General features: G+C 30.7%; 2 protein-coding genes and 1 non-coding gene across 3 annotated transcripts in view; 2 read left to right on the forward strand and 1 right to left on the reverse strand.

The window, feature by feature from the left end:
• The first annotated feature begins 7,898 nt into the window (after window positions 1-7,898).
• LOC142317276 (lysozyme-like) lies at window positions 7,899-59,407 on the forward strand. Its single transcript, XM_075353689.1, has 4 exons — window positions 7,899-8,057; window positions 51,299-51,487; window positions 57,061-57,134; window positions 59,087-59,407. Exons 1-4 carry the CDS (start codon window positions 7,970-7,972, stop codon window positions 59,234-59,236), a joined length of 501 nt encoding a protein of 166 aa, XP_075209804.1. The 5' UTR covers window positions 7,899-7,969; the 3' UTR covers window positions 59,237-59,407.
• Window positions 17,746-17,962, forward strand: LOC142318575 (small nucleolar RNA U3). The gene has a single exon (XR_012754962.1). It is a non-coding gene; the product is annotated as a small nucleolar RNA U3 (small nucleolar RNA).
• An 11,298-nt stretch (window positions 59,408-70,705) lies between the features above and the next one.
• LOC142317277 (putative elongation factor 1-beta) overlaps window positions 70,706-72,089 on the reverse strand; it is a 17,315-nt gene continuing 15,931 nt past the window's right edge. Inside the window, exons 3-4 of the mRNA XM_075353690.1 lie at window positions 71,362-71,551; window positions 70,706-71,021 (exon numbers count right to left, since the gene is read on the reverse strand). Of these exons, the coding sequence (XP_075209805.1) occupies window positions 70,867-71,021; window positions 71,362-71,551 (345 nt within the window). The 3' untranslated portion in view covers window positions 70,706-70,866. The remainder of the gene's footprint in view (window positions 71,022-71,361; window positions 71,552-72,089) is intronic.

Below are 72,089 nucleotides of genomic sequence, written 5' to 3' on the forward strand. Positions count from 1 at the left end.
ACAGACGAAGACGGTTGATCTAGACTTGGAGGGTTCTCAAGGTCAAAATTTTCACTCTCAAACTCTCGATAATATTATTGTTATAACATGAGAACAATTCTCTCCAAGCATAGGAATCATTTTCTCAAATCACTGATCAACACTTAAGCCACGTTAAAAAACTGTAGCGTAAAATTGCTCTGTGTTCAACCACGGTGACATCACTAAGTTTTTTCATTAAAAGAGCTAAAAAACTAATGACTCTGAGACAGCGACTAGAGGAGCTACAATGCAGATTGGAATGCAGATTGGAAGTCGCCCTAAATTGTAACCGCCTATGATGATCCATTCCGTTGTATTGCAAAAAAACTTTCTTAGAACCAATATATATATATTTGATTAATTAAACAGAGGTAGAAATATGTAGCTAAAGGAAAAGGCTTCTAAATCTTTACAATATCAAAGGGTTGATATTTTTTAGTTTTTCTTAAAGGTAAAACACATTTTAAAAATAAAATAGAATAAACTATTTTAGGCTCTGTTAATTGATGTAGCTAGGAGGCTAAATAGCTGGAGAGTAAGCGATGCAGAAACTCTTTCACATCAATATTTTTATCCTTGTAATCAAAACGAGTTTTCAAAAAGAACCTTTCGAATATAATAATATTTTTTTTAGATTTAATGGGTCGGTAGGTTAAGGAGCCTTGAAAACAAAGAAATATACTCTATATCAAAAAACCGTTTTGAAAAGATTTGTTTACGATATGCTTAAATAATAGCAGTATTTGAATTTTTGTTAATTGAGAGAAGCTAAAGGGTTTGATAGATGCGGAGGCCTGAACCTCTTTTCAAAGCTATTAGAGATTTAACTTTTCTTTTAAAATAGAATTATTTTTAAAAAAAGCCGACAGTGTCGTTTGTTCGTTCTAATATGCCCTCGTCAAAATGCCGCTACTCCTCACAGCTGCATGGCATCCCATGTCCATCGGCAGTACAGTCGTCGTTCCGCCGACAGCTTTACAATTATTGACAATAAGCTTTATTGACAATAAGCTTTACAATTATCTGACTAACCGTAGCTCGCTGCAAAAGCGTCTACCTTCAGCCAATCAACTTTCCAGGCGGACCCTAGCCACCCAGGTTCCTACTCTACTAGATCCCTTGGCCATTCTGCGCAGGGCGAGGAAGCGAGCAACAATTACCCAGTCTCTGCGAGTCCTCCAGTTGACCCACAGATCAAAGAAGGAGTTAACTCTCTCGCGTTCCCTTACAACCTGGTACGCTCAGCTTCGTACCGTGGACAGAGACATACAGGACATGGTCCACCGTATCATCGACCCTACAATCCAACCACAAGCCGGAGTCAACCAACCTAAACCTAGCCAAACTATCTCTAAAAGTATCATGCCCGGAAAGAAATTGAGTAATATGCCGATTGGGGAAACCCAACTAATCGCTCGCAACTCTCTAACATTTGGAAAAATACCATGCGTGTATCGACCAATAGAAAAATCGTTCCACCTAGCTTGCCTTGGCAAGCCTTCAAGGTTTTGACCAAGGTTAAAACCTTGGTCTTCAATTTCCCGCATACGCCCTGAAGTAGGAATTCCTCCCTTCTTAGAAATATACCGCTGGCTACGTTCCGTAACCGAGATGTTCAGGGGTTTTATGCCAGCGATCACAGTGACTGCCTCTCGCGAGGCCGTTTTGTAGCCGCCAACAACAGCTAGCAATAGAAGACGCTGAACTCGCAAAAGAATGTCTCTATAACATTGGAATTGTAAACTGTGAGCCTAGACGGGCGCAGCGTATAACACTATGGCCTCACAGACACCTTTGTAAAGAATACCCACGGTACAATAGTTCAACCCCCAATCGGGATGAATGACTCTACGGACACCGAAGAAAGCATCAATGGCCTCTTTGCTACAAAATGAAGGTGCTCCTTGAAGAAAAGCCTCTCATCAAGGATAACACCCAGATTCTTGTGAACGGTAACATACCTAATCGGAAGGCCATCCATCACAACCCGTGGATGACGGGTTGCAGCTAGATGACCCTTCAAGAATATCATAGTAGTTTTCTCCTCGCTGAAAACCATCTTATGCTGAAGACTCCACAACCTTAGTACCTTACATGCCTGCATCGCTCTGAGCTCTATCTCGGCACGCGAGTTGCCCTCGACCAGCAGCAGCCCATCGTCGGCATAAGGAAGAATAAATACTGCCAATGACCAGCCGACAGAGGGGTTAGTTCAGCGAGGCCGTGTTCGGTGCAGTTGTGATAACAGCAATATCAATAATCCTGTGGTAACAACAAGTTAACAGAACGTCACGAACCTACCGGATTGTTTTAGTGGTGAACGCGTCTTTGTAAATCAGCTGATTTCGAATTCGAGAGTTTCAATGTTCAAATCCTAGTAAAGATTTAAATCCTTTTACACGGATTTGAATACTAGATCCTGGATAACGGTGTTCTTTGGTGGTTGGGTTTCAATTAATCACACATCTCAGAAATGGTCGACCTCAGACTGTACAAGACTACACTTCACTTACACTCATACATATCATCCTCTGAAATAATACCTGACGGTGATTCCCAAAGGCTAAACAGGAAAAAAAGAAAACAGAACGTCACGAGTATTCCAGTGTGGACAGTGGTTGAATAAAAGATTTGTTCGTTGAGTTTAAGTTATTTGTAAACAATAGTGAAATTGACAGTATTCTACTCGTTCATAAAGTGTAAACAGTAAAAGTAATAATAATTGCTGAAAGTAAATTGTATGAATATTAGACTTTTCTAATGTTATCTTGTTGTTAATACATTTCTATCAGTCATTGTAAAGTGTTTAATAAATGGGACTGTATTGTGGTATTTATAATTTAATTGTCATTTAATGAATTTTGTCGTTTTATTAGAATTGCTATTTTGTGTATCCTATACTTATTATTATTACTAGCAGACAATTGAAAGTTTTAAAAAACATTAAAAAATGAACATTTCGGAACTTCACAAAATTTAACCTTTCCGTTTTACCCTTCTTCCCTTTTCCCTTTCTCCTTCTCCTTTTTTCCCCCTTTTCCTTTATCCCCTTTCTCCAATTTTCCTTTTTCCATTTTCGTTTTTACCATACTTCCTTTCCCCCATTTTCATTCACCATTCCCACTTTCTATTTCCTTTCCCCTTTCTCTTTCCCTTATTTCCATTCCCCTTCCTTTCCCTTTTCTTTTTCTTCTTTCTCCTTTCCATTCCCTTTTCCCGTTTTCCTTTTTCTCGTTTCTCCTTTTTTCTTTTTTCCATTTTTCCCTTCTTCCCTTTTTACCTTCTTTCCTTTTACCTTTTCCGATTTTTCCCTTTCTCCTTTTCCCTGCACGTAAATCGGTCCAGTAGTTTTTTAGTCTATAACGTACATACATATCGGAAACATTGAAATGGAATCATAAAATATTTAGTATAGCGTGTGTTGCTTTTACGTCCAACAGACAGCGCTGTTTTTCGAAAAAAGCATGTTTTTACCTGTTACAGGTGTGACATCTTAGGTATATAAATAGTAAGTATATAAAAACACGCGCGTATTCAAATGCAACGTTGTGTCAAAATTTCAAAGCAATTGGTGAAGAACTTTCGGCGATTTAAGATTTTGAACAAACGTACATTTACATTTTTATTTATTTAGATAGATTTTGTAAATCTATTATTGCTTCAAATAAAGAAGGTATTTATACTTATATTCTAGTAACTGCTATAGTTCACACGATTAACAAATCAGGTTTTCACGGTGATGAGTCAAACTATAGGCTAATTTGTATTCTTGTTTTGAACGGTGTATACATAAAAGATTATATAAATATATTCAAGAAAATGGGTTTCTTGGAAGGAGTCTGTTTGGGTTCAGGAAATCCTGGGTGTAAATAAAATCTTTTCAGATTTATCTAACTATATAAACGGGAATTTGGATAAGTGAAACCATGTTTTAATTTTGCTTATCAGTGTTATTGAGGAAGCTTAAGAAATCGGTTGGTGAAAGTGTGCTGACTTAGTTTCAAAACTATTCATTTAACCGCAATTTCTGTATAAAAGTTGGTAAAAAAAAATTGAATCATAACTCATATAAATTCCGGAAACCCTTACGGTCTATCTTAGGACCTTTTTATATTTAATTAGTGAATTTGGCATCGATAATTGTTTTTAATTTTGTAGGTTATACTAATTCGCTGATGATGTTGCTGCAGTCATAGCAAACGCGTCTAAGAACGCGCTGTATTTCATATGCAAAAAGATATTGATGCACTGTCACGTTGAGCTCATATTCAAGGCTGCATTATTAATGAAAAAGAGACGGCAATAATCCACATCCGTTGCCCAGAATCAGTAATTAAAACATATTTTTTTAAATATATACTTGTATTTGTTTACAAAATTCTTTACCTTCCTGTAATTGCCCTGTTGTAGCTTATAAATTCGAGTGTAAGTATTTTATCATTATTATCGATGGATGTTTTACTTGGTCTAAGTAAATTAGTGTTATTTCTGCTCGATTGCGTGGTATACGATGTATAATGAATCATCTATAGTTTCATTTCCTTAATTATGTTTTAAAAATTGTATATTACGCATTATTTAAGTCAGTCTTAAGATGTGGTATTACTGCTTGGGAACAATCTAAGTATTGTTATTTAAATATAATCCGTTCCATTAAAAAACAAGTAATTAAAACTATTCTAAAATCCTTTAACAATTGACATATTCAAACAAATATCCAAGATTTTCATATCGTAGATTCAGCAGACTTCTATCGCCCAGAGGTCTGCTGTATCAAAATATTGTTATGAATAAATATTTTTTATCAAACTTTTTAAAAATAAAAAATATGAACTATGAAACTCGTAATACACTTTATTTTATACACCGGCCTCATAACAAGTATGGCTATCGTACGTTGTCATATCTTGTCGCAAAACCTTTCTCAGATTTATTACCAGACAAATTAAATTTCATTTCTATGAAGAAGTTGAAGCAAGATATTCTTTATTTTTGCTTAAATATTTAATTAATTTTGAATAGCATGAAGGAGAGAACTGGAGAGAATATTAATTAATGTTTAACATAAAGGAAAGAACTACAGAGAATATTAATTATTATGAGGATAAGGAGATTTTTTGTTTGATTTTGTTAAAACCTTTTGCCATCACAATGATCCGCGGTTGATTAGCGCTCCGCAAAAATATGTTGGTATCTGATTGCCTCCCTTCATAGTCTTATGCTACTCTCTTGTGAAAAACATTTCAAAAAATTACAGTATATTAAAGAAATTTAACAGATTTTAACAAAAAAACCGTTACGATTTTTTTATGCCTGTAACAACAAAAAAATTGAAACGGGACAAAAATTACGATAATTTAATTGCAGAATTTTGGGCGGCGAGATGCCGCCCAAAATTCGAAAAGAGTGAAATATACATTCATTGAAGTAGCCCCTCGATACAAGGAAGAATGCCGTAAACCTTATCCAGTTATTTCGATTATAAAAAAAAGTTTGATAGGTGTGCAAGTTACTGGTCAGAGCCACCAGGTATATATGTATATATATATATATATATATATATATATATAAGTGTATATATGTACACACATACACACTCTGTGTGTGTGTGTGTGAATAATTAAATTGGCAACAAAATTGTAATACTTTCCTGGCATTTGTTATTTATTCTTATATAGTGGGAAAATAAGGATACATAATGAGAAATATTACCTAAGATATCATTTTTGGTGGGGGTAATTTATGATGAAGTTTTACTGTAAAATCATCATTATATGTTTAAACCAAAGAAAGTTTACAAAATTCAAAAATCGATATTTTTAATTTTTGCTGCTCCCCTTTTTCAAAATCACCTTCCAAGAAAATTTGTTGATTTTACTACGTTCACTATAATAAATGGAAAAAAATTTTCAAAGATTCCACGAAAAAATGTACAACGAATAAAATGTTACCTTAAATTTATTTTTTTGGGAAGGGTTGAATTATGATACATTTTTTTTGTTATTATTAAATTATAATAAATAAAGCAAAAAACGTTTTAAGAAATTTAAAAAATTGATATTTTTTTTACTTTGATCGGCTCCCCACTCCCAAGGTATTACTTCTTTTGAGTCACTTGCTCTATTACCATGCCTAGGAAGACACAAAAAAAATTCGGGTAAAAAATGTGAAATAAATAAAAACAAAGCTTTTTCAGGTTTTTTGGTTAGAGTGTGAATTTTAGGGAAAAACTTTAGAAAATTGACCCCAAAAAACTATCTACTCCGAAAATATTAACCCCTGAACTATCAGGGATAAAAAATTATTTACCCCTAAAGGTATTAACTCCAAAGTTTTACCAACAGATTGATTTATATACAGGTGTCGCTGCACCAAATTTCACCAAAAAGGATTTATCCATTCAAAAGTAATTAAGCTTCAAACACTCCAACTCATGTACAAAAATGATATATGAAATAATTGATAGGTGTGTAAGTTACTTTTCAGCCACCAGTATACTTTTATATATATATAAAAGTGTACACACACACACACAATATATATATATATATATATATATATATATATATATATATATATATATATTGTGTGTGTGTGTGTGTAATATACACAATATATATATATATATATATATATATATATATATATATATATATACATATAGTGGGTGTGTGTATCAATTATAATATAATCAATCAATATAATATAATGAAATATGTACGTACATACGTACTTACGAATGCTACCCCTCTCCTCACTTTGTTTTGCTTTTTCGGGTCCTTGGGTCATGAAACGTTCAGAAATGCAAAAAAAAACCATAACTCATTTTTTGACTGATTACAGTACGTTCGTTCATGCAGCATAGCTCTTATGATGCCAAGAAAGTAAAAGAAGAAACAATGACAATAATCCAGACCCTGCACTAGAGATTAAAATTAGAGACTAAATCTCAATTTAAACTTTCTACTGGGATTTCCTGAAACGATAACAGTCGTTTATATTGCAACACTGTTTTGTAAGTATTGTTTATTGTATGCTTACTGTATTCATATTTTTTCGCGCGTCTATTAACGATGATTTCTAGTCTATTGATTACAATCGAAATAGCTATCTAGTAATAAATAGTAATAGTAATAATAATCTCCTTTTCCAATTTATTTCACCATCATTTTTTATTTGTATGTTTTATTATTATTTTTTAATTCGGCCCTGATACATCAAAAAAATAAAAAAACGTTTTAAAATGTCTAACAAAATACTTATATAGTTTATAAACGAAACAATAAAAAATATATTAATATGAAATAAAAAAAAAAATGATTTTACAAAACAAAATCAACAGTTAAAATTAAATGTAAGAAAAATAATTTGCCGTTAAAAAAAATGGGAGTTCATATGATTTCATTTATAACTGGTATTATTTTCTGACAGTTACTAAACAGATCAATGAAACAATACGCATGTTATTTCAAGTAAAATGAGTCATGTGTAAATTAATATTACATATAAAACTAGATCATATAATTTCTAAAAATAAATTCATATATTATTTTGTTAAATTATAATTTGTTTAAAGACAATATTTAGTTATTTCCATTAATAAAAAAAATATTATTGCATAACGCTTTATTTTATATTCCGAGTTAGTAATTTTAAATATATTCGTATAAGTCTATTTATACAGCAAACGTCTCTTAAATATCAATTTGGAATCCTTCATAGGTAATAATTTAACGATATTAATCCGGTTGAACCCCGCTGGAAACCCACATGATATAGTATAGGTTGAGTCACATCTGAGAAAGTCCCCCCACGCGCGATACTGACGGAAAGGTTGTTCACTACATGGTAAACACATATGCACCAAACGTATATAGGACGTAGGCGCATGTGAGCAACAACCAGTTGGTGCTCCGTTCGAACTCAGCTACACTTTTCATCCTATCAGATGGCGACAAGAACGTGCTGTCTTCTGCTACTGTGTTGCTCTGTCGCGACCGCCTTAGCCGCCTCTTCGCTGCTTTACCGCTCCCCGGGTAATAATTTTTAATATGCATGAATAAAGCGAAAAATTATGACGTCAATTTTAATATGTTTGTATTATTCCAGCGCGCTTTTATGACAATCCATGAAAACCTGGACGATTTTATTTGCATAAATAAATAAATTTATAAATATTAATAGCAAATTTAATTTTTCATTGTCGTACAATTTAAGTTAGTATTCGCCAGCAATTTATTTATATTTATTAATACACACATACACACACACACACACATATATATATATATATATATATATATATATATTTCTTAATGTAAATAGTTACTGATAATATTATCTATCACTTTAAACTGCAATCTAAAAAAATATGGAGTCTTTTTGAATAATTAATTTTAAAAGTTTTTATTCATTTTCATATAGATGTAACCCAAAAAAGATCGTCGAATAATTTATGAAAACAAAATCTGTTTCATTTACCTTATTTCGCTTATTTTGGTACCTTAATTAACAGAAGTAGATTTCAGTTAGTTACATTTAAACCAAATCCAGATTTTCTGAGTCATCATCTTTTTTCAATATTTTTTTATATATTAATATTTAAACAATTTTGTTACTACTGTTCTCAAAAAGATTTAATATTATAGGAAATATGTTAAAAATAAGCTTAAAAGACAGCTGAGAGCCTCTAATATTCTGAAACCTTGGTTAGTACCCAACTACTGATAAGTAGAAAAATATTTTCTGACAATTACTTAGTTTTGTGTGTTTTTACTTCTTTGTACGAAATAAAGGAAGTATTGTGATCGCGAAAAATTTTGGTTTTCAGATTTCAGCGGAAATATTCATTTTGACCATTTCTGAATCCATTTTGACTAGTTTTGGCGTGACGACTACATATGTATGTATCTCGTATAACTCAAACGATTAGCCGTAGGATGTAGAAATTTTGGATTTAGCGCTGTTGTAACATCTAGTTGTACACCTCTCTTTTTGACTGCAATCGAAATTAAAATTAAAATTTTAATTAATGAAATATTTGGATCTTAAAGGGAAGGTACATCGGTTCGAATCAAACTTCATCTCCTTTTGTTTTTTTAAACTATTTTTATTTATTTATTTTTAACTTTTCTTTTTTAATTTAAATATATTGATTTAATAATTATTAATCCGTGACTGTAAAAAAACTATTTACAATAAATAATAATTCCAAGATAAAAAAATGAAAAAAATATTATTAGTGAAATAAAATTTTATGTTCTTATAAAATGTGTAAATGTAATTTAATAGGCATTATATATATATATATATATATATATATATATATATATATATATATATATATATATAATCACCAATATAATGCCTATTAAATTGCCTTTTTTTATATATATATTATTATTATTTTATATATATATAATAGATTTGGTGAAAAATCTGATTTAATATTAATTTAAAATTATAATTTAGAATCGTATTATTTTTGGATTTTCTAATTTAATTTCTGTTTAATTTTATTTAATTATTCTGGAATTTCTGTTTAATTTTATCTACATTAAGAGTAATTTTATCTACTACAGAGTGACTGAAAATAAAATAAGATGTTTCAGTCAACTAAAGAAGTTATTTTTTGTAGTTATAACGTGATAATTACTGATCTTATCGAGATAACATTTTCAAACATAAATAAAACATTTTAAAATAAAAACATTTAAAACCTTTTTTCCAGTAATAAGTGGAGTTTACAACTTTTTAAGATAAAATTGTAATAAACAATAAACTTTTAAACCATAAACAAAATAATTAATTAAAAAACTGGAATCGACATAAAGACCATGTAATGTGATGCATGTATATTTAATTGTAAGATTCCCACTGACGCTATATATATATATGTATATTATATAAACATATAATTGGGTCTGAAAGGTTTTAAGACGAGATATCTCGATTTTTGATGACTAATTAACGGTGCTTTTCTTTTTCCTCCGGTAACTACCGTTTAGATAATTCTTCAGAGGATGAATGAGGATGATATGTATGAGTGTAAATGAAGTGTAGTCTTGTACATTCTCAGTTCGACCATTCCTGAGATGTGTGGTTAATTGAAACCCAACCACCAAAGAACACCGGTATCCACGATCTAGTATTCAAATCCGTGTAAAAATAACTGGCTTTACTAGGACTTGAACGCTGTAACTCTCGACTTCCAAATCAGCTGATTTGGGAAGACGCGTTAACCACTAGACCAACCCGGTGGGTCTTATTAACGGTGCTACATGTCTTATGCAGAAACTCACATTAAATACAGAAGACTATATAAATAATCTAACGTGACGCATATTCTATAAGTATGCGTCACAGCATACATATGTTCTACTTATATTCAACAGCAACATATTTATATTTTATAAGTATGCGTTATATTCCACAAGTATCCTGATATTCTATATCAGGATTTCCACATTCCCTACCTACCCATCGGACGGCGAAATAAATCTTTTTTGGCGATTTTCAGACCGACATTTTGTATCTAAAAAATATTTTCAACATCATGGTACCACCTGGATGGATGGATGGATGGAAACATTTATTTCAATCGGATTAATAGGAAAAAGTTATGCGCGAACAAACATAAAAAAAATATACGGGTCAAATACCTTCCTTGTACGAAGTAAAGGAAGTATTGCGATAGCAAAAATTTTTTTTTTGCAAATTTCAACGGAAATATCCATTTTGACCACCCCAGAATCCATTTTGACTAGTTTCGGCGTGACGTCTGTACGTACATATGTATCTCGCATAACTCAAAAACGATTAGCCGTAGGATGTTGTAATTTTGTATTTAGAATTGTTGTAACATCTAGTTGTGCACCAATCTCTTTTAATTGCAATCGACTGGACCAAAAGTGTCCAAAAAAGCTCAAAATCTAAAAAATATGGATTTTGAAATTTTTCCTAACTGCAGTAATAAGCCTTCATTGAGAGCTTTTCAACGATATATCATAAATGGAACTTATTTTAATTGGTTCCAGAGTTATAGCCAAATAAGATTTTCATTTATGAAATATTTTCATCTTACAAGGGGAAGGCAGGCTCATCGGTTCGAATTCAACTTCATTTTTTATTTTTTTTTAATTTAAATACATACATTTTATTGATTTATTAATAATTAACTTGTGATTGTAAAAAAAAAACTTTATAATAAATAATTCAATAACAATAAAATATATATATATAATCAGAAGTAATTAGTGAAATAAAATGTTATGCCCTTTTAAAAATGTGTATATGTAATTTAAAAGGCGTACAAGGAAGTCATGTGGTGTCCATATCAGATTATTTTAATATAAAAAAATACTGACAACAAAGCTGTTATATTTTCCTGGTATTGGTTTTATTCTTGCTTTATGGAAAAATAAGATTTTTTTTTTTAAATTCAAAAACTCGATATTTTTAAGCTTTGATCGTCTCTCCAACCCCCGCAATATTGCCCGCATTTTTTTTTTTTGTGGGGTAACCACTTGCACTATTATTGTGTTTACGAAGTCATAAAAAATTCGGTTTAAAAAATATACAGTAGATAGAAATATACCTTTTTTTCGATTTTGGAGGAAAGGAGAGAATTTGGAAGGTAATTTAAAAAAAAAATAATGGTAACTTAAGCATGTAGGCATGTCCTGAGCTTAATATAAAGTAGGATAATGTTAACAAAATTTTGAGAAAATTGACCCCAAAGAAACTATCTACCCCACATACTGGAGGTATTGTCCCCAAACGTTTACCAACAAATTGCTTCTTTTATATATGAGTCTGTATGCTAAATTTCGTCAAAATCAGTTTATCCAATCAAAAGTTATTAAGCTTTAAATACACTTACACGTATGTTGGTGTACTTACGTGTGTTGGTGTGTTTTACCCCCACTTTTTTATTTTATAAAATCCCTGGGTCATGAAACATCGAGAATGCAAAAAAACCAATGCCCTATTTTTATTAATGACCCAACACAGATTTAGAGCTATAATACCAGGAAAGCAAAAGAAGAAATGAAGTAAATATGCTTTCTCAAAACACGATTTTTTCAAAATAAAAATTTTACTTGGACTTGATGACGTTCTAAGTTCACCATTTATTTTTTCTTTTTAAAATTTTCATGTATCCAGTTTCAACTGGAGGATGGTTCCATTATTATAATATTCTCAATCGTGTAACTAAATATATTATTTTTTATATTTTAAATTACCTGTTTCAATTTATTATATCTTCAGGATACTAAAGATTATAGACTGATGGTTACATAAATTATATTATCACATTTTTTAAATAACAATTAAATCTTCTTTTAAATTTTATTATTTTTAATCTCGAGTACGTAATTTAAAGGAATAAATCGCAATGTAGTACAAATACGCTTATCAAATTTACCGCATGTTTATCAAATTTTTAATCTGGGAAGGGTAACCTTTAACTTTGCGAGATGATAAAAGAATTGTTTTGAATAAATAGTTGTTTGGAACTTGGCGAACTCGTTTATTTTTAAAAATTATTTAATTGAAAGAAATATTTACTGTGGAATGCTTTCTGAGAAGTAAAATGACGATATGCTATTACTATGACGAGATAAGATTTCCAATAATAGTACTGGGCTGTTAATTCTTATGTGAATAATATGATAATATTTCATCTTTCAACTGTACAAAAATAATTTATATTTTGTCATACGGTTGATTTAAGTCTAATCATTCAAAAAATATCGAATGTAAAATAATTCTGTGTTCACCTTTTTTATCTAAATAATGAACCAATACATGTTAATGACTGCTTCTGAGGAGAATGTATTATTACCACTAACTTTTGGCTTAATACACTTCTTCATTGTTTGCTAGTCTCAAGAATGGTTGACCTGAGACTGAGTAAGACTACACTTTATTCACAGTCATGCATATCATCCTCATTCATCCTCTGAAGTAATACCTTAAGCTGGTTCCGGAGGCTGAACAGAAAAAGAAAAAAAAGGCTTTGTACATCATTCGGTATCACTTAGAGCTCGTATTTGGTACGTCCGAATTGATTTTTAAAAATAATTTTTTTTTTTAATATTCTTTTTTATTTCCTTGTACTAACTAAAGGAAGTATTGGGATCGCGAAAAGTTTTGGTTTTCAGATTTCAACAGAAATATCCATTTTGATCACCCTGAATCCATTTTGACTAGTTTCGACGTGACGTCTCTACATACGTACAAAGTTTGGATTTAAGATTGTTGTAACATCTAGTTGTGCACCTCCCCTTTTAATTGCAATCTACTGAACCAAAGTGTCCAAAAAATACCAAAATCCAAAAATTTGGATTTTGGACTTTTTCTTAACTGCAATAATAAGTCTTTATTGAGAACTTTTCTACAATATATCATAAGTGGTACTTACTTTCATTGGTTCCAGAGTTCTTGCCAAATAAAATTTTAATTAATGAAATATTTGGATCTTACAAAGGGGAAGGTACATCGGATCGAATCCGACTTCATTTCAGATTTTTTTTTTAATTTAAATAAATTGATTTATTAATAATTATTAACCTCTGATTGTAAAAAAGAAAATTTTCAATAAATAATAATTCAATAATAGCAATAAAAAAAATATGAAAAGGAATCAGAAATTATTAGTGAAATAAAATTTTATGTACTTTTAAAAATGTGTATATGTAATTTAATAGACATAGAAGGAAGTCATATGGTATCCACATTAGATTTGGTGAAACATCTGATTATTTAATATAATAACAATATTAATATAATATAACTGAAAATTACAATTTAGAATCGTATTATTTTTATTTATACATTTGTTAGTCTACTTGGTAATAAATATCGCTATAAAATTTAGTAACCTTCTCCTGTTCTGTTTTTATTTTCATTTTGTCGATGTTACTTCATAATAATTTAAAAAACATAGTATTAGATAGATATAAGACTTACATTTATTTAAAGAATAATAAAGGGACTTTTACTCTATTCTAATATTTCAAATAAGATTGTTGAATTAATAACTATATAAATATTTGATTTTAATAAAAACTAATATTTTAGCAATTGTGTAACTGTCTACTTTATTAAAAAATTGGAGATCATATCTCAATTTCAAATGAAATAAGTTTAAATGAAGAGCAGCAAAAAATGTGTAATATAATTCAATAGACGTATAAGGGAGTCATGTGGTGTTCACATCAGATTTTTTTAATTTTTGGTCCAGTTATAGAGCAATCGATTGAATAAATCTGAAATTCCTAAGCATATATTAATAATGCTTCATTTGTAATTAATTAATTTTCCAATTTTCTCTAGATTTTAACGATCAGCCAAACACACACTAATCGATATGATATCTGAGAAACGATTCGTAAAATACGATAATAATAATTATTATTTGCAATTGATGTCTGTTAGCATAAAACATATTATTGAAGAATATTATACGCATTTCAGCGTTTCTTCTCTCTTGACACGCTGAACTTTACAGTAAGATAGTTTATGTCATAAACCACAAAACGAAAGATGACTCGATGTCTACCATTTATTCGTAAACTAAAGAAAAATATCTTAATGGGTAAGGACCGGACATTTACCCACGAAGATCTTGCCATTTAATTCTCAATTCTTGATTTAAAATATCACTTTCATCGTGGTTAGAACTTTTGCAAACCAAAGATTTAGTTATATCGTACCAAAAGCTTTGAACGTTTGAAAACTTCTTATTTTATCAATTGACCATTGCGGTAAAAGTATCTTTGGTAAATTTATTTTCTACACGGTTACACTATTAGAATACGAAATAATAGATTAATTTTAAATATTAATTTTTTTCCGGAAAAAATTGACGTTTGTGATTTAGATCGGCCTGGTTCTCGTTTTTTTTTTTTTTGTTTTTTTTTGTGTGTGTGTTTTGGGGCTCACAACAAAGATTCGGTATTAGCGTCTGGGGTACAGTACTTTTAAAATAACCAAACAAATTCAACGTCATCGACGCTAAATTTTAACGGAGATATAAATTAAATAACAGTAATATAAAGAATAAAATTAACAATCAAACCTCAAATAACACACTAAAAATAAAACACATTATAATATTGACATATTAACCCGCCGGATAAGTGTAGTGGTTTTAACTCTTGATTGCAAAATCATCTGATTCTCGAAGTCGAGAGTTCTAAGGTTCGAGTCCTTGTAAAGGTAGTTGCGTTTATATAGATTTTTAATGCTAGAATGTGGATACCGGTATTCTTTGGTGGTTGGATTTCAATTAACCACACGTCTCAGGAGTGATCGACCTGAGTCTGTTCAAGACTACACATTTATCGGTACATTTACAATTACAATTTACACGCCAGATAGCGCACAGATGCCTTCCATCTCTGCAGAATACTGTTGACATCATGTCACTGTGCTGTTACTCTGTAACCTGGTATACATAAATAAATAAATATTACATTAAATATTAAATATTCGAATGGTACACGGTCTTCAGAAACAATAATACACTTCAATAACATCGTCTCATTGTTTCCTAGAATATTTTGGATTTTAATCCCTAATTAAATTTCCGACGCAATGCCGCCTTAGAAACACAGTCCACAAGGATATGGTGTATCTTTAGTTGGCAGTCACAGCGAACACAAACGGGTGAATCGGTTTCATACATGAGGTGTCCATTAGTAAGTTTCGTGCGTATTCGCAAACGGAAAATAATAACCTTCTCTCGACGGTTATTCGTGTATGAAGAGCCCCACCGTGACAAGTCTTTTTAACTTTATAAAGTTTGTTGTTGATGGTAGCATTTCATTCTCTTTGTCACTCATCACGAACCATCCTCAACAGAAAGATGGTTCTCGGATACAGAAATATTTTTTAAATATATTTTTATAAAAATGTTACAACATAAGTAAAACGTGAATTACGTATTTTATTAACGTAAAAGAATAATCTCTTTCCTTGTTGTTATTAACAGTTGTTCGATGCAGGAAATTTTTTAACTGCAGCGAGTATTTTTTTTTCTCTTAATTCAATTAAATCAAATTTCACAACAAAATGTCAAAACCTATATCCTTGAACTTATCTTCATCCAGGACTAATACTTTATATTTATTAGCTCAACTAAGGTCAAATGTTAAAATTTTTTTGTGAATTAGATTTTTAGTGACTTATTTTGTCGCCATTTACCTACGTGTATCCAGAAACAAGGACCATTTACTCCCGGTCTGATTTTTTTAATTTTAGTTATATTTTTTATCAGCTTTAGGTTAAAGCAACATTTAACTTAAATTTTTATAATTTAACATTGGTTAAATTATAGAGATGAACCCAAGACCTTCTATTTTATCTTTTCTTCAAATATTTATGACGTCTTTGCTTAAAGAACTCATTTCTACTGATGCAATGATTAAGTAAAGTAAGATATGTTAACATATCTAATTGTTATCTCTTAAATACGAATTAAAACTGTTCCACCTGCTTATACAAGTTACTGCACTTTAAACACCTTTCTCCGTACTGTTTCAATATTCCTGAGTAAATCTCCACCAGTTTCACAGTTGTAATTAATTATATTAATCTAACTTTGTTTTCAGTGTTTTTAATTTTACTGTACCAAATAAAATTTATTTACCACTTTTTATTAAATATCAGACACCCACTGTAAAAATTTATGTACATGGTTTATGATAATATATAAAAAAATTGAAAATGTATAAAGTAAAAGGAAATTTTTGGCAGCTAACAAGGTGATTGTAGAGGACATCTATCATAACATTTCTTTGAATATGTTTTTTAATCCATTCTTTCAAGATGGTCACATTTTTATACTCGTACGCCTAAATCATTTGTGGTCTTTTTTGTTTTAAATGTGTTTGTTTGGATAGTTTTGCATTAATAGAAGTTATTTTATCAATAATCTTGAAGTTTTATAAACGGTATTCGAACAAGTTTTTTTTTATATTTAAACTTCTAAAATGTTTTGTTTCATTTATATTATAACTTTAGTCGTGAAAAAAGACCATGCGTAGGCACTGTGAGAGAGAGTGTAAAAGTAGAGTTACAAAATGTACTTTGCTAAATCTTTATGAGAATAATTACTGCAAAAAGGCTTTTGTTATTTTCTGCTGTTTCGTACTTTTAAATTAGTTTAAAACCATAATTTTCAGTTATCCCATGAGGTTGTTTATTTAGATTAATAAATAAAAATGTTTTACTTCTATTAAATCAGGTTAAAAAATTATATATATATTATTTAATGGGTTGATCCCAGTATTGATTGATTTTAATATATTTACGTCTTATGAGAAGTATTTTATTGGATAGGTTGTTTTTTTACTATACCCATATTTGATTATATAAGTTGACCTTATTCTGATTCTGACATTACTTTTAAAAAATATATGAAAAAAATATTATAATAAAAATATAACATAATGATTGATAATAATATAATATAAAAATATATAATATACAAAATTAGTTAAATAATTTTTATTTTGCTGTTTTAACAAACATTTAATATAATACTTAAATCAGTTAAAATAGTTTTGTAATTTTATTTAATTAAAAGCTTTCGGTTTTTAGAATTTATCCCGGTTAGTTTGTGTTGCACTCCGTTAGATAGCGTTAGCGTCAAACTTCTCAAAAGTGAAGTTTCTTAATAAATACATGACACCTCACCAGTTGTAGTTACACATCGAAATCATACTTGTCAGGATCTTTTCTGCAGTATGTTTTTCCTTTCTTATCCACCTAACCGTGGATGCAGAGATATCACGAAGATGAGTTGTGGTACCTTTCCCTGAGCGTGAGGCAGATATGCGAGATTAAATTTTTTAATTTCCTTATCATCGAAGATCGTTCGCTTCGTCCTTGGTCGAGGACGGAGGGAGGGGAATGGTGCTCTCTGAGTGGTTAAATTTCATTTGTGCTAAATATTATGGAGTAGAAAGAAAATTCCGAATTATAAACAGGGTAAAATTTAGCATTTAAATATTTATTTGGTGTTGTCCTACATTCAAATTTTTACATCAAATTTTTTGACTTGCGTACCAAAGTGTAGCCTAGAAGTCCGAAATTTTCTTGATATTCGATTTCCAGCTCGGTAGATCTTGCATGGCCACACCTCGCTCCCTAGATTTGACGCGCAAAAATATTTTCTTGTAGGATTTCATTCAAGATCATCGGGTTTATGGAACGGAGCGGAACGCAAGACCCTGGCTGAGGTTTCAATATTTCCTCCCTAAATCGCGCAAAGCCTGGACAATGTCCCTTGCTGCTATATCCTTTCTATTTTCGGGCGGGTTTCATGTGTTTTTTAATGGCGGTTTATAAATGTTAAGTTTTATTTATTGACGATTTGATAATTTGCGTACCTATCTATCCGTACAGACCAGCGTGAAATTATTTATTTACTGACTAAGCTTTTTAGCCTAGTACTCCCGGCGTTATTTCCCTTCAGTCCATCATCCGCTGAAATCCTTTCGATACTACTAACACTTTATGGGCCAGCAGGAATACGCCTACCGGGGCCCTAGTTATTTGGAGAGAACAATGCGCCTCCTTCTCCGGAGGGAGTCGCATATGCATGCTGACTGAATTAAATTGTTTCTCTTCGTGGGACGGTGTGTGTGTGGGGTGTTGTGTCTAGGTTTTTATAAGTTTAACAAAATTTAATTTTGAAAACGGGTATTTTCGCGCGGTTTCCATTTATAGGTTACGCGATTTAAGAATATCTAACCTCAACCGAATCTGAAGTCATCTAAATATTTTATACGCTTTTAAAATTGCGAAGTCCTTTTTGCATCATCAGGTATTTTAATGTTGTTCTATTATACATATATAAAAAATATTTTTTAACTCTAAAGAGTTAACCAAGAATATAAAAATAAAACGAACTTGAATGTAGATACATAATATTAGAGATTTTTAATTATTCTTTTCTTTTAAATTTCTGTACACACGATAAGCTATATGATGCCAATTAAAATTATAATTAATGTTTGAATAACCCACACAGTTAGAATCAAGTTTTTTATTTTTGTTATCCTATTTGTTATTAGGATATAAAATATCTGTTATGAATAACAGATATTTTAACATCCTCTTTAAATGTTTAATATATAAAACATATTTGATGATGATTTATTTAATAATAAATACGATTTTGATTTGTTTCGCAAATACCGATGCGTATAAAGTTTTTTTAATTTGTACCTATTTTACTCAAAATATAAATAAATTATTATAGAAAATATTTTTTATATTTGTTTTTAATGTCATTTTTAAGGCTCCAAACCGTATCTAACAATTCACAAAATAGTCACGATAAATACAATTTTTTATTATGTCAGTTACAGTAACTTTTACTTTTTTTTATTTTATTTCTAAAAAGCCATGCTTAATTGATCAAGCTGTTGTTAAAAGTGGAACCTTTTTTAATAATTTAATATAATATAAATTATATTGTAATGTTTGTTTGATAGTAAGAAATAAAATATTCTTTTTGAATAATTACTTAAAAATTTATGAATTAATAGATTTTTATTTATTATTACTAAATTGCTTTATGTTAAATATTACAAATAAACTGCTTTGCTAAATGGTTTGATTCTTTATCAAACCATTTAAATAGACTGTAAAATAAAATTACGCTCAAAAATTGTTTACTAAAAGTTTTACTTAAAATCTAAATTTTATTATTTTAAGAATGACTGTGTGGGTGTTAACCAAACTTAGGAGACTGATTCAGAATATAAAAATAAAAACGTTCTCGTGAAATTTCCTATCTCACTTCATTTTCCCGTTTGTCTGCCATTTTGTGTTTTTTTCAATAAATGTGTTTATCTTAAATTCCGACTGAGATATTTTAATGAAATCTGGTTTACGTGTACCCTACAATATTCATAAAATAAATAACTTACCTAAACTTTTATCTTTAAAAATTCCAAAATGGCTATCATTTAAATTTTTATTCATTAATTAGACCCGTAAACAATTTTTTTTTTCAAATTATATTCTATTAGATAAAATATTAAGCCTTTTATTGTAAACAAAATGACATTTATTGGTTTATTCAAATTGGGTACGATATAGCTGACTTCTTCTGTTTAGCCTCCGGAACCATCGTAAGGTTTTACTTCAGAGGATAATATGTATGAATGTAAATGAAGTATCGTCAGTCTCAGGTCGATCATACCCGAGATGTGTGATTAATTGAAACCCAACCACCAAAGAACACCGGTATATCCACGATCTAGTACTGAAATCTGACAAAAGTAATTAATTGCCATTTATTTCTAGTGAGATATTTCTGAAATTGTTAAAATGAATGTAACACGAATACCTGAAAATAGGCGTAAAATTGTCAACATGAACGTTTTCGTTTAGTTTATTGTTCTGAATCAGTCCCTTAAAGACTCTCTATCTCTATATTTCTATCATCATATCAACAGAAATAAGTTAATGAATTTTTCGTCGTCAAAGGCGTATATGCTCTTTTACTTTCGTTATCATAGTTATTACTATTCTGCCCGCCAGGCTGGGTCTGGTCTAGTGGTTAACTCGTCATCGCAAATCAACTGATTTCGAGGTCGAGAGTTCTAAGGTTTAAATCCTAGTGAAGGCAGTAGTTACTTTTATACGGATTTGAATACTAGATCATGGATGCCGGTGTTCTTTGGTGGTTGGGTTTCAATTAACCGCACATCTCAGGAATGGTCGACCTGAGAATTTACACGACTGCACTTCATTTACATTCATACACATCCTCTGAAGTAAACCTTACGGTGGTTCCGGAGACTAAACAGAAAAAAAGAATGTTACTATTATTCTATGTTTTGTAATTTAGTTTCTTTTTCAGGGGTTTCTATAAACCCTGAATACTTCAATTGTTATTTATTAGTATTACTCTCACAATTATGTGGGGAAAGATCACTGCGAAGGTCTAGGGGGCGCAGCCCTCTGGCAAAACGGGAAAGGTGAGCGAAGCGAGCTCTGCGGCCCCCAGGAGCCTCTGGGTTGCCTACGGTGTTCACCTGGACCGACGTGGGCTCAGAGAGACCAGAGGGAGGAGTCCCTTGGTTAGTATAAAATAAAAAAAAAGTTAACTAATTTTTTGTGTAATTACTTCTGGAAGAAGGATACCCTTAAAGTTCTGAATAATTCGATTAAAAATATAAATTAAAGCTTAATGAAATATAAGTGACAGCAGAAAAAAAATCGTATAAAAATGTTTAAATTGATATTACAGAAAATAATATCAATTATATTAGTTATATATATATATATTAGTTTCGCGAAGTTTGAAACGGATATATTGTTATTTTGTAGTTTTATATAATAACATAATGAGAATTATATCACCGGTGTAAACACTTTGAATTCATTAAGAATTTTTTAAAACGTACTGTGTACATGTTATTGCACCTGTCAATCTAGGTGATTAGACTCCCACAAACTACCCTATGTTTCTGTCAGATATTCTAATTCTTGATTAGAAGATTGAATTACAGTACGTGTCCAGTTTGATTAAATATTTCGCATAATGTCTCGATACGTCATGATATACTAAATTGCCGAGTTTATGTATATATTCTATAGAAATACACAATACATAAAACATATTAATGTGTTTGTACCTATAGTGAGTAACCGTAAATTTTCCCGTGTCCTGTACCCTCTCTTTTAATCCAACAAGAAATATTATCACCTTCTCTACTTTCCATAAATAATGATTCAACTGTAAATTCGTCTTGAAAATATTAAAAAGCAAAATTGTAATTCTGTTTTTTGCTAAATGAATGTTGTTCCTGTCTGTACTCACAAACCCAAATAGTTAATATAAATTTTTGTACACTTTTATTCCAGGAACTTTTACATACACTGTAACCAGCATATTGAGTGTTAGTCATACTATCCTTTGTAATACAAATGTTGTATCCTTTATTAAACACTGTTACCATTATCAATTACTCTACGTACTGTATGAATGAACGAGTAAAATTAAAATGACTTTCTCTTTCTTCAGTTCATTCCGTACTCTATCTCCTTTCTCTCATTCTTGGTCTTTAACTTCTTTCTAGACCTTGATGTGTGTGTGTGTATGCGCGCGCGTGTGTACAACTTCCATCATTGAAGGGATAACATTACATAATATTCAATATAATTCTCATTTTATTCCTGGAACTGAAATGTTTGTTGTAATAATGTTGTGCTTCCTTTACAGCTTGTACTCGGTTTACAGTAATTTTATATTTTTTTTACAATTACGGATAAAGAAGGATCTCTATCTTTTTTTATGATTGAATTAAATTTATTGTTTAATTTCAGGTGATTTTATACATCTATTTTATTATAAATTTGAAATAACTACTTACAGTTTCATCATTTCTTGCTTTTATTAAAAATATAAAATTACACTTCTGTTCTCTCTTTTTTCATTTTTTCTGACGAACATGCATGAGTGGGTGTAACGATTTAATGAAACATTTCTCAAAAAGTAATTTGAAACTACTGAACGAAAAAAATTAAAACTAAATAAAAATACTATTTTCAACAAGTAAACAAATATAATTAACAGCAAGATACCAAATTACGGTACGGTTGCTTGGAAAGGTAAACTGAACTTCCATATAAACACTCTTTTTGTTGAAAAAAAGGTTTTTCATAAAAATATTTTTTTTTTAAATCAAGTCGATAACACAGCCAGTGTGTTTTAAAATACTACTTATGCATTAAATATTAGGCAATATTTTGTGAAGAGCTTATACTAATTCATTTCAGGGACAAGATAAGTTCGAAAATTTATTAAAATGATAGATTTAATCTTAAAAATATTTCAAATAGGAGTTTCGTGAATCTAAGACCAAATCTGCAGGGGCAGATAAATGTGAAGAATACAGAACAGTTACTTTAACTAGTAAAAAATTTTAACTAGAATTCTATACAGAAGAATTGAGAGGAGAGTGGAAGAAGTGTTAGGAGAAGACCAATTTGGTTTCAGGAAAAGTATAGGGACAAGGGAAGCAATTTTAGGCCTCAGATTAATAGTAGAAGGAAGATTAAAGAAAAACAAACCAACATACTTGGCGTTTATAGACCTAGAAAAGGCATTCGACAACGTAGACGAATAAAATGTTCAGAATTTAAAAAAAATTAGGGTTCAAATACAGAGATAGAAGAACAATTGCTAACATGTACAGGAACCAAACAGCAACAGTAACAATTGAAGAACATAAGAAAGAAGCCGTAATAAGAAAGGGAGTCCGACAAGGATGTTCCCTATCTCCGTTACTTTTTAATCTTTACATGGAACTAGCAGTTAATGATGTTAAAGAACAATTTAGATTCGGAGTAACAGTACAAGGTGAAAAGATAAAGATGCTACGATTTGCTGATGATATAGTAATTCTAGCCGAGAGTAAAAAGGATTTAGAAGAAACAATGAACGGCATAGATGAAGTCCTACGCAAGAACTATCGCATGAAAATAAACAAGAACAAAACAAAAGTAATGAAATGTAGTAGAAATAACAAAGATGGACCGCTGAATGTGAAAATAGGAGGAGAAAAGATTATGGAGGTAGAAGAATTTTGTTATTTGGGAAGTAGAATTACTAAAGATGGACGAAGCAGGAGCGATATAAAATGCCGAATAGCACAAGCTAAACGAGCCTTCAGTAAGAAATATAATTTGTTTACATCAAAAATTAATTTAAATGTCAGGAAAAGATTTTTGAAAGTGTATGTCTGGAGTGTCGCTTTATATGGAAGTGAAACTTGGACGATCGGAGTATCTGAGAAGAAAAGATTAGAAGCTTTTGAAATGTGTTGCTGTAGGAGAATATTAAAAATCAGATGGGTGGATAAAGTGACAAATGAAGAGGTATTGCGGCAAATAGATGAAGAAAGAAGCATTTGGAAAAATATAGTTAAAAGAAGAGACAGACTTATAGGCCACATACTAAGGCATCCTGGAATAGTCGCTTTAATATTGGAAGGACAGGTAGAAGGGAAAAATTGTGTAGGCAGGCCACGTTTGGAATATGTAAAACAAATTGTTAGGGATGTAGGATGTAGAGGGTATGCTGAAATGAAACGAATAGCACTAGATAGGGAATCTTGGAGAGCTGCATCAAACCAGTCAAATGACTGAAGACAAAAAAAGACCAAATGTAACTGTAGTGTGTTTCAAAAAATCCACTATATAAGTACTAAAATAGTCACTTTATTTTAATAAAAATTGCACGAATCAACCAGAAAACAAACTACAGAAGCTTTTATAAATTATTATTATTTTATTGTTTGAATTTTAATAATTTGATAATTTTTTTAACGAAAGATCGGGAAAATCAATATTAGCCCGGTGCAGTGGCGGCTTGTAGCTAAAGTTAGTGGGAGTGCTGCTCCAGAAAACTTTTTTCTGGGCCTTTTCAAGGCCATGGTTAAAGTTTTCTGTAAAATAAAAGAACCGAAAAAAATTAATCAATAGAATAGCTGGAAGCAAGATAATAATCTAATTGTACACTTTATCACATTCAATAATATGGTACACGGTATATAAGCACAACACACGCGAAGCTAAAAGAACTACCTTCCACCAACACGCCAGGGTCGGGATTACGGAAGCGACAGTGCTCTCTTTCCCTCGCATACAGCAGGATTATATATTGTACAAGTATAAAAAAAATTAAGAAAAGTATAAAAAAAAAGAAAAAAAGGACTCATTATATTAAATGTTATAATATAAAGTGGAAATAGGGGTTGCTGCAGTTCCACAGTGCCTACACGCGAGCCAAAACTAGGCCGATGTAATTTAGTAGCGTAAGAAAAGATGTCATAATTGGCCGGGATTAGAACCAGGTTAAATTTCATAATTTGTTATATTGTCGCGTGTTCGCGGCTCGATTAGGATATTGAGAGATTAGTAATTTAAAAAATGTTTATGTAATTACAATATACTAGTTTACGAATATAGAACATAATAATAATAATATTAATTATTATATATAATAATAATAATAATAACAATAATAATAAATGTCAATAATAATAATAATAAACAATGATTACATACAGAATAAAATTTAAAGTAAGTTCAATACTTATTTAAGGTCGTTAAATCGTAAAAACCAGAATTCAGTCCCATTGACAAAATGCATTATCATGATCACTAATATTTATACCTTTAACAACTGGTATTGTATTACTACAAAGATATGATTAGTTTAAAGTTCTTTTACTGTTCATAAATAAAACTACCCTATAACTTATGAATGAATTGAAAGTTTATCCCTTTCATTAATTATCTATCAGTAACTCACCGATATCTTCCAGCGCTAATGTACTGTCCACATCCTTTTTTTTTACCCACTACCACTAAGGCTGGACCAGCACTTACGCATTGTTCATCAAAATGTATTATAATGTACTGTCCACAATCGAATGCTTGTAACATCACGTCGATCACACCCTGCAGTACTACACGTTGACAGTTAACGCCGTCTTACAATCGCGTCGTATATATGCTAATACTTGCTTCATACACTTGCTTAAAACTCTGATCGCTTAAACTGATCTTAACTCGTCTTTCCTAGAGTATTTATACTCCTATCCTATTGACCTGCAGAACCAGACCCAAGTTGATGCGTGAGAATGATCGTCCGAGTCCTTACATTTTCTCAGAGATTCCTACCCTGGTCCGGTAACCTCTTTTCATTGAACAATATCTGTTGTAAGTGTGCCGTGGGCAGTATTCCAAAGAACGATTATTAAAGGGACCTTTTCCCCTTAGAGAAAGGATCCCTTCCGAATTCCATCCGTTATAATTTTCGACTACTTTTTTCTTAATTGACAGGGATCCGTTACTCAGGTCCGTATTGGTCTTGTTACAATATGTTATATGTATTAATTTATATTGATCTAACTATTATCAATAATTAATAATATTTATTCATAGCAACTTTAATTTTGTTTCTTTAACATTCTTATAACTATTTTACTTACTGTTCATTGCTGATTGCATTTTTAAAATTATTTTCGTTTTAATATTGGAGCACACCTGATAAGACTAATGGGAATAAACAGAATGTATCAGGAAAACGGGAAATTCTGAAACGCGTGGCAGGCGAATAGAGGTGGCAGCACTGTGCTGTTGAGGTAGGGACAACTTTTCCATTTAGTTAACAACGCGTGTTTGTCGTGAAGGCGTATTCCAAAAACGATGAAAGTTTGACTGTTGCTTGAAGATAATTTCAGCATCACTTCAATTTAGGACGTCATGATCATACTCCATCTTGACATGTGGTTAAAACATGATTTGAGAATTTTGAGAAGACGGGTTCAGCCATAAAGAAGAAATCGTTAGGAGCTCCACAAACTCACCAAACCTAAAGAATATTGAAGCTGTTCAGGCCTAAATCACAAGAAGACCTCGAATTTCTGCTCGGAAACACGTTTCAGCCAAACAACCGTTCAACGAATACTCCACTAGGAGTTTCAATTCAATCTATAGAAAGAGTAAACTGTACAGTAGTTAAAATCAACGGTTCATCCCGGTGTCATTGAAAACTTGTGAATGTCGAATGAAGCTCATTTCCATGTTAATGGAAATATATATGTTAATATATATATATATACGAGGGTTATTTTTTCAAGGTCGATCGGTCACGAAATTAAAACCACAGTGAAAATAAAAAAGTTTTTATTTGTAATAAGTACTTACATAGTTATGCTATTTCTCTACATAGTCGTCACTCCGATTTAGACATTTGTCGTAGTGTGATACCAACTTTCCAATACCCTCGTCATAGAACGGAGCCGCCTGTGTTTTCAACCATGTTTCAACGCTGGTCTGCAGCTCGATGTCTGTGCCAAAATGTTGTCCTCCTTGCCATCGTTTCATGTGAGCAAAGAGGTGAAAATCGGATGGAGCCAATTCCGGGCTGTATGGTGGGTGATCAAACACTCCCCGACGAAAACGCTGCAGGAGCTTCTTTGTTATAGCTGCAGTGTGCGGCCGAGCATTGTCATGTAGAAAGACAATGCCTGATGACAACATTCCTCTCCGCTTATTCTGAATTTCCCTTCGTAGACGTTGAAGAGTCACGCAGTATGAGGCTGTAATGATGGTCGTGCCACGTTCCATGAATTCCCGCAAGAGAACTCCATTCCGGTCCCAGAACACAGTAGCCATACACTTTCTGTTAGAGAAGGTTCGCTTGAACTTCTTTGGATTACTCGGAGAATGAGAATGCATCCACTGTTTGGATTGTTCTTTTGTTTCTTCAGTTTCGAAATGGACCCAAGTTTCGAAATTGTCCCCTGTGATAATTTTGTTCAAAAAATCTTTACCTTCATTGTAGCGCTGGAGAAACGTTAGGAAGGCGTCCATTCTCATTTATTTTGTGATGGTCGGACAGCATCTTGGGAACCCATCTCGCACACAGTTTGCGGTACTGAAGTCTCTCACTCACAATGGTATAGAGAGCTGACCTTGAAATTTCAGGAAACGAATCACTCAATACAGAAATTGTGAACTGACGATTTTCTCGAATTGCCTCATCCACTCGCTCAACGAGATCATCGGTTGACACTCGCTTCCTTCCCTGACAACCTGCATCATGAACATTTGTACGTCCTGCTTTCAAGTTCCTGCACCATTGTCGCACTTTGCTGCACTCATTGAAGTTTCACCGTATACATTACTTATTCGTCGATGAATTTCAGCTGCATTACACCCCTCAGCCTGAAGAAATCGAATTACCGCACGCACTTCACACTTGGCGGGATATGCTATTATTGTAGACATGTTTACGTGCTAGCTGCGTGTTCAGAACTAAACGATGTGACGCGGCGTGATTGAAGGCCATACTGGAGACGCTGCGCAACACATATGCGCAAAGGTTCATCCGATTTTTGCGCGGGTTTTTATTTCGCGACTAATTAATTTGCGTAGAATTATATCTGTGTTATGTATTTTAATTATCAATTTCAATATTTTGTATTATTTTAAAAATTAAATTAATAATTTTAAAAAGGTATGTTTAGAAAATAAATGGATGTTTAATGAGGTAATATAATTTTCAATTTTTTATTAAATGCCATATTCACCCTAGGAGTTGCCTAACTGACAACGCATACGTTATTGTTCATTAATTTATTCACGGTGCACCTTCTTTTGAAAGCCCAATAGTCAGCTACATGATCATAACTATCTGTTTTTAATAATTTGTCATTGTTACTTCATTTCTGAAATAGAATGTTTAAGTCATCAAGAAAGTGAACTGTTTTGTTTTAATAATATGGATAGAATATAAGGGGTATTATTAGTCTACGCGTTTACTTAATCACATGGATTTATACTTCACCTCTGTATGAAAGATTCATTTTTTTATTATATTCTGGAGTTTCTTCAAATAAAGAATGGCCAACATTTTCTGGAACGTAAATGCAACGAATGACCAGTCAATGCTTGATCCAATCTTTTTATAATTTGCTGAGATAAATTGCTGCTAATTAATTCCGTTTACTAGTTAAACGACATATTTTAATTTAGTTTTAAATTTTTTCTTTCAGTAGTTTCAAATTACTTTATGAGAAATATTTCATTTAACAATTACACCACGCACTCATGCATGCTCGTCAGGAAAAATGAAAAAAAGAGAAAAAGTGAGAAACGCTCCTCAACGTTTTACAAGTTCCATAAACAGACCATCGAGTAATCATTTCAAACAAAACCTTTGCAACCACGGTAAGCCACTCATATCCAACTTAGATACGTGGACTACTTTACGAGAAACCTCCGGAGACTAGTTCGCAGGAAATGGGAGTAGTAATATCTAACGTTAATATGTTTAAAGGATTTTATTAACCAATTTTTTATTTATTTATATTTTCTCATTCTTTTTATTTACATAATTAATTTTTAATTTTTTTCTGATATCCCGGGAGTCTCATTACTGAGTGTTATTCTATTCAACCAATTTCAAGTCATCTCTTTTTTCACCATCATTTTTACTGGTTGTGTTATTATCAAAGTTGTAAATCGAGTCGGTAAGATAAATGGTGTGATTTCTTCAATGATGAAGCTATTTTGGGACCCCTAATATTGAAAAATTAATTATTCTTTAATATAAATAATTAATTGCATAGAATTTTTATATACATTTATTTGTTTTTTTAATTTAAAAATATCTGATATGGACCCCACATAACTTCCTTTGTGCGCCGATTAAATTATATACACACATTTTTTCATTAATAACTTCTGATATTTTTTCATATTATTTTTTTTATTGTTATTACTGAATTTTAATTCATCGTAAATTTTTTTTACAATCACAGGTTAATAATTATTACTAAATCAATATATTTAAATTAAAAAAAAAAGTAGTTCTGATTCGAACCGAGCGATGTGCTTTCCCCTATAAGATCCAAATATTTCATTAATAAAAATTCTCTTTGGTTATACCTTTAGAACCAATGAAAATAAGTACCACCTATGATATATCATTGAACATTTCTCAATAAGGGCTTATTACTGCAGATAAGAGAAAGTCCAAAATCCAGATTTTTTAGATTTTGGGCTTTTTTGGACACTTTTGGTCCAGTCAATTGCAATTAAAAGGGGAGATGCATAACTAGATGTTACAACAGTACTAAATCCAAAATTTCAACACCCTACGACTAACCGTTTTTGAGTTATGCGAGATACATACGTACGTACGTACAGACGTCACGCCGAAATTAGCCAAAATGGATTCAGGGATGGGCAAAATGGATACTTCCGTTGAAATCTGAAAACCGAAATTTTTCGCGATCACAATACTTTCTTTACTTCTTACAAGGAAGTTAAAATTATAATTCAGTAAAAATAGTAATTTATAATATATCACATTAAATGATACATTAAATTTATTGGTAAAATTTAGTAATTTTATTTTAATGACTTTTAAAAACGTTCGTGCCCATTGATTTTGAAATATTATTAACATTATTACCATCATTTCTTTTGTTTTATTTTGGGCACAGCAATTTGTCCGTACCTCTTGTCTTTGGTCTCAGACTGCCATATATTTTGAAAGTAATAAAACACATTATTCTCATCAACTTAATCTACTTTCAAATCAACTGAATTCAGCTTTATGTAGCTTTATTCCTCACTCTGTTTTTTCAATGAACTTATATTATATATCTTGTCTTTTGTGATCGAGGCTTTCCGTGATTTAAAATACGGTCTATTATGTCCTAAGTTGTAATGTAATGTTTTGTTGTTGACATTTTCTGCTAAGCTTTGATTATATGACCTTCTCTAACTACATGATCTCCTTTCCCTTGCTGCTGTGATATCATTTCTGGTTTAGCTTTTACATTTACCGAACATTTACCTTTTCAGTTGATCAGTCAACTATTAAAAAAAAAATTCCCTTAATTTCTTATTTTCTATTATTATTTTACATAATCTTTGTTTTGCAAATTTATTTTTAAATAAAAATTTATTTGAGAATTATTTAATAACTTTCTTCAAAAATCAATTTTCTTTTTTATTATTTTATGCAATTTGTTTTTCCTTTTCCTGATTATTGGAATATGATTACTTAATCTTTTAGTTCTTCAACTTTAAAAAACTTAAAAATAAGCTTTTTTTTAGTATTTAAAATTATTTTTGATTTTATCACAAAACGCTAAAGAGAAATTTTTAAATCCTACAAATAAGAAGCTAACAATTTATTTGAATTTAAAATAGTTTTAAAAAATAGACAGCTTGTGAAATTATTTCAATTAAAAGAGGAAATTTTTCATTTATAACTTAAATTATACAATAAAAAAAAATCTGATGTGGGTACCACACAACTTCCTTGTACGCCTATTAAATTACATGTACACATTTTTTTTTTTTGTTCATTGTTATTATTGAATTATTATTTACCATTAATTTTTTTTACAATCAGAGGTTAATAATTATTAATAAATCTATATATTTAAATTAAAAAAAAGGTTAAAAAGAGGAAATGAAATCTGATTCTAACCGATGTACCATTGTAAGATCAAAATATTTCATTAAATAAAATTAAATTTGGCTATTACTCTGGAACCAATGAAAATAAGTACCAATTATGATATATCGTTGAAAAGTTCTCAATAAGGGCTTATTACTGCAGATAAGGAAAAGTAAAAAATCCAGATTTTTTCGATTTTGGGTTTTTTTGGATAGTTTTGGTCCAGTCGATTGTAATCAAAAGGGAACGTGCACAACTAAATATTATAACAGTCCTAAATCCAAAATTTAAAAATCCGATGGCTAATCGTTTTTGAGTTATACGAGATACATACGTACGTATGCACGTAAAGACGTCACGCTGAAACTTCTCAAAATGGATGGTGAAAATGGTTATTTCCGTTGAAATCTGAAAACCGAAATTTTTCGCGATCACAATACTGCCTTTACGTCGTACAAGGAAGTAAAGATTAAGACAAAATAAATCACAATTCAGAAGCTGCTATTAAAAATTATTTTGAGCACATTTTTATGTACACGTTTAACGGGATGAACATAAATGGTGTTTGTTGTTTTTGTATTTTTAATTCGTCAACAGAGGATTCCTGTTTCAGCAAAATAAATCATTTACCTGTATTTTAAATACCGGCGGGAAAATTTTTAAATAGTTAGGCAATCTATTAAAAGCGGCAATGGAAGCACAATAAGGTATCAATTATTCAGTTCAGTTATCAATTATAATAATGTATTAAGTAATCAGTTCCCAGTTTTAAAGAACTTGCATAGTTTATTCATTCATCAACTTTTAGATTTATACTTCTTATTCTGTTTCGTATAAAAGGTATAGAAGCACATCCTGATAAAAGGTATATCTTTTATAACATACTTATGATTAAATTATTAATCATACGAGTATAGCAGCGTTTCTCAATCTGGGTGTCACGGTGATATGAAAGAGGGATCGCGAAATTAGCCTACAACTTTACACATAAACAATAATGAAATCATTTTATGAGAAAAAATATTACTTTTTACAAACATTTTTCTTACATTTATGATGATTATACGTGCAAAGAAAATAAATTAACGAGATAGTTGCGTTTGTTTTTCATTTAAAAGTTTCCCTTTACGTGAGGTTATGTTAAAAACACACAAAAAAAAATTGTTTTCAAGTGATAAAAAACGATCCTATATTTAGTTTTAAGCGCAACCATAGACAAAAAACCGTTTTCACAAAGGCAAGACATGAAGAAAGGAATTAATATTTTTAATGCTTCTGTGATTAAATTTCCATATTCACTTCGACGAGAAAACCTAAACGTATCTAAATCTTTAGATGTGAATTTTATTTTTAACGTTTTCTCGGTAGACATTTCGATGAGCTAGTTGTGAATCTCAACCGGTAACTTAGCAGTTGCAACAACGTTTTCACTAAATTGATTCAGTACCTATGTCTTCGAGAAATCATTTTTATATTCCGGAAAATACTACGCCAACTGAAGTTTTAGTTCACGCAAATGGATCTTCATGCTATCCAATCTGTGGTGAATAATAGTGTCTTCTTTATCCAAATTTTTCTCAGTATAATTGGAAGTAAATGGAAACATTAAAATTTTTGCTTTGAATGCGAATAATCCACATATCAAACTTCTTAATGAAAGCATGAACTTTTCTAATTAATAAAATGTTTTTATCGCGTCCTTATAAATTCACATTCAAGTCGTTTAAATGCAAAATAATCAGTTAAGTTAATCAACAACAATATATTATACTCATTTTTCTGTAAAAACATTGAGAATGGCGTTTGTTTATCCTGGAAAAATAATATTAACTCATCGAATAATTCCAATAACTTAACACTTAACTTAACGGCTTAACACTTTTCCCCACGATAACTATCTGACTTCTACATGAAAAGATTTTTTTTTACCTATTTCATCGCATAATAGCAAACAGCCTATTCTGTAATAGTCGACTTTTAATAAAATTAACCATTTTTACAGCTTTACAAAGAATTTGTTTGAGATTATTTCCGGCATTCTTTTGTGGCAAGAGCATGTTTGTGAAGGAAGCATGCGTCCAAACCGCCCTTGTCATAAGGAGATTTTTTAATTTTTTCAGAAATTACTGTTCTTTCCTGATATTGCCTTTGCACTATTACTACATATTGCAATACGTTTTGTACGATCTATGTTAAAGTTTTTAATAGCTTCATAAAAAAATCAAAAAGACATTGCCTTGTTGCATGACCAGGTATTGATTTAAAAACAACATATTTTCTTTGATTGATCTTCCCTCTCGCATTCATATCGCACAAAACATAAGAACTGAGAAATGTTTGCCACATCTGTTGATTCATCAAATTAAATACTGAAAAATTCACTTGAACTCACTTGCTGAATTATCTGATCGCGAAAATATCAACAGCCATCTCATCAATTCCCCTTGATACTATGTCGTTAATAAGCGGAATTTTTTTCAATTTTTTTCTTCTTCCGCGCCTATTAAAACACTGACCAAATCAATTGCAGTAAGCAATATGAGGTTTTCTGCGATTGTATGGCGTTTGGAAATCTTAGCTACTCTTAATGCTACGAGATAAGATGATTCAACTGTACTTTCATCAGTACGGCTTGATTTCCAAATAAAAGTTTGTTAATTTCTCAAAGTGTGTAATTTTCTTTCGAAAAATTTAAAGCGTTTGTTTTTATGATCTGGATATTTAGTTTCCAAGTGTCGAATTAATTTGATGATTTCATCCTTTCATCGCTGAGAACTGGAAATCAAACAATGCACTGTGGCTTTCCATCCGATGAGGTAAAACCATAATTTAAATAACTGTCATTTTACAATCTTGACTTTTTTCTAACTGATTCATTGGATGTAGATGGTTAACTTTTTTCAATCTATTTTGCATAAGAATCTTATTGAAAAAAAAAACAGTTACACCATTTGGCTAAAAAACCAAAACCTCAATTATTATTATTATTATTTTCAATGAAACTACACTTTTAAAAACTTAAAAAAAGGCACCTGATGCACACTTCACACTCAAAACTAAATTGACACTGCAATCCCTTACACCTCTTTTATACTGTTGAGAGTATGATATATTCAAACGTACCACATGCATGTTCGAACATGACCCTCTCACAGGAATATTATGCAAGCAGACCAAATTACAAGGAGCACATACACTTCAAATTGGAACCTGTAAATTTCTCATGTTTTTACACCTCATACATGTAAATTCATACCCATTGCTATCAATGCAGCTAAATAGTTTTAACTGGGTTTCATTTGGCTGGGTTGAGGAGTCACAAAATATTCATTATATATATATATATATATATATATATTTTTTTTTTTTTTTACTTTTTGGTGGTTGTGAAGCTATAAAAATTGAGAATTACTGCTCTAGGCAATCAGTTGGCAGCTAACAAGTCAGCAGGAGACCAAAAGTGAGGGAAAACCAAATCAGCAAGTCAGAATTTGTCAATATTGCGTAAATCAGTCAGTAGAATGGCTTTCAAGGAAATAACTCTAGTTATTAACAAATATTTAAAAAAGAAGAAAATACTGAATGCATCTTTTATTGGAAGATTGTCAACAAAAGAGATGTTTAAATATTTTTTTACAGGCTTGATAATGTGAAGATAATTTTTTTTTTAATTTTGTAAGGATGTCTATAAAATCACTGATGATTTTTTAAAAATATGTTGAGATCATCAGTAAAGATTTCTCCAGAAGAAAAATAAGCAATATACCAGCTGGTCACTCTGTGTATTATACATATTGTCTTGGTTGCCAGAGACTTGTGATGATTACTGTGACCAAGAGCACATTCACTCATATTAATCTTTGAGTTAAGTGGTTGCTGTCAACTAGGTCATTGGCAAGAGATTGGCTAGTGTGTAACAAGTCTAAAGTTATACCTCCCAGTACCAATGCAATCAATCAATCAAAGTGTACATTGATGTTTCTTTATTGTAAATATTTATTTATTTATTTAAAAAAATAGACGTCCAAAGGTGTATATGAGAAAATACAAATAAAAGCGTAAAAACTTTAGTTTTAATAAACTGGCTAACATGAATTTTAAATAAGGTTACCACACATTACATTTCTTTATCAAAATTCACTAACATTCCCTACCTAACATGTATAATGAAGATCCGGCTTATAGAATACTTTATGCTATTGCTTGTAACAAGCAGATTTTATAACAGCTAAACTGAGCCAGCTTTATCAAGGAGATCCACTTTAAGAAAGTACATAAGATTTTATTTTATAGAATAAATAAATAATCTGCATAAAGATCTCAAATAATGATATTTTTATGTTGTACTTTTAACTAGTCTGAAACTTGTAATAAAAAACAGAAGTACAGTACTTGCTTTAAAGTTTTATTTATTTATTTTTTTTTAATTCATAATATACTTTCCATAATATAGCTATAAAAAACAACAAACTGACATATTTATTGGAGGCAATGAGATAATTTATAAAACAATATGAATTAATTATTTAGTATAAGTAAATATATTCCTACTCTACAATAACTAAATGTCTGATAACGTAAAACTTTACTTTTGTAAAATATTTTCACAAAGTAAAGTAATGTTGATCATGATCATAATCAATCATCATCATCATCATTATAATTTTTTGAAATAATAATTTTATTAGCGGTACGAAAAAATTTTCAGCTAAATCCATCAATTATGGTTACTTTACCCCATGTTTATCTTTTCTTTTTCAGTGATTAATTTTTCAACGTCATCTCTTTGTATCAGTTTAAAAAATAATTAATCAAACAAAAATAATTTACATCAATGATTACATGTTTATTATTCGTATTTGAACAGTACTTTCTGCCCATCTTTAAAAAAATAAAATTTTCAGACAGAATAGTAATGCGATGAACAAGAGACACAAAAATAAAATAAAACAAAATTTTTAGAGAATTTAATGTGCATTTAAGAAACTAGTAAAATATTAAAACACAGTTTCGAAATTTTTGTATGGCTCTCGCCACACTACTTCCTGACTGATATAGGTAATAATACGATTTTAAATAAGTTTTTAGCAAAATTCTAGTGAGACAGTTGTCTAGCTATCATCACTATCTTCTTATCATATAGTTCTGTATTTTTACTTTCCCGTCTAGGGCTATAACAGTGCTATAGCTTTAGAAGGAAAAATCGGTCCAATTTGGGCATAAGCGGTTTTCACCGGATCTTTACGTTTTGATACCTAAGAAACCCAAAAAATCGGATGGAAATTTTCCGGATGTTCGTATGTTCTGTGTCGCCCTATAAATCACCTTATATCTCCAAAACTACTGAACCGATTTTTATCAAACTAGGTCAAATTATTTCTATATATAAGGGATTAATGTCATTAAATTTTCAACTTAAAAGGTCAAGGGGGTGAGACTATAGATCAAGGTCATCCTCAGTATTCGAGATTACGCCTAATTAAGGTCTTATTTTTCTTATGCATATTTTTTAACAATTAGAAAATAATATTTTCAACAAAAAAAAATTTGCAAAATCGCATCTCCACTCCAAAATAAATCTCTAAACTAGCGGTTAAGTGGGTATAATAGGTCATTTGTACCTCCCTCTCACCACAAAGAACGCTAGTATAGCACCGATGTACAGCTGCTGTAGTCGTCTGCTATGTTGTAACGACACAGGTTAATGGTAGAATTAAATAAATGAATAATATTTAAAGTGTAAAAAAATATTTAAAATGGTCGCTAATACCGTCACACCCGCGCGAATGAAATACGGTATTCGCGCGCGCTTTAGTTAGAATCATTGGATTAAATAAACAAGAAATATTATATTTAAATAAAATGTTAAATATTTTTAATTAAGTTGTATGTATAAGCCATGCATCAGAAAAAAGCCGCGTGATAGGAAAGTCCCACAATTGTGTTGTCAGCTTTTATTTTTCTTTGAATGTTATGTTTCATTATATTAAGCAACTACTGATTTCTAAGGGCTCCAACTTTTTCTCACATAAGAAACTCTTTTTAATTAATGCCATGATTTTGAATCAGATACATAAATTTGAATTTTACTATAAAAACTGAACGAGACGAAGATTACTTTTAAAAAACTTCATATCATTGACGATGAAATGTTATCCACATTTTGTTATATTTGTTGTAGTACAAAAGTAGATTATGTTAAATCTATAATCAACATAAATAATTTTTTGTTCTGTGTAGATATAGTTTTCCATCATATCTCTGTATCCATAAAATCAAAAGTAGAGACTTGATACTTGATGGATAAGTTTCTTCGAAAGTTTAAGCACAATTAAAAAGAGATTTTTATAATTCATTCCTAAAAAGTTTTAAATTTTTCACATAAGTAAAAAAATTTTTTTAAATTTTGTGTACATTTTTAAAAGGGTCTGTGGCACTTTTACCCAACTTTTATCCAAAAGTTAATGTTTGTACCCTTCCTTCATTGTTTCTTTCACGACCGAAGTTCAAAACATACTGTTAAAGTTTTGGTTATTGTAGTTTGCGATGCCAGCGCTGTTAAATTTAAAACGGAAAGTAGTCGGAATACCACGCTAGTTAATTCATGCATCCGTTCTCAGATCGCATTAGTAGTTATGCGAATTTAAAATCAGTCACTTTTCCTGTGGGACGGACTCTGTGTACCTAGAGTTGTTCAAAGAAAATAGATGCATCCTGATATGTATACCTTATTCATGAAAATGTTTAAATCAGTGTTTAATCTAGTCTTTTTTCTTTTTTTTTCTGGCTTACCAACTTTGAACCACTTTTGTTAAGAATTTATCTATTCATATTAATTTTTTTATGTATTGATTTGTTAATTAACTGGATCGCAAACAGTTGAACATAACACTCAATTATTAACTCTCCTGGCATAGTTAGAAAAAAAAAATACTGCGTGATAATTTTTCTGTAAAGGATTGGGAATTCTGAAAAGTTTAGAGGCATTTGAAACAATATGATCTTACACATTCATGTAAAAAACTATTTTTAACTGTTTTCCTTTAGTTTGATTCTGTAAAGATAAAAATAAGATTATGTTTGCTAAAAGTCGTCTGCAATTTGAGATAATATGTCTCGCATCATTTTAAGATGATATAATGATAACAATAACAAAAATAAGAATTTATAGTCAAATTTTACTCAATAAAGAGACAATAGGAGACCACTTCACTCTCAGTTTTCCTCCTAATAGTCCTGTCATGGGATATTATTCTTGAGGAAAACTAAGCCATTTTTAGAATAAATTTTTGTATTTTGTAAGATCAACTAAAATAATTTGGTTATGGTATTAAAAAACATAAATACGGCAATTCAGGAGGAAAAGGATATAATTTTGGAAGTTTTTTTTTGGGGGGACGAAAACAATGCCCCCCAAAAACGCCCGAAAAACAAAATATGAAATATAAATACACAATCCAATAGAATAACCAAAATTGAAAGAAAATAAAAACTTAAAGTAGAAATCTAAAAACAAAATCAAAACCAACTAAAATATTAAAAACAAAGATAAAATAAAAAACTTTTATCAACTATTATGTTAGATACAAAAACATACAACTACTATAAAAAAATTAAAAAGTATGTAAAACATTAGCAGTCCTGAGAAACAAAAAAAACCTGATCCAAAAGTTCATTATTATTACCCAGGATTTGATGAAAATTCTGGGGAAATTTAATTTTAAACGTAAGGCCACATAACGTATGCATTCCAAAAGAATGTGGCGCACAGTCAAGCGGCAGTTGCATCGCATGCATTCTTGTGTGTTTACTGCCGACATCAGATACCCATGAGTACCCACCGGGTTGGTCTAGTGGTGAACGCGTCTTCCCAAATCAACTGATTTGGAAGTCGAGAGTTCCAGCGTTCAAGTTCTAGTAAAGTCAGTTATATTTACACGGATTTGTATACTAGATCGTGGATACCGGTGTTCTTCGGTGGTTGGGTTTCAATTAACCACACATCTCAGAAATGGTCCAACTGAGACTGCACAAGACTACACTTTATTTACACTCATACATATCATCCTCATTCATCCTCTAAAGTATTATCTGAAAGGTAATTACCGGAGGCTAAACAGGAAAAAAGAAACCCGATATCCGTGAGTAGCTCTCCTATGTCCTATCCACAATCGGCAGAGGACCACTTCCTCACGACGAATTTTCCTGTATGAGAAGTTCCATGGCAACACAGAACCTTTAATGTCTTCGAATTTGTTATCTGCTGTAGCCGTCCAGTCAGCTTGCCACTTTGTGCGAAGAGTAAGTTTTACATAGTTAATAAAGTCGGATGTAGTAACACGGGTAGTGAAGCATGGTTGACTACATGCGTTTTTAGCAGCGGAATCTGCACGTTCATTACCCGGAATTTCCACATGGCTAGGTCTCGAAAAGAAACTTACTTGTGTGTTGCGATGGTTCAACTCGACGACTGCATTGTAGATTTCGGTGACGACAGGATGTTTGAAATAAAAATCCTCTAAGGCCTTGTAAGCGCTACACGAGTCGCTACAAATAAGGATATGACGGTACTTAGGGTTAATGATATTCAAAGCCTGATTTATAGCGTATAGTTCAGCAGTAAAGACACTCGTAATACCAAGTAGACCAAACATATATCTTAGGTCAGTAACAATAAATCCGCATCCAACGATATCATTGTGTTTCGATCCATCTGTGTATACACTGCGTCTGATTTTGTCTTGGAGAGAATATGGTGAAACATTTGTTGAAAGAAAATAGGTAGCTTTGATTCTTTATCGTATATCGTGAGGTCAAACATAAAATTTATAAGTTTGATTCTACACGGAGGAAATGAACACGGGTAAATTGGAAAAATAGAAGGTGCGTCAATATTCATAAGGTGCAGTAAACATCGGGTGCGAATACCTGCAGGTACAGTATAACGTGGACGGTCCTCATATCTCCGAAAATAAGAACTTCCAAAGTCTATCAAAAGCCGAGTGATTTGGCTATCCGCTAAGATGGGTAAAATAAGATGCCAAAATCTAGTTCCGTCTATCCCAAAGTGATGGCTCACTGTAGTCAACAAGGGTACTGACGACAGGACTTATCTAAAGGCACCTGTAGCAAGCCGAAGAAAAGCATGATGTGCAACATCCAACATTTTAAGCACGGTATTACGCGCTGAAGAGTAGACAACACAACCATAATCCAAACGGGAACGAACTAAGAAATAGTAAAAACTCAACATACATGACCGATCGGCACCCAGTTGGTATTGCAAAGGATTCGCAGCATACTTAAAAGTTTGGAACATCTCGTTTTTAATTCTTTGATGTGTTTCACCCACGTAAGGCGGCTATCAAAACATAAATCTAAAAATCTGACATAAGGAGAGGTAGCAATTAGTTCTCCACTGAGGAAGACTTGTGGAATAAAGGGGTTCCGCAGGCGAAAAAAGACTACACATTTTGTTTTCTCAAGTGAAAATGTGAAGCCGGTAACCTTGGACCAAGCTTCAAGGCGAGATATACTGTTCTGTAGTAGTCTCTCCGCTGTGGCTGTTGAACGGGACGCAATATATATAGCAAAATTATCAGCAAATAAAGAACATGAAACAGGAGTCTGTACATATTTAGCAATACCGTTGATGGTTATAAAAAATAAGGTGTACTAAACACACTTCCTTGAGGTATTCCATTCTCCAAGTTGACGCTACCCGAGAGAGAATCTCCAACACGAACATGGAAAGTTTGGCCATACAAGAAACCCCTAATAAAAGCAAGCATATTGCCGTTGATCCCATTCTTTGAAGGTCTTTAGAATACCACGTCACCAGGCCGTGTCGAATGCTTTTCTGATATCAAAGAAGATAGCGACGAGGTAATGACGTAATAGGAAAGCGTTTTGAATAGCTGTTTCCAATGACACTAAATGGTCAATGGAGGATCGTCCTTGTCGGAAACTACACTGTTCTGGAGATAAAATGCCATGACTCTCCAAGTACCATATAATTCTGCGGTTCACCATCCTCTCTGTTACCTTGCTTAGGACGCTTGTCAAGGAGCTAAGCGGTAGCTTGAGGGGCTTGCTTTTACCAGGTTTAAGTACTGTTCCGACCAGTCGTTTTACAACGACTTCCGACCAGACGGGTGGGAAGACGTATGCAGAGAATAGATCATTATAATCGTTCAATAGATGTTGTAATGCCGAATGAGGAAGGTGTGACTGCATACCGAGATGAACTTTGTCAGGTTCAGGGGACGTGTCACGCGAGTTTTTGACCGCGTGACAAACTGTACCCGCGCGTAAAACTCGTTGAATGCGAATGGAGCGTTTAATTCACCGACCGAATCACCAATGTTCAACGGTAATCTTGTACCATCTGTATCTTGTACCTCTGAAATTCGTTAATATATGATGAAGTGAGAGACACGGAGCGGAAAGTATTTGCTAAGGTAGTTGCCACGCAGAAGATGATGAAAGAAGTCCTCCTTCATGAATAAGCCCGACAATAGCTTGTTTTGGTGATCCACAAATTGGACGGATCTTTTTCCACACAGTAGACGTGGGAGTACTGCGTGAGATGGTGTCTACGTATTTCCTTCACGACTTCCTCCTACCCGACGACATACCGTTCTAGCCTTACGGTACAAATTTAGATGTTGATCTGCAGGCCTGCAGTTAAATTTACGCAGTGCCTGTCGTCGTTTGCTAATAGCGTTTCGGCAATCATCATTCCACCAAGGAATGGAAGGGAGTCTAGGGTTTCCCGATGTTTGTGGGATATACCTATTAGCAGTTTCAAGTATCATGGACGTAAAAAAGGAGAGGTGATCAAGGACGCCTGCGCCACCGTCATACTGTGATTGGGAAGGCTTTATGGTAACCGTTCCAGTCCGCCTTTTCAACAATCCATCTCCGTGCCTTTTCCTCACCTCGCGGTCCATATTAAAAACAATAATAATTAGCCTGTGATCACTGCCGTGAAAGTCATCGCAAACAGGACCAATTAAAACGAGCGAATAAACTCGGCGAGCATACGGACAGGTCGATGTTGGACAATGTACCAGATGATAAGGACATGTATGTATGTGAGGTATCATTCAGTAGACAAAGGTCCAAGTCTTGTCTCACTCTGTTTATCATATTTCCTTGAGAGAAGCAGAAAGATGAGCCCAGAAAATATGGTGGGCATTGAAGTCTCCTTGGTGACTTCACCTTGGATGGTGATGCGATTTAGGTGAGGAGATTTGACATTTCTAGAGCATGAACCCACTTTAATCTTCTCTTGTGGTACCAGAAAATTAAAAGTTAATTAAGGAAAGTTGTTGGTTCTTCCACTCTGTTCTGCCGTTTCGTTATTCGTTTTACCTCCACAACTTCCTCGTTACGAAGTTCGTCAGCTGTTTCCGTTATGTTCAACTCCAGAAGGTCGCGGCAAAAAATTACTTCCCGGCTGATATTCAGTGTCTTGTGGCATATTGCACTTAGGTTTATGCCGCCCATATTACTGAGATGTAATAGGGAGCGACTCTGCTCATCATTAAAAGTTTCTACTAGAATCATTCCGTCTCGTAATTTTCTGATGTTCTTCGGATAACCAATTGAACCGGTTACAGATTTTGTAAACAATAAAGTCGAAACCTTATGGAATGAACCACCTTCCTGATTATTCCGAAGAACAACAAAGTGAATATCTTTATATTTTAGACTTGATGCTGTAGAATTTGGTATATTCCCTTCTGCAGCAATATTATCCTCGCCAGACAAAGCTGATCGAGGCCTTTTCACTAGACTTTGATGATTTTTTCAGATGGACCACCAACCACCATAGAATTTATTTGTGGATTCAAAATTTTGGTCCCACGAGTACCAGCGATATAACGGACCACTCCAGCAAAGAGCACGCGTAATGGAGCTAAAGCTAAATACAACTGGGTTCGTCTAGGTACAGAGGACATTGTTCGTGATTCACTACGTAAAGCCATTCACCCTTCGTAATTTTTTTCTAAGAAAGGGAAATTTTGTTTTGTGACACGAAGTTGGTAGTGCTACTTAACCGGTATAGATACGGCAGTGTGAGTTGATTCTCCTTGAGCTGTGTAAACTTTTGTGCCGTTTCCGGTCGTGTTACGAACAGAATGTCTTTTACTATAGAACAACGAGTTTTCAATCTTGAACAATATTTTGCTACGAAATCGTACGCGAGAGTAAAAGAATCATTGCAAATTAAATTTGTTTGGTGTTCCTCCGCCAGAAAAAATGTAAATTTCTAGGCTAGCAAACCGATTTCGAGAGACAGGTAGTGTTTGCAACAGAAAATTTAGTGGTCGACCAATTCGCTTGACAGATGACGTTTTAGAGAATGTGAAAACAAGATTGCTCAATTCTCCACGGAAAAGTTTACGAAAACTTTCCACGCAAGTCGGTCTGTCATATTCGAGCGTTTAGAAAGCTGCTAAGAAATTAAAATTGTATCCGTATCGCGTACGATTAGTCCAATAGCTTCAGCCTCTAGATTTAAACAAGCGATTGCAATATTGCCGTTGGTTTAGGTCTCTCGTAAATGATAACGGAATCGAATTTTTAAACACAGTGTTCTTTAGTTATGAAGCTTGGATCCATCTCGATGGTTATGTGAACAGTCAAAACTATCGAATTTGGGCGGTTGAAAATCATAACGCTTTAAAAGACAAATCTTTGCATCCTGAAAAAATTGGTGTGTGGTGTGCGATATCTCATTATCATATAGTCGGACCCATATTCTTCGAACAGACAGTAATCGGTGAAGTATACATACATATATACACACATATATTGTGCGCCAATTTATGTTCCTCACACTACTGATGAACTTAAAGTCAATATTACAGACTTAATCACGAATATTTCCAATGCAATTCTTACCGATCTTATTCAAGATCGGTATTGCTGGTTTCAGCAAGACGGCGCGACATGCCACACGTCTCGCGAACCATGGATTTTCTGCAAGAGTTCTTTGATGATCGAATAATAAGCAAGGGCTTATGGCCTCCAAGATCCCCAGACCTCTCATCTCTTGACTACTTTTTGTGGGGCTATATTAAGTCCGAGGCTTTCAAAAACATTCCTCGCACTACTGATGAACTTAAATTCAATATTACAGACTTAATCACGAATATTTCCAATGCAACTCTTAAAAAGGTTTCTGCTAATATGCTGAAAAGAATCTGTGCGTGTATAACCACAAGGGGTGGGCATTTTGAGCGTATTCTTTAACAATTATGTAAGTAATAGCTTTTTATTAAATCTCTTTTGTAAGTAACAAATACATTTTTTTATTCAATCTAAATTTCCCTTTTTTAAATTACATTTAAAATTGGGTAACAGGACTAAAAAATCACTCTGTAGAACAAGTGTCACGAGGAAAAATTATCTTGAATTTTTAAACAATGAATTTCTTACAGTGCTTGAAAATTTCTTATTGGCAAAAAGAAACTGAAATGTACTGTTAACTTGAAGGACCACCAACAGATTTCATGAATGAAGTAAAACATTCCTTAGATGAAAGATTTACTAATAAATGGGTAGGATGTAGAGGGCTAGTAAATTGGCCACCTAGATCACTGGACCTTACTACGTTAAATTACTATTTATGAGAATGGATGAAATGCAAGGTATACTAGTAAAAAGTAGACACATATGATGAACTGATTGCTCGCATTCTCAATGCTGCTATCCCCTAATCAAGGAATGCAAAGATATCATTAGGTTGGCAATTTAGAGAATGTAAGGAAACATGTTGAAAACTGTATGGATCTCAATGGTAGAATTTTTGAACACTTATTGTACTGTAAATTAATGCAGTGTACACCACAAAGAGAATTTTTTTTAAGGTAAATTAAAAGTAATTTAATTTTTCAAAGATCTAAATTTATTTTACTAAAAACAATTGCTTATAATTTTTTACAAATTCATAACATTTTTCTGTTAAATTCTGCTCAGTTTTATTTTTAATAATAAAAGTTGATTTTATTTTATAGACTTTACATTAATATTCTCAGAATTAAATGTACATCTGTTTTATCCAAAACAGGTGCCTGTTTGGGACCTATTTTATCCAATTTCTCTGGTCAAAAAACATGAGAAACTATCAAGGCTATCCCTTACAACACTTCTTAAAAATTTCAGTATACCTCATTTCACCAGGGGAACTGAAATCGAAATCTTTCACTAGCCGTCTCAATAATAAAGCTTTTTCAAACATAATGATTGTGTGAAATTTTTTTGTTATTGCAAGCTATAGAATTAATTCTCAAATTATTTCTCTTTACTGCTAAATCATTAATATAAAACTTCACACAAGAAATACATTTTTAAACTGAAATGAACATTTGACAAAAACAATCTTATACTTAGAGTAAACCTCTTTTTACATTTAAAATAAACATAAAAACACATGATATACTCACATAAAGCACACACTTACAGTAAGATGTCAATCATCAGACATCATTTTATATTTACATTATTCAGGGGATAGAATTTGAATTAATTTTTTTCCTCTTTAGGCAGATCTAAAAGGTTTGGGATTGGAACTTATCATTTCATAAATTAGTCGTAACTATTTTTTCTATTTAAAAAATAGTTTTTTCACTGATACTATAAAAGGTAAGAGCTTTATATCTATGAAAAAGTTTACAGCACTTTCATATAATGTGCACTATTAAGTGAAATAACAATTCACTGGTATAAACAAAATTATTGTTCTTGCAGTATCGATTTTAGTTTATTTGAACTAACTCCCTTTCAGAAGGCTCAAAAAGAAAGATATTTCTGATAACCTCCTAATCTATTGAAACTTTGAAACAATCATATTTTGTTTAATCATGTTTCAGAATCTGATTTTGCCATCACTTTTTAACTGATGAATAATATATTTCATGTAACTGATGAAAAATATGCTTTTTTTTGTAAACCCAAAACATTTGAAGTATTTATGATGTGCATGAGTATACATATTTTTTTTTATTCACTGAACTGTTTTATTTAGATTTTGTGTGATATTCTGAAGACTGAATTCAAAATTCTAATTACTTAGTAAGAGTAGCCTAAAAAATAATCTTTAAGGAAGCTTGAATTTGTCCTCAGATGTTTTATCAAGTAGCCAAAGAAATTCAATTTTTTATGGCATATATTTGAGCTAGTCAACACAAAATTGTTGACAAAGCTGCTTTGTTCCTTGGTATACACAACCTAATCTCCCGAGAAACATTACACCAACAAAAATTTAAAAACTGGAGTTGATCTTGAAATACTTTTCAGATTGGATTGTTATCTTGATTTTTCAGTTCCTTGTGGGTAAATTATCACTTTCTCACAATCCATTTTCCTTATCTTTGACCTGTCTCTCAGTGTTTGTGTTCTATAGATTTTGGCTCTGAATTATGAATTTTGGCTAGACGTTGAATGGATCCATTAATGTGGTCTATTTTAATCAGTTCATGGACTGCCTCCTATACAGTAGCTGTATATATATATATATATATATATATATATATATATACATACATGCACACATACATACACATACAAGTAACAGAATATTATTAATGTATCTTGAGAGTGATCACATTGAATGTTGTATGATTTAATTTTTTTCCATTCAGGTTGATTTTCATTACCAATAACAATAAAGTGATTCTATGCATGTACAATTATAATACACAATGTATGCATATAGTGAATCATCATTTTATAATAGAAGTTCTTTAGTTGTTGATTAAAAATTGACAAAATAGAACTCATCAGCCTTGGACTGAATGGTATAAAAAGCATTGTTTACAGCTTCTTCATCCATTGTATAATAATAGCATGTCAAGTAATTGTACTACACAAAAGTATTCTTGATAAAACGAAATTAGTTTGTGGTTGTTATTCTTTTTTTTTAAAAAAAGCTACTTTTTATTGTCCTGTTTGGCTTTGTTGTTCACTGGAGCTTATATAAATAGACATAAAGTAAATGTAAATTAGTTATATTGAGTTGTTACAGTATAACAATAAATTTGTACAAATTACAGATATTTAAAATATAATAGATTGATACTTGTTGAATCATGTCTTTTGTGATGCAAATCAGTTATTGCAGTATTGTCAATTTTTTATATTACTGTACATTGTTAACTATAAATACAACTTAATAAATATTTAGTTAATAACATTTTTATGCATGATGTGTACTATTTTTTTTTTTTTTTTGTTTTTTTTTTTTTTATTAATGTTATGTATATTGTTGTTATTACACTTTTACATAACATTATGTTATCAACAATCACATCTGTACGGATGACAACTTTGTTTTATCAAAATACGACTGTTCTGTCATCAGAACAGTTTTGTTTTAGACTTCTTTATCTAAGTTTTTCTCAGTGTTTATAGTATATTACACATGATTTCAAATCATGAATAATATATTATAAACAATATTATTTTTAATAAATTATAACACTGCATTTAATATTTAACTTGTAAAAACTAATTAATAAATAAAGTAAGTTTTTACACTTTAAATATTAAACATAGTGCTATATTATTATTATTATATTGCATTATTATATATAACACATTTTATATTATATTATAACATATTACTACATTATTATTATAACACTATATTATTATATTATAGTGTTATATTAAAAAGGCCGTCTCAGCCTTTCATTTGTTTAGAGATTCATGTGCTATCATAGTATTTTTTTTATCACTAGGATTCAATAAACAAACTTTTCAAGATTGGCTCATACTGAGAACCAACAAACTCACCATCTAAAAGAGTGATAAATATATCTTACAGGTTAATTTTTCACTTATCATTAATGATTATAATGATTTGACCAAAGTTCAACATAAAACTGCAAAACACAGAGTGCCCCATACCCCCATCATCTGATATTGCACTACCCTCAATAATCACTGCTTATACTCTCCCACATGGTGTCTCATTGTACAAAGAAATTGATTCAAGACTTTGAACTAATATTTTTTTGGATTTTATATTTTATACAAAACCATGTGCTTTTTAACCTGCTAAATACAAAATTCTCTTTCTTTTCACCGTACACTGAAACTATTTAAAACTGAACTAATTTTTTTTTCTTACACTCTTAATTTTAAAAATAATAGTAAAAAGTCACTAACTGAAACATTCTAACAAATTTCATTCAAACATATTTTATTTTTAACCAATTTCACTTTTTTATACATATTACATTGGTATCTTACAGCCAGTAATTCAATGGTTCAGAAATCAAGATCAATCTCTAAAAATAAAGACATTGAATAATTTAACTGGATTTTTAAAGAAAAGTAGATATCCTTTCTTAAAAAAAATATACAGTTCATAGTGTAGTCATATACATCTAGTTCATATAGTCAGGGAATCACAAACTTGTTTATCTACTGTAAGGTTTAATCAAACAAACCTCAAGGTCAGATCGTAAGGTAGTCTCTCAATAGATTTTCACAGTTCTAACTTCATCAATAATTATTTTTAAGGGAACATTTGGTACATTCCAACATAGGTCCAGTTGCAATGCAAATTTACATCTTCTTACCTATGGGAAAATTATTAATTTTTAGGTAGCGGGGCTACAGCTATTCTAATCAGTTTAATATTGAAAATTCATCCCTGAAATTTTATATTTAGGATTATATTAATCAATTTTAATCACATATTTGAGGCAATTTAGGATCTAAAGGTGGTCAGTGACTTATTTGAGCAGGGGTAATTCCTCAAAGGTTAAGTGCAGAAGATATGTCAGTAAACAAATATGGATAAAAGAAGATTACATTTTTTTTTAACCTCCAGAATCACCATTAGAGGTATTGCTTCAGAGGATGAGATGAATGATTTGTAGCATGTGAAAATGCCATGCCTGACCAGAATTCAAACTCGGAAACTCTGGATGAAAGGCCGAGATGCTACCACTCACGCCACAGAGGCCGGCAGAAGATTAAATTTGTTATTTCCTAACATCACCTTCACTTTGCTCTATTTTTAATCAGACTTATTCTTGTGGCAAAGAAATTTTGGTCTTGATATAAAAGCCAATTCTACAACTGAACTTTTACTTGTTTATTGCTTAGCAAATGCTTCTCCTTCAGACCTTCAGCTATTTATGATACACATGTATCATACATTGTATGTAGTAGCATGAGTACCAAGTACTATATTTCTAGAATGTGCAGGTGCTACAACCCATACAAACAGAAATTAACTTTATAACCATATTGCTAATCAATTCAATTTTAACAAATTTGACTTATCTTGTTTAAATGTTATTTTGCGAATATGTACACACATCATGCTTTATAAAATTTATTTGAAAATTTTACAGCTGTTAATTAAGGAATTCATATAAAACTTTTATTTGATTTTTGAATTAGATTGTCTTTGAAAAGATAATAGCACACATGACTTCTAACATCAAAAATTTTCCTTTTAAGAAAATGGCAACATTCATCCATCATCTTGAGTATGTCTTCAAAGAGTATGTCTTGAGTATGTCTTTCACAGAGTAAATAGGGACTAAGAAAATAATTTGTTTCAGCTGCTGTTTATTCCTGAACCCCTTCCACTAGAAGCTGAAACTTTGCTGATACAAAAGTATGCAACAATATCACTTCTAAAGGAAATGCTTTTTTTAGAAAATGAGTATACTCCATAATCTCAAAGAGAATGCAAAAATGGTATGAAAGTCAGGTGCTTTTCTTTATTTAAAGCTGTAAAGTTTTCAGAGAACATTTCTCATGTACATAATAAATCCAAAAAACCTTTAAAACAAATCATGTATCAAATTTTTATATAATTTCTTTAATGAATTGTGCTGTTCTGAATCGGCTTTCATCATTTTTACTTCTTTCTATGAAGTAAAGTAAGTATTGTAATCGTGAAAAATTTTGACTTATAGATTTCAAAGGAAATATCCATATTGACCATTCCTGAATCCATTTTGACTAGTTTCAGTGTGATATCTGTAGTACATACGTATGTACATATCTCACGTAACTCAAAAACGATTAGCCATTGAATGTTGAAATTTTGGATTTAGGACTTTTGTAACATCTAGTTGTGCACCTCCCCTTTTGATTGCAATCGACCGAACCAAAAGTGTCTAAAAAGCCCAAAATAAAAAAAAAATTGAATTAATGCAATATTTGGATCTCACAAGGGAAGGCTCTTTGGTTCAAATCAGACTTCACCTCCTTCTTTTTTTAAACTTTTTTTTTTATTTTAAATATATTGATTTTTTAACGATTATTAACCCAAGATTGTAAAAAAAAGTTTTACAATAAATAATTATTGAATAATAACAATAAAAAAATAGAAAAAAAAATCATTTAATCGCTCTTTAGTTTGATATAATACTTCTGATCTTAATTTGTGTACATGTTCTCTAGTTTTCAAATTTTCTCTCTCTTTATCTTTTTATTCTTTCCTGGGTCTTAACATTTTCTTTCTCTTTATATTTATCATCTTCTCTTTATGTTTTTATTCTTTCCTTGTTTGCAACATTTTCTTACTGTTTATTTTTTTTTTATTTTTTTGGTTTTCAACATTTTGTTCCTTTTTATTCTTTCTTTAATTTTAACATTTTCTTCCTCATTTTGTCATTTTCTCTTAATTTTTTTATTCTTCTCTTGTTAAATAATCCAATAATAAAAACTAAATATTTTACATCATAAGGTCGAAATTAACATTTGTAACCAGTATAGAGTTCACTAAATGGAATAGTTTAATTATTATTAACTTTTATTTATACGACGACACACCAGAAATCTGAAACTTTTGTTAATCAGCAACTGATAAAGATACAAATAATACTGATCTAGTAATATGAGTAATAAAGGGACTTTTACTCTATCCTAATATTTCATATCAGATTGTTGAATTAATAATTGTACAATTATTTGATGTTAATAAAAACTAATATTTCAGTAATTGTGTAACTATACACTTTATTAAAGAACTGCAGGATCATATCTCACTTTCAAATGAAATAAGTTTAAATGAAGTGCTGCAAAAAATATGTGTATGTAATTTAATAGGCGTACAAGAAAGTCATGTAGTGTCCACATCAGATTTTTTGTAGAGTATAATTTGCTCAATTTCTTTTTTAATTTTTGTTTATGCTATTTTTTCTATTTAATTTATAGTCTTTAAAGTAATTTTGCTCATTCTTTAATTAAAAACTATTTAATTTATTTCAGAAAGGGAAAATCCTACCCTCCCAGATTTCACAGAAGCTTGTCTTGGGTGTATATGTGATGCAACATCAGCTTGTAATTTAACAATAGGATGCAGTGCTGGTCTGTGTGGTCCATTTCTTATTGGCCGACAATACTGGGTAGATGCTGGAGCTCCAGTTTTGGCTGGTGATTCATGGCACAGAAGAGGAGGTAAATAATATATTTTTAATTAAATATATTTTTTTATAAATATGTGTGACGTTATGGGTATACATATAAAATGAACATACATGTTTCTTTGCTTAAAACAAATTGCATATGCTTTCTTAAAAAAAAATTGCTTTAATCAAGTTGCTTTCTGACTATTTAAGTAACTGTACAAATGAACAGTCGTCTATGTTTAAAAATTCTGTTAACGTATATTATTTTCTGTCAATAAAATTTTGACAATTCTATAATTTAAAACTTTTGCAGTCTCAAAACAACTTAAGATAAAATGATTCAATAATTTCTAATTTTAGAACTACATTAGAAAAAAACCACTATTTAATGATATAAACCTGATTTAGGTTTTGTTCATCATCCATAATATATTTAGAAGATATGAAAACCCACTTAGCAGTCTAATTAGTTTCAAATATTGTTGTTAAATCTCTTTATTATGTTTCCTTCATATTCTCAGTAACAATTGTCAGGTATGTACACCAATAACAGTAGAATGTCTTTTTCATAATTGTCCAAACACTTTCTAGACATTGCATACTTTTAAAATTCAGAAGATTTGTGTTTGTGAGCTTAAAAGTCAGTAATGGAGTACTAAATGTAGACTATTATGTAGTAGAATTCTAATCTCTTGTATATCTGTACCCATACATAACGAACATATTTTTATTTACAAACCAAACCCACTGATCTTTAACCCATATTTTAGTAATTTTACAACTTTGTATTTTAAGTACAATGATATTTAAGAATTATTGCAGATTATAAAATATGTACATTACATGTCCTTGCAATACTGATTACAAGTATTTCCCAATAGTCAAATCATTCCAGAAATACATCGTTCATATATAGCTTCATCAAATAATTATTGTAGTTAAAATAAACTTGTCACGTGTCATTATTAAATATAATTCATCCAAAATATTTAGCCACTGCTTCCTGTAATAGAAGATTTCTGATATGAATATTTATTAATTCTTTTCCAAATTAAATGATGAATGGTAATAAATATATCTGAATGTTTCTTTTAATTTTAGTTATTCATCAGAAATTGGCCAGCCATAATGTATCTGTCATAAAACAGAATAATCTAATTTAATGCAATATACATTTTTATATCTCAATAAAAATGAACTTAAATTATAATAAAGTCATAGTAATAGAACAAAATTTGTATCTAATTGAGTATGAGCATCTTACTATGGTTGACATCCATAACAGTACCCAAAAAAGAATCTGTAAAAGTATTACATTAGTAAAAGATGAAAAATATAAATAAATCCTATAAAATAATAGGAAGGGGTTGGAACAGAACGCAAGGATAGCGGGAGTTTGTTTTCTCCCTATCAATTGCAGAACCCCTGGACAAATGTCCCTTGCTGCTTTGTCTTTTTATTTTATCTGGCGGGTTATTATTTGTTTAGTGGCGGTTATAGATTTTATTTGTTTTATTTTATTTATGTACGGATTTGTATTTGTGTTCTGGTTCTTTAGACCCATGAGAAATAATTAACTGGGGCTGTTACAGGGAGACTAAGCATGTATATGCTTTGTACTTCCGGCAATATTCCCCTTCAGTCCATCCTCTGAAGTCCTTTCAGTCTACTAGAGCCTTTTGGTCTAACAGGAATTGCCTTCCGTGAAACCCTAGTGTTTGGAGGAAGCTTCCAGATACACGTGTGTTCAGGAAGGGTTTGGGGGGATCGCATGGCCATCATCATTGTGCTGGTTCACCTGAAACAGACATAAAAAGAAGGCATGTTCTGTATTGCAAGAAAGATATAACAGACCTCGTTAAGGACAATATGATAAACCTCTCACTTTTCAACCTACCTACATATTAAATTTTTATAAAATTGAATTTTTATGAAGATCAGAAAATTTGCTGTTAACGTTCTTGCTTGCACGTGCAAAAAATCCCTTAATAATGTTGAAAAACATTAATTAGAATGGTATGGGCTTAGACTGGATGATAAGGGTTTCGATTCAGATGTTTTCAATAAAAGTTGAATGTTAACAATTTATTTAATTTATCATTTTCAATAATTAAGTTCTACTAATAGTTAACACTGGTCAGGTAAAATATATTTCCGTTATTAATAGTGAATATTAAATTAGGATGGAATCAACATAATACCAAGTCAATGGATTTTGAATAAAAGGTTTAAAGGATATTTTATTTTATTTTTTTTTTATTTAACTAGGACTCCACTAACTTGACCATACATAACGAAAAGGGTCTGACCAGGCAACAGCATCTTATCTATTTCTTGTTGAAGTCATCTGCGGAACATAATACAACAAAAACATATGTTTTAAACATATGTGTACTTGTTAAGACATTAGATTTTATCTATATCTATACTAGTGTAGGATATTACAATGAGGTAGATTAAATTAATATTGGTTCAAGTAATTATTTTATTTTATTTTACATTTAATTTAAAATAAGCACAACACAACTAAATGTTTTTAAGCACTAGTTAGAGTGATACTATATTTTCTATTTTTGTAGTATTATATGATACTGGAATGGGGTAAATAAAATTGATTTAATTTTGGTTTAAAAAAACTGTATGTCCATACATTTATGAACTGTAGCAACTTTACACACAATATTAGATAAACTTTACGCAGACATCTCTTTTTAATGAACTTTTTTTAAAGGCCGGCAACCATTTTTGATAGTTCCCTGTTAGCTCACCCATTGTTGAGGCTCTTGGACTGGTTTATCATACACAAACCCTCATCCCGCCTTTTCACAGTGGTTCATCTTACACGGCGTGAGGCCTTTCTCTCACACTTTGCGGTGTAGGATCCTCTCGGCAGATGTCCCTAAGATGACTGTGCTCGTACACAGCCACTCTCCCGGACAGTCTGCGCCCCTGTGCTACGCCCACTTCTGACACGGTTTTTATGTCCACGTCATAGCGAAGTGTGGCGTTTTTGACAAACCACGGCACTCCTTAACAAATATAAGTGAGAGTAGGAGTATGATTAAGAAATAAAAAAGAAAAGCTAATTGGATAGGCCACATCCTAAGACATGACTGTATTCAAAAAGTAATAATAACTGATGATCGTGGCTGTGAGAGGAAAAGGAAGAGACTAGGAGGAATGTTGGATGATTTGAAAGGAAGAAAGGATAATTTAAAAGAAAAAGCTCAGGAGAGACCATCATGAAGAATGCTGTTTTTTGATACCTGTCAATAGACAGTTCCACCAAAAAAGAAGAAAAATAGGTAATATAATGTTCTCATATTATATTCGTAAATAATAATTCCTTAAAGTAAATAGAAGATCTTGTTAAAAATTATCAATAGTTTATTTAGTGTTTAATTATCAATCAGAATTACATGTAAATCATAAAAAAATCATATTTGTTTCATAACTAGCAAGAGTTATTGCTATTGCTTTCAAAAGAAGCATGATAAAGGGAAAGCATTACTTATATTAATAAAACTTAATAATAGAAACATCAGGAATCAGGAAAGATGTACTGAATAGAAGACATGCTAAAATGAATCTTTCTACTCACCAATTGAATGTGACATGTGATAAACCTGAGTATATTAATGGGTTTTTATATCCTGGAAGAATTGTTTATGAAGTGACATAGAAAAGTATTCAAGAAAAAGGAAATAATTGCAGAACAGAACTGGTAAAATATGCTCACAAGATTGAAGGAACTCTTTTATACTGTATTAAGAAATATATTAGTTATTAAAGGCTTGTATTTGTTATTAAAGGCTTGTTATTTGTTATTAGTTATTAAAGGCTTGTATATTAGTTATTAAAGGCTTGTACAGTAAAGATAGTGATTTTTTTTTTGTATATTATTAATTAAATGTATTTAATGTTTAATGAAAATATATACAAATATGTTTTGTTAATTCAACAAAATACTCGCATAAGTGTAAAGAGAAATTTTCATATACTAATAAACCAGTCAGAACTATTTTATAAACTAATTTATAAAATCAGAAATGTATAATGTTATTACACATTAACGCTGACGGTAATCAGTAATGAAGGCTGGGTGGGATGATAGAGTATATATCTCAGCAATCAATCAATCTAATCTCAGAAACTCAGCAATTATTATGTACTTTAGTTTACATCATTGTTGTTATGATAAGCTCTTTAGATTTATGGTACTATTTCACTACTGTGATTATTCAGAATTTATTTTGTTTGAAGAAATTAATTCAATTTAACCTAGTTTTTGCTAAGTCTGACTGTGTTTTGATTGTAGGAAATATGAATATTCATCATCTGTTTTATTAGAAAACAGAAATTACCTAAAGGAATATAATTTTATTATGATGAACTGAAATATAAACCTTATATTAATACAGTATACAAGACTGTTGTTGTTATTAAGATAATAATTATTATATTTTCTGCTAAGAATACTGTGATTTCTATATTGGGTACTGTTTACCTTTCTTAGCTTCAATCATTTATTATATGTTGACACGTTTCAGAACTCCACTGTCAAAATTTATTGTACGTACAAGAATACTATTGTCTGAATAGTATATTGATCATATTTACATAGAATTAAGTGTTCAAAAGGTACTTTATTCTCTGTCAGATGTAAGAATTGTCTTAAACTGGATGAAAACTTATTCCAAACATCATTTACAGTTAGGACAACAAAAATAGAAATGTTAGTACTACTGGGTACTAAGTTCTTCAGAGTTAAGTTTTGGATTAATTTATTGGTTTTATAATATATTAAGATTTGTGTGCTGATAGATTTAAAGGTAAGCTGGCTTTCTTTAAAGGTGATGTCATTAAAATGGAAAGGGAGAACTTGTCAAGTGTGGAGGATTTTACTATGCAGTGGAAAATGACGTAAAGCAAGTTAGGTGGTAGTTGTCTTTGAAAAAAATTTCATTAAATGTTCAAAATTCTAATCTCTACACATTTAAATTAAAATTTAGTGAATGTGAAATGAAATATTAAAATACCTCAGTTTAGCTTTTCTAACGGTCAGGGAACTAACACATTCCTAACATTAGAAATCAAACAGGTTACTGCTTTCTGAGAACATTTTTTTAAGAGACCAATCTTAAAGCTCTATTCTAAAAGTGTCTCATTTTGAACTTACGCAACTCTGCATTAACATCAATAAATTTGTTCATTCAGCCATGAATAAATGTATAATTTTAAATGTAATCTAATTTCATATTAAATGTAATATGTTGAATACAGTTTGATAAGAGAATATTTTGTAATTATATTTTTATTAAAGTGTAATTTGTACTTTTCTAGTTGAAAATATATTCAATTTTATTTTATTAGTTCTTCTTTAATAAGACTATTCACACAAACTGAACTGATTAAAACTAATATATCAGTTTTAACAGTTGTTCAAATTAAATTTAAAAAAATAGAAAAGAAATTAAATAACCTTTATTATCGAATAATAAGTTACATTAGTAATGATTTCAATTTCCCAATTAATCAAATTATTTTTAATGTCCATAAATAAAACTAAAAGATAATGTATAGACATATTTTGTAACATTGTTTTCTTTCTCTTTGTTTCAGCATATGAATCTTGTGCAGTAGATCCCTATTGTGCAACAAGCACCATTTACAATTACATGTCAAGATATGCTCAGGTACACTACAAAGAGTTTACCATAGTATTTACATAATTAACTGCTTGCCTATTAAAGTAGATAGACCAAATTTCAGTGGATGAACATGAATGTTATCTACATATGTAAAAATATAATTTAAATTTCAAATGTTTTAAGTGTCATGTAATATGTATGGTAAAACCTCAGGTATTAACAGAAGTACAAAAGAAACACTTCTTTTAAGAGTTACATCTTACAAACCACCAGATGGAAAAACAGAATTTTATAAAATGCACATTAAATTTTATAAATTTCTTTTCTTTCAATTTATTTAAAGAAAAAATGTAGGAGTTATGGTAAATTATATAGAAAAATGTCCTACTTTTTTACATGTTTATAAATGAAATTATAAACATGTTTATAGACCATCAAAAAGTGTCTTAAATTTCAAATCTCTGTACTTTAAAATACTTGAAGACTAATTTTTTTCATGAAACTTATTAACAAAGTTTTTTGAGTGTTGAAATCATAGCAACACAAAAAATGAGACACTTCAAGCATAATTAGCTGTAATTGTTATAGGTTTTCTTTAAGCAAACTAACACTTAATAACATAGAAAATATGAACATTTAATATGATAATTCTATTTTTTTGCAGGAGTTCATAAGATAAAATTCTTCACGTCAACTATTCTCTTTTGTGATGACTACTGCAATATACCACACAAAAAATTGTCCATTAAATCTGTAATATCCATGAAAATAATGTACATATGGACTTACTAATCCTGATGAACAAATTCCAGAATGAAATTTTTATTTTCATTAAAAATTTCACAATTAAATATATTATTCTTACATACCTTTCATGTAACAATTATTTCAGACTCAAAATTTCATTACGAAAAATGTAATAATTTATATACATAAACCTTCTAGTCGCTTTGCACTTGTAACATTGTAGCCCATAAAAAAGAAGTTTTTTTCTACAAAATAAGAAAGAAAATAAAAAAAGATTCATCAAAAATGGTACATTAGTACTCAGTGAATGAAGAGATCTGCGCATTTCACAAACTGATAATTTTTTTTTTTTAAATTGTTAAATTTAAAAAAAAATTCAATATATGTCAGTTGTTACAACCAAATGATTGTAAATATTCAAATAATAAAAAATTAGAACTCCTAAAACTAGCATAGCCATTCTTAAGAATAAAACACCTCTCATGCTACACTTACTAGTAAAAGTGAGAAATGCAGTCTTTGCCAATGAGAAAATTAAATTATAATAAATCAACCTACCAAGCACACCAAAAGCTATGCAATATTCAACCTTATACAATATCTTCAGTCTGTTTATCACAAGAATCTGTTGTATGGTGAACATTATTACACAAAGAAACTAACTCTGGGCACAGCCTTAAAAATAGAGACATATTGTGTAAGACAACAAATTAATACTCTTTCAGTCAAAAAAACATCTCATTATTTACATTACTTTCACTTGTTAGGGAAATAATTTATATAGTTTGTTCAAAAATTTAGACATCTTTAGTCATGGACTAATAAAACAGCCATCAACAAACTTAACACAATAAAACTTATAAATACTTCATTATAACAAGAAAGTTAAAATGAAATATTTCTCAGTCTTTTGTCAACAAAAAAAAATCCCTTATTAATAAGCAATCAGTAACAATTTTAAAGATTTTAAAATGGATGACATATTTTAACACAACTTTTTGAGATTGGAAATAACCATTTTCAAGTACATGAGCAACTCCTTTTTATACCTTGTGATATAAGATTTATTTATTTACTTACATCATATTTAATTTAGTACGAATAAGCAAGCAAAATTCTCAAATCAACTTAAAGCCATTAAATTTATACCTAATACCACATGAGAAAAAAGTAAACTATAGATAATGAATAATAAATTGAAATACATCAAAGACATATTTTAATAACAATTTTTCTTTTTTTCTTTTTAGGATTGCAATGGAGATCAAGTAGTAACCTGTGATGATTATGCCAGAATACATTACCTTGGAGGACTGCAGTGTCAACTAGCAATACACAATTATGCTTACTATAGAGTATTTAGACAATGCATGTCGAAAATACTGCCACAACAGTTGTAGAAAAATCTATGATCTACCACTCACCAAAAAATAAAAAAGGCATTATAATTATAATCAATTGATTCTGTTATCATTAAGATTTTTTCACTTATCTCAAAGTTTACTTCATTGCTCAAGTACAAAATTAATTTATTTAAATTATTTATTTATTAATAAATTGTTTTATCCGTATATTGTACTTTTAATTCCATCAACAAATTACCTTAAACACTTTACATTTACTCCAGTGTAACTGAAGTAATAATGTAATTAAAACAAAGCCTGCAAGAATTTCTGTTGCAACTCATTTTCTACTTCACGAGCAAATCATATGATAATTTGGTTCCCTAATCTTTTATGTTATACATCCTTTATCATTCATAATAAGTCCACATAGATGAAACAATTTCTCATAATGCAGTGCAACTCTGATCAGAAGTTACCTAACTGCAGAAAATAAATTTAAACTGGCACCTTAAGTAAACCTAAGAATACATTAGTGATTGGCGTGTAAATGAGCTTAATTAATGATTAGGTACCAAAGGACTAATAAGAAATTGAATTATATATAACTGAATTATTGAAGAATGGTTTACATGAAATCTAAATCACAGTAAATAATATATTATTTTATTCAAAATTATCTGAATACTATGTATTCCATACTGTCTTAATATCTCAGATTTCTTCTTTTTTTTTTCTTTACCAGAAAACGAATTAAAATCGCCTTTTCTACAAAAATGTATAGTTTATAATGTATATCTCTTCTGATAACGACATAATAATGGATATAGAGCCATTTTGACATTAAGTTAAGTTAATCACATTAATTAAGTTAAGTAATCACACAAAATTATTAATTAATATTTTACTTCATCCATGGCTGCAACTGAGCAAAGATAAACAGATAATCAACAGAAAAGGAAGAATAAGTTTAAAATGATCAAATGAAATAGCTCAAAGAAGAGACCAATCAAATTTGTTAGAATAGAAAGGTAGAGTCAGCATCCTTTGTATAACAGTTCCTTCACTTTATTATCTTTCATTAAATTAAATTGTGAATTTGGCAACTTGTCTAGATAGATTTAGCAGTATATGATTACAATACTTCATTTTTGTCAGTGAAAAAAAAACACTGCAATTGTCAAACATAAAATTATGAAGACATGTAAACCTTATGGTTATGATTCATACTTATGATTTTTTTTAACCAGTTACACAACCAAATTTAATAGACAAGAATATTTTGAAGAAATTCCTTTTCCAAAACATTATTCTTCAACACCATGTGAACTGTTCTTCAAATCATAAAAAATGAATTATTTTGTATTGCAAGTTATTATGATACGATAATAAATTATTTCTTTATACAAATATAAACTAATATTATTAAAATAAATATTTAGTTTAATCTTAATTTATTAACTTAAAAAACACAAATAAACATTAAACAGCCTGACAGTATTCTGCAAACTTCTAGCATAATAAAAAAGCAATAGCTTAAATGAAAAAATGTAGTTGAGTTATTAACAGTGTTCAATCATTCATTAAACTCTGAATTTTCAATAAAAAGTAAAATTTTTATGAAATTTTACTGTTAACTGAGAGAAAATTTTCTGAAAGGACTGTGAAATTAGTTTAGTTGTTGCATTTCAAATTTTAAGAAAATCAAACCAATGATTTTTGTTTTCATGACAAGTCAAATACAACATTAGAAGAGTTTTTTTAGGGTTTTATTTTTCCAATAGACAGTAAATGAATATCTTGTACAGGTTTTTTTAATATCTTACTTTCACACAATTAACATAACATATTACAACTAGCATACCCCGTCGCAACTTCACCCACAGTACAGATGTAGCTTCTTCACTCGCAATGCTTTTTTAATAGCAAACTTATTTTTTTATAAATAAAAAATATTTAATCAACAATATTATATTTAGATTTTCATTAATTCCTGAAAAACGGTAAATAAAAATTTTTATGAAAAATACTGAAGAAATACATGAAAAACATTGAATTGTTGCCCAAAACTTAAATAAAGGAAAACAAAAAAAGGAAGATAAGAAAGTTGAACAATATTTGTTAGACCAATCCATTTTATGAATGAATTACAATAGTTCAATATAAAAGTCCAATAAAGATAAACAAAAAATTTATTACAATCCCAAATCTAGCATCCCCATCACAGCTTCACCCGCATTCTATGGTTATTTGCACTTCCTGTCACGATCAGAGGGTCATGCTCGCTTTGCTCTCCCTTCCTGTTTCCCTTTCCTTCTCACGTTTCTCTTACTTCCTTTTCCCCTTCCTCTTTGCATTTCCTTTTCCCCTTCTCCCTTCTTCACTAGTTTTCGATGAATTTTGTTACAGGTTCATTTTGCCGCTAAGCAGAAATCATGGTAAAATTCTTTGTTATTCCAAATTTAAAAACAAAGCATTTTCTAGACACATGTTTATTATGAACTTTTTTCATTATTTTATACAGTAAATACAGCTTTAAAATTTAACGGCATTATTCTGGAGCATCACACACTCATTCTGTCACTCTGCGTGTGCACATGATGTATTAATATTACTTACTTGACAGATGTAATGAAATACTTCATTTCCATGCTTTACCTACACTTTTAATCTCAACTGATTTTTTTTGCATCTGAACAATCTTCAATTATTTGCTTTATATATTCTAATTTTTTAATTCCATGTTAATTTAATTATTTATTTTAAATTCCATTTAACATTATTTTATTTAATTTTAATTAAATTTATTTCCCTTCCTCTTCTCCCATTTCTCTTTTTTTCATATTCCCTTTTACTTTTTCAATTTTTCCCTTTCTCTTCTTCCTCATGCGTAATCGAACCAGTAGTTTTTTAGTGTATAGCGGACACACATATTGGAAACATTGCAATAGAATCATAAAATATTTAGTATAGCGTATGTTGCTTTTACGTCCAACAGAGGCTGTTATAATATAATAGGGCTGTTAACACAAAATTCAATTTTTTATCAATTTGAACTCCTTAAAATCCTTTCCTAGTGCAAACCTACTTAAAGATACAAAGGTACCCTGAAAATTTCAAGTCTCTACCTATAATAGTATTGGTTGTACGTCGATTATGAGTCAGTGAATCAGTCAGGACATTCTCTTTTATATAAGAGATGTATACACACATCAGTGAAAGTAAAAAGATGAATGAAATATGTAAAAAAAAGTCGGAGTTCTTTTCACTATTCTTTACACTTTTGAACTACCAGTTGGTTATTACTTTCCTAACAAATTATTTTAAGTTAGAAATTCACAATGGAAAACTAGCCTGGTGAGGTGAGACAGAAGGAGAAGTCCGATTCTTTCAAGATAGTTGTTTCTGGCCAATATAAATCTCAAGTTTATGCAATTTATATATAACATCTCCAGTTTCATTCAAAATTGGAAGAGAAGGTACTTACTTGATGGTGAAGCCTTCATGGTCATGAAGCCAAGCGAACAAAAGCAATGAAGGGCGGCTAAGTCTTGTACAGTCCTTTTGTTTGTGACAAACTTGGTCAGTCTTATGCAGAATTGTTTGGGGCTATATGTATGCCTTAGGTAGTTGGGGTCCTCTCCCTTTTGCATTTCATGAGGCAGAGGCTCTACTGAAGGATTTTCCTCCAGAGGACTGTGCTGTCATCAAGAGTGGTACTAATGCCATTGATAGGCTTTTAGCTAGCTTCCTAGTGTTCCAGCAAAGATCAGCCATACAAAAGTGTTATACATTAAACATCATTCTGGAGTTCAACACTTTGGTATTTAAAACAGTCCAAAGGAAAGTGAATGATTATATGAGGTTCATATTGCTAATATGTTGCATAATTCTTTTATGGACCCATGTGAATCTCATGTGCCATATGTATACACGCCATGAGTTACATTTAAATTCAACTGGTAAAGTAGTTTTGGATAAAGTATTGTTATAAATTCTGAGGAAGAAGTTTTTATTAATGCAAGGGAATCCTTTTTCTGTCTTTAAAATGGTTTCTCTCTTAAATTCTTTACATATCTCCATTAGAAAATTCCATCTGTCTCTGTAATATAATAATTAACACTAGCAATTTATTCCTCTAAAATATAACAAATGCTAATAGTCAAACAATGAGAGCAACCAGGATGATCCTATCTTGAAATATCAAACTCTGATTTCTTCTCTCCAGAAAACTTTATCTACACTAACAGAGATTTCCCATATTAATTTTAAATATCTAAGAAACAAATCCAATGAAGTTACTAGATCTTTGTTTCTCAGAGCATTGGCTGGCCAACACAAACCATTTCTGAGCAAGGTAATTTCAGACTTGCAGAAGCTTTTTATAGAACTCTCCATAACAATAGGGTTTCAATTTTTGTTAGAATGCCTTTTTAATAATACTGAGATACAAATACTCATGGAAAAAATTAATTTTCAATGCTGTGCAAGTTAATGAGTCTAAAACTGAGTCTATATCTACATTTCTAGTCTTTTGCACGCTTTTTATATAAACTAACAGAAACTCTTTTCAGAATTCTTACTCAATTCAATGACAGTGTCTAGTGAATTTATTACTAATGGTTTTCGGCAACTGCAATCCCATGACAAATGAAAAATTAACTCACTTTCACATAACAAGACAAAACTCTTATCCCAGGTAACTAGAATTCTAAGTACCTCAGCTACATACGTTTTTTTTTAATTTACCTAAGGATAATTTCATTCCTTTTGTGGGGATTGCAATTTTTATGTCAATTTGCAAATAGCATCATTTATTTATAAAACATATAAGAAAAATTGTTAATTTTATTCTTTTAAAAGGGTGATTAATAAGGTTCAATTAAATATTTGACAACGTATCAGAAACAAATTCAGTAAGTAATAACAAAATTAAATAATAAATAAAAATAAGTTAAGTAGATGAGGTATCATAGCTGCTTACAATTGGCTGAAGTCATAACTTACTATCTACAAACAGGTAGTTGAAATTTCATCTTTTGATACGAATACAAATGTAGATACATTTATATGTGTTTTCTGGAGTGCATCTCTTATTTTTCTTAATGTTTATTAATGACCTGTCTCAAAACCTCATATCATTCACTGTTATCCTCTTCACACATGACACATATTGTGTCAGTGTGAGATGCCAAGCTGGCATCTTGTTGCCACATAGATGCCAGCTTCAAATTGGCAAGTGTGACGCTAGCTGTTCAGGTGTCCGCAGAAGTACAGTATACCTATGCCCCTGCAAAAGCACCACTCCCTACCAAGCTATATATAACTATGATGTCAGTACTGTGAGAGCTAACTCTCACAGAAGAGACCTGCACTTTTCCCTGTGTGCTGTCCTTTTCAGGGGCACGGGACAATTTAAGGTTTACGATTACAAAAATTACTTACAGCCGGTTTTACGGAAAGGCAGGCTAAAGAAGAACGACCTACTACTATGAATTAAACCTGACCAAGGTGTGATGATGAAGACAACTTAAGTGAAGAAAGCTTCTCTAAATTTTGTTTCACCAACCAACCATTCTCCCTTCCTAATTCTTACAATTACATCACTGCCATTACATGCGATTCCCTCTGGTAAGGGGAGTGCATTGCATCCTCCCGCAATTAGGGAGCCCATGAGGATATAAGGCATTAGCACCGAAAGGAATTCAGCGGACGGACTAAAGGGAAATCACAACACGAGAATGAAGCACATATGTGGCGGCTACTCTCTCAAGATCAGCCCCAATACATTTTCAATCTTGTCTGAATGATAGTAACGCAATACACAATTTTCTCCATAAATAAAATCATTTAAAAAATGTAACCGCCAAATAAATAATTGCCCACCCAATAAAAAGAATGTCACAGCAGCAAGGGACTTTCGTCCAGGCTGTACAATTAGTAGGGAGATAAATGAATCACCCACTATCCTTGCATTCCATTCTATCTCCTGCAACAGCTAATTCATCATTGACCATCACCATTAGAAGAAGATGGAAGAAGAAAGAAGTTCCCTGGCCAGTCCAACGTGGATCCTCCCAGCGGTGCCAACATCCCCACCATAGCATCAGGTCTGGCCAGGGGGAGCTGCTGGGTGCAGATGTTACATTCCCACCCCAGGACAAGCGCCCTGGCCGGTGGGCCTAGCATGGTATCACTCACCTCAGCCACCGGCAAAAAACAACCGCCAACCTGAGACTGTGATGCTTTGGGCTCCCCACACTGAAGTGGGGATCCAACTGCCACTGAATGGAATCAGTCCAAATCCAACAGACAAGGCACAGCTTTGACTGCAGCCGAGTTGACATCGCCGAAGACCAGCTAGCTTCCAGACCCAACAGCCCTTCTCAGGGCACCTTGCAAAACACACAAATGTCCTTTTTCAGGGCCATCAATCCAAAAACCTCAAACAGTACTTAACAGGGCTACCATAAGGTTCTAAGATGCCACGTGCCATCAAGTCATTCGGCGACAATTTGAAAATAATTATTTAAAAGGACTTGAAAATTCTGCATTAGCATTTCAAAGAATGCCAGTTAATTTTAAATAATTAATTAAAATCAATTAATTTAAAATATGAATAAAATCATTGCAAAGTGCTTCTCAGTACATAATATTGCTGATTCCATGCCTAAAACTTCCATTAATGACAATAGCACTTTAATTGTCCATACAGAAAAACTTCTGTTGTTCATAAGATGACAAATGCTCTTGGTTTGATCAAGTCGTTTTCATTTTCCACAAAATCAAATTGTCCTGCTTTGTTCTGAATCGCCTTAATAAAATGCTAATCTTTCACTTTCTTTTTCTGTTTAGTCTTCAAAAAAGTTTTAAAAATACCAAATATTTAGAAAATTAAACATGTTAACTTATCCTCATGTCTATATATATATATGAATGCATAATCTTTGCTCACGAGAATAATCTCTTATTCTTAAAATACACCATTCATCTCTACCAAACAAGATATATTTTTGAGTATCTCAAGATAACACTTGGGCTTATGAGAAAGCAGTTATTATTATGCTACTGCAGCTGCATTTAATAAATTACTGAACCATTTAAAAAAATCTTCCCAGAAATTCATTTTCAAGTACAATTAAAAAATATTTTTACAGAAATGATATTACTGTGGATGAGTTTTAAATAATACTAATTACAAATATCTAAAAACCCTGAATTTTCTGTATCCCACTGAAACATTACATAAATATGGGCTGAAATAATTTTCATTAGCATCTTCTGAATTACTTTTTAGTTATTATTTTACATTTAATATCTTCATGTATTTACTTACAATATTTCATGTATTTTTACCTTAAATAATTTATATGAACTTAAAACAACTACTCTTACTTTATAATTAATTGTGTATCTTATGATGCTGCACTAATAAAGATTTTAACATGGTTTTCCTTGATCCATCCAGGCAAATACTGGAGAATTTCCTCTTTTTATCTGTAGAGTAACATAGCATATTCCTAAAGGATTTATGCAATGTATTATGTACCAATGTAAAATTTGGTATTATATATCAATGTATTGTAACTAATATAAATATAACAAATAGAAAAAAGGCTTGACAGACAATTAATCTTAGTTCGTAGTTAATCTTAACCTTGGTTCGTCATAATAAATTAATGTTTGACGAAATTACTTTATTAAATGATACACAAAACTGAATGTTCAATAAGAATAAAGAGCAAGTCTTGAATCATCTAAATTGATGCTGTACCTCTTTTTAGTTAACAGTAGGTTTCGTTTTAAGAAAAAGAGTACTTTCATCATAGTACTGGTTTTTTATACATTTATTATTCTACATTTTTATCTATTGTGAATAGTTCTTGAGCGTTTTCACTTTACAATAACTGTATTGCTTTAATATATATTTTTCATAAATTGTAATGGAAGACATCTCACAAAACAATTTCATATGAATGAATAATATAAACTTAATTGTGAACAAAATTGGATAGACAGCTGCTACATTCAGTTTATTGTCATTAGTCAGTGGTTTTCCTAAAAGGACAATCATCAGCTCTTTATCAAATTCACAAGGATTTTTATTAAGTCCTACCACTAGAAATGTATAAACATTTTAGTACAAATTATTTTCATAGATTACTTGCTCATCACTTGAAATACCATTATAATAAATTCAAACAAAAGAAGTACTTCATATGATAAACGTTATGTCAATAAAGAATCTGTTGATCAGCTTCAATTACTTGTAATTTGGTTATTTATCTGAATTTAATGTCAATTATATGAAATAAATCACTGAAATACTCTCTTTATAACTACATTAAAAAAACTTCTCAAATTAACTTATACAAAATGTTATAAACAAATTAAAGAAAAAATTGATAAAAAAATTTATCTACAATTTAGTTGACAAATTTTAGCCAAAAAATTTGAATTACTTTCATTTTTTCTACATACTTTGAGCACAACTTTATAAATACAATGAAAAGTTTTATACATTTCTGAAAAAAAACAACAGTAAAGAAGTTTTCCAATCTTATCAAAAATTTATAGAAACGCTTCTTAAAAAGTTACAACATAAAAGATAACATTTTGTTATACCAGTAACCTGAAGGTTACACAGTGGCTGAGAAATTCTAGGTCAAACTTAAGGGAAAAAATATCAAAATAAACAGAAACATTTGTGTGGTCATGTGTCCTATCATTTTGCGCGTATCTGTAGGACATTCAAGATGTCTGGACGAGGCCTACAGCAAAGACAAAAGCTGAGTTTAAGAATCACCGATGTAATGTCTACCAGGGCATTTACATGAGCGGCATTCCAAGAGGCGTGGCTTATTACTGTGAGATGTAAAAAGTTAGAGGGCAAAAGATGACTCCTGTTAAAGCCCATCAGGGCTAGGAATGAGAGGGTGTGGCAACCGGAAGCATCACAAGTCTTCCCCTATGAAATAGGGATGTTCGTGTTATCTGCCATTTTATGTAAAAATGTAGATCTTAAGAACATATCGGGATGTTCAAGTTATTTGCCATTTTGTGTTTAATAAAAATGTAGATCTTAAGAATATATTGAGATATTTTAATGAAATTCAGTATATATGTACCGAACATATTCTACACTAATATTTTTGGATGAAAGTCATGAGAGAAAACAAGAACAAACTTGACAGCTGTTTTAATTCATCAGTTAGTAGAAAAATTACTAATTTTACTTGCCATAGTAAATAGTACAAACTTTATAGAAATTACAAAATAAAGTTTAAAAACATGATTCTAAATACTTAACAGAGTAAAGAAGTTTAAGGATTGCATTAAATTATGTAGAATTTAAATGAATGAAACAATAATAGAAAATTGTTGACATATTTTATTATTTAATATTTTACAGAAAATATTGCTATCAAACCTTTGTTACTTGAAAGCTACAAAAAAAAAAGAAGAGACCATTATCCATTTACTGGATGAAATTTTATTTGTATAATCAACAACTTCAATAAAAAATGAGATGGATGTAATGAAAAGAGTCTAACCACCAATTTCAGATCTGAAAGAGTGATCATAATTATGTTATCATAAAGAGTGACATTATGTTGTCATTAATCCTTAAATCTGCCCAATGAAAGCCATCTTCTCTCTAGCATTATTTCTTTAATATAAAATTTTTTGGAATACATATTAAGACATTCTTGAAGTCCATTTTATGTCGTCCTATATAGTATAAAATCATACTTTAGTTAAAAATCTCCTTTCTTTTGGAAATGCCCACATCAATCTGTAATGTACGATGCTTCTGGATGAATCATTGTTAATTTAATCAACAGTGTACTCAGATAAGCACTCACAGATAAGATTATTTGCTTTACTTATATAAAAATAATTTCACAAAAAAAAAAACAAGATTATAATTTCATAAATTATTAATCTTAGGAAAATTAAATTTTTGCATCAGCTGTTAAAATTGTTCACAACATGGATCATCAGCTTTATGAGTTACAGATGAGACTGCAATCTGCAACATTCTCAGGTCTTGATTTCTACAGCAGCAAACATAATACTTTGTAAAAGCTCATTAATACTCTGATTTTTGGGCAAACACAAATACTTTCATATGTCCTTACAAAATGTAATAGAGGACTCATATCAGGTAATCTAGCAGGACGGGCAAATGGTCTACCTCAGCCAATCCACTGTGCTTACTTAGGTAATGTTCTATTCAGATGATGAATAACTCTGTAATAAAAATAAAAGTTAACCATGTTTAAAATGCCTACAAACTCATATCATTCATACTATGATCTCTTCTAAAAACTTGTAGCAATTTATTCTGAATAAATTTTAGATAACCACATTTAAAAATTAACCAATAAATAAGTTTTAGGCTACCTTTAGATTCTTGTATTATTTATAACATCACAGTCATGTTGTTTCATCAGTACATTTGCAAGGGTAACATTACTTCCCATCAACTACTGACAATAATTCATCACTGATTATTATCATCTTCCTCAAACTGTTAACAGTTTGATGATTACACACACACACAGATTTTCATTCATTATGAAATGTTCCCTGTATTCTATTTGGAGTTTACACACAAGTAACAGTTGGACTTCACTATATAAAAGGCAAAACCTGTTCATGATCATTTCTTTTACATACTGATGTAACTGTAAATGCCCCCTTTTCCTTACTGTAAAGAAACATTCAGTCTAATTTTTCTCCACTGATCACTGTGGCAGAATGATAGCATTTGTAGCTTTCATCAGAAAACTCTGAGTTCAAATCTTGGTCAGACTTGGTATTTGGTATTTTTTTCACATACAAGAAATTCATTCTTCATTAAAAAAAAAAAAAGTTTAATACACTTTTACTGAAAGATGGACTGAAAAACAAAAAATTTTACTTTCTTATTAAATCACGAATAAATATTTATAATAAACTCTTTGATAAGATTCAAACACAATCTCAGGGAAATGTGTTAATTTATCACTTTCAAACATATTGTATAAATGATTATGTAACACTACACAATTGTATACAATCATACATTGATTTCTTCTAACTCAAACACATTTATGCATAAATCCAAGAGCAGTGATTCACTGATACTAGTTGATAGCTGTCAATATATATATATATATCTTCACATCATAAGCTATTAATTTTCTTGCATTGCAGAAAGCGCTGCTGAATGGCACTCTGTGTTGAAGTCTTTCATATGCATGTGCATTTTTTTGAATTTTGGTTATTTACAAACACATTTTCTATGAAAATAAATTTTTTTATGGAATTTTTTGTTATCACAATGCATTATCATTGACAACATGCATGTGTTCAAAATTTTAGCTTTCTATATCATCTGGAAGTAGGTTAAATACTGCTGAAAAAATTTTGACCATCCTCCCACGTGACATGGTGCACAAAATTAAAAGCATATAAAAAAAAATTGAAGAAGTTTAACATCTAACACACAACTATAATTAAAAATGAACAAGAACATAATTAAAACAGTGTCATTTAATCATGTGATTTATTAAATAAATTTTAACAAATTTCAGAATAAATCTCAAAACCAAACACTGAAATATGCAGCAAGTAGCAAAAAAACCAAAAAAAAAACCAGAAACAGTCTTTCAATAAATAAACCAGACAGTAGCTATTATTTAGATTTTATTAAATGCAGCAATATCCACTGACTGAACATAGTCTTCAAATTTCTGTATTTCTTCAACAAGAAGATCAACAGAAACTTTTTCATCTTCCACAATGCACATTATTTGTAATTTATGAATACCATAGCCAACAGGAACAAGTTTAGCTGAAAATAATAAACAAATCATCAGATATAATATAAGATAATACTTAGATATAATGCTAATAAAGAACAATATAGAACATTGTTTATTTTCCTATTAAGTACCATTTATCATATTTAATGCTTCTTTAAGAATACTACAAATGAGTAAAACAGTCTTAAGAAAAAGTCTGAGCATTTATTTATTTTTTTGCTTAAACTATAATATTTTTTTTATAATAAAATCAGAAAAACTTAAAAACAATTGATGGCAAATTTAATTCACCACATTTTTTTATTAAAAGAATATTTTCAACATTTCAAAACAAGATATTTATTTAGAACAATATTAAAGTATACGTACATGCACCCCACAATAGACCATCCATCACAATAGATCTGACTTTAGATTCCATTTCACTCATACTAGTCTCATCATCCCATGGTTTAACATCAAGAAGAATGCTTGATTTTGCAATTAAAGCAGGTTTCTTAGCTTTTTTCTCTGAATATGCTTTTAATCGTTCCTCTCTGATTCTTGCTGCCTCTGCATCCTATCGCCAAAAATAAAAATTAATCCTTTGCTATTAGATATTTAAAAAAATATAATTACCTAATACTAAAAGAAAATGGCAAATTTCAGACAATTTTTTTTTTAAATCACAAAAATGTACTTTTCTAGTTCTGCCAATTGTTGCAAATTTTATTCGGAAAGTTTTTTTTTAATCTACTCAACATATTGTATAAAAATAATACATTTTTTTCTGACATATAAAAATCTACTAAAAAAAAATTTACATTAGTTTCTACTTACAATTCAAGAAATAATATTTAAATTAAAAATTACATACATCTATTTTATTTGGCCAAAAATAAACATTTTTTTCTAAAATTCAAAAATATGTTACTAAATCTTGTTAGTTTATTTGTAAAGAAAACATCAGTAAACAAAACAATATTATTTCTAAAAACAGAAACACATATTATATATACAAAATAATGTAGTGTTTAAGCCATGAATTAAAAAAAAAATATTACAATAGAAAAATTGCATAAACATTTCATTCAAAAAAGTACATTGATTCAATAAAA

The sequence above is a fragment of the Lycorma delicatula genome, chromosome 1 (genome assembly GCF_047948215.1).
Source record: "Lycorma delicatula isolate Av1 chromosome 1, ASM4794821v1, whole genome shotgun sequence".
Classification (NCBI taxonomy): Eukaryota; Metazoa; Arthropoda; class Insecta; order Hemiptera; family Fulgoridae; genus Lycorma; species Lycorma delicatula.

Bases quoted from the DNA above. Each gene is read 5' to 3' on its own strand.
- LOC142317276 (XM_075353689.1), top strand. From the start codon at position 7,970: ATGGCGACAAGAACGTGCTGTCTTCTGCTACTGTGTTGCTCTGTCGCG. The intron at 8,058-51,298 runs GTAATAATTTTT...AATTTATTTCAG, and splicing joins GCTGCTTTACCGCTCCCCGG to AAAGGGAAAATCCTACCCTC. The intron at 51,488-57,060 runs GTAAATAATATA...TCTTTGTTTCAG, and splicing joins TTCATGGCACAGAAGAGGAG to CATATGAATCTTGTGCAGTA.